The sequence below is a fragment of the Melospiza georgiana genome, chromosome 6 (assembly GCF_028018845.1).
Source record: "Melospiza georgiana isolate bMelGeo1 chromosome 6, bMelGeo1.pri, whole genome shotgun sequence".
Classification (NCBI taxonomy): Eukaryota; Metazoa; Chordata; class Aves; order Passeriformes; family Passerellidae; genus Melospiza; species Melospiza georgiana.
Genome location: NC_080435.1, coordinates 38,816,297 through 38,887,665, shown reverse-complemented (window position 1 = coordinate 38,887,665; position 71,369 = coordinate 38,816,297). Strand labels below are relative to the sequence as shown.

The window sequence follows — 71,369 nt, the reverse complement described above, 5'->3', positions numbered from 1 at the left end:
GCTCTCCTCAGTGCCAGAAGCATGAACTCTCCTTTTTTGCAATCATTAAAGCATCTGATTTCAGTTGTTAACTTCCATGAAAGTGGTTAAGTTCTTAGAGTGTGAGGAACTGCATCAGATGCATGAATTTATGATATATTGAAAACTGAAGCTGTAGAAATAGTGTGAAATAAACTGTATATCAACACAGAAGCTCCAAGTTAATTGCATGGCTCACTGGTTCATTGCCAAATGCACTGGTTCCTAGTAAAATTGAGAAAATCTCAGTATTATAAAATGTATAAAAAATTGCTACAAGCATTAGAGGCCATATTACAATACTACATGGTAAAAAAGTTAGATTCAATAAATCTTGAAGTAACCTTTTGTATAATCAGAAATTATATTAATACAATACCTTTTAAGTGTTTTTATCTGCTTCCTTTTTTGGAACCCTGTATTAGGCTTCTTCATCTCCTTGGGCTTTTCTCTGCAGTCAGAAGCCCTAGGAATTGACAGCATTGCAATAAGGGTGTATGTCCTTCTCCTGATTTTAAAACGAAAAGAAAAAAAATCTGATGAAGAGATATATGAAGTGGGGCCATCTGAGGGTGCTATTTGACAACCTACTGAAGGCACTCCAATGACACCAGTGGGATAAGAGGGGGATTCCTGCACATGCTGGGCTGAATGCCCCCCCTCATTTCTGGCGCTCATATCTGCCTGATTAGGCACTGAATTTGTCAATTTACTGTTCTCACTTGCTTTGGAAAAGTTTGGGGTTTTTTTTATTAATTTTTGCGTGTTTAGGGAGGCATGATGCCTGAAATGTTTCAGATGTTTCAGAGAATTGCCTTGGTCAGCATTTGGTATGCAGGGTGTCTGTGGGGGAGCTAAACTTAATGTTCATTGTGGGGCTGGAGCGTGTCCAGAGAAGGGCCATGGAGCTGGGGAAGGGTCTGGAGCACAGGGCTGGTGAGGAGCTGCTGAGGGAGCTGGGGGTGTTCAGCCTGGGGAAAAGGAGGCTCAGGGGAGACGTTATCACTCTCTACAAGTGCCTGAAGGAGGAGTTTATATCCAGGCAGGGGTTGGTCTCTTCCCCCAAGTACCCAGGGCTAGAGGAAGTGACCTCAAGTCACAGCAGGGGAGGTTTAGATTGGATATTATAAAAACTTCACTAAAGGGGTTGTCAAGCATTTGAACACACTGCCCAGGAAAGTGGTGGGGTCGCCATCCCTGCAGGGTTTTGAAAGATGTGTAGATTTGGTACTTTGGGATGTGGTTTAGTGGTAGACTTGACGTTGCTGGGTTAACAGCTGGAATCAATGACCAACTCAGCATATGCCATGATTCTATGATTTTATAAATGATTTTATGATTCATGACAGCCACCATGCTCCTCCATGTTGCTTAGTGTATTTCCAGGTAATTCTGGGCTCCTGTATCTTGTACAGTAAATCCAACACTTCCAGGAAGAATTGGACATTCTCCGTCCATATATCACACGGCTGATGTGTATACTGTGTATACTATGTTAAATACAGTGTATTTAACAAAGATCAGAACAATCAGATGTTTGGGTCTCTGGTAGGTAATGAAGGATTCTGACATCATCATGTTGTGTCTTATCTGGCAAACCTGGGGCAAAAATCTGGAAAGCCCAATGATCACTGGTATCTCAGCCTCTTCTTCTGCACATGCTTTAAAGTATGTATTCTTCAGCACTCTGCCTCCTGTAGTTCCCTGATGAAATTCAGTCCATCAGCACTCAGCTGCTGATCGTGCAGCACAGGACATGTAAAGGATTTCAGTGTTCAGGGAGAAGTTGGGAGTTGCACTGCATCAGCCACGTGCATGCCTGACCCCAGCTTGCCTCCGCCCTTCCCTCCCTGGAACAGTGAACTTCCAACCACCCTTCCCCCATGAAATCCATGATATGAATTAGCTGAATTCCTCAGATTCTGAAGTTCTGACTCCAAGCTTTCAGGGACTGGGAATGCTGCCATGCCATGGTATTCTGAAGGGTGTAGGCAAGCATGCTCCATGTACAGCACAGTCACTGAGCTTTGACTATCTAAGGGCCAGCACTTCTACAGAGTTCGGGTTTCGCTTTGTTCACTTCATTAGCGAGAAAAACTTTGTTTTTTCAGCTTCACTTTCCTGTTAGCATTCCAGGTGAATTGTATCTAGTGGTGTTTTAAGTGGGAAAGTAAGTAGGATTTACTACAGACTAGTTAGAAAACAAAAATAATAGGCAAAATAGCTCACCTGATGTGTATTTGGAATTCAAGCAGTGAATGTATATGCTAAAAATAAATTAAGTTGGAGGGGGTTTTTGTCAGGATTTATGTAATCCAAGCATTATTAGGTGCAGTTCTATTTAAATCAGCAGAAGTTAGAAATGCTTATTAGAAGTTCATTGCTCTCTGGAATCATGAGAACACTGTGGTGTGATGTTAATGGCAGCAGGGAAATGCACTGGGTGTACCATAGATGAAGCCAAACATTATGCCAGCATTATGCATATTTCAGAGCATGCTACACAGATTTGGAGTTTTAGGCTACAAAGAGTCCAGACTGAAAAGTGATGGCTCTCAATATATACAAGAAACGCAGGCATGATCCTTTTAATCAAAATTCTTTTAATTTAACCTAATAGCTCTCACTTTTTAAATGTACCAAAAGCAATGATAAATGCTGTTACCATGTGGCCATTTATATCTATTATATAGATAATATATAATATTATCTTTGATACTGCCAAGGTACAAATCAGTGCTTTAACACATCCTCACACTCACTGCAGCATAACTTTGCATCTTGAAGGACATTGGTTACTGGTCAGGATCGTGTTTGCCTGGTTTCTGCCTCCAGAACTGTACAAGTATTCTGGTTTTTAGTGATAAGGGAGCAGACATTTAGAAACCAGATACAGTGATGTCTGTATCATTGTGGTGATGATATATCATCCTATCTAACTCACTTGGCACTTCAAGATTCAGCTCTTAGAGATCATAACATGAACATCTCCACATCTAACACATGCCTTACTTGTGTTATTTGTCTGTTTAGTACTTCTCTTTAATAAGCCAGGTGAACTTTTTTGAAAAATCATATTCAGTTGTCAGAACAATTCTTTATTTGTTTTGATGGCTTAACATCACCGTGAGTTTAATTTCATTCTTTCAGGAATCATCTCCTGATCGCTGTCTTTGATCAGAGGTAAGTAAATGTGTTTTTCTCAGCCTAAGCTCCAGTGATGAGATGCCAGGAAATATTTCCATGCACTCACAATCTGGGAAGTGAGATAGGCATCTCTGTAAGTTATTGCTATAAAAATCAGTTACTGCTGTGAATTCAGCACTTCACATGTTGCCAGGGTGGGCTCACTGAACAGGTCAAAGCTGCTGGGTTCACACCTTCTCACACGGGAATTGCTTGGTGCTTTGCATTGCTGAAGGACAGGGCTGCCAAAGATACAGCCAAAGGGACACGGGCTCACAAGGGTACCCAGATTCCAGCTCTGTGCTGTTCCACAGCAGCCAAAATGCCTGCAAGCCTGGCCACAGAGCCCCATACCTGCAGATGTGCTACAGATCAGGACTCCATGCAGCACATGTGAAAGCTCACACATTGTTTTTCTGTGCAAATATGACAAGAATAGAGAACCTGACCCCACCCAATGGAGCTTTCACTCCAGTCATTGGCTATTGCCTGCACTCAGGCCATATTGCCACTCTTCCTTCCCCCTCCCTCGAATGTAACTAGTGCAACTTAATTTTTTTTCCCTAGTACTATGATGAGGATGATGTTTCAGAATCCAGCATTGGTGCCTTGAGGCCTTATTTAAATACTAGCCAAAATATATTCTTGGGCATTGCATTTTGTACCTGTAGCATTCTTTATTTAGAATAGCCTTCCCTCCCCTCCCCTCCCTGTTTTTTATTCTCTGATGTTATATTCCCTTTTCTCATGTGTTCACACCAAGATATTTCTAGTAAAATAGCCTCCTTCATCCCCTTCACTGCTCTAGCAGCACCTCTTGGTGCCTGGTCCAGTCTGAATCTCTCTTTTCAGGACACATTTGACCATGCTTTACCACTACAGATTATGAAGATATTAATGCATTGCTTTCTCTGCATCACAGGATCCTCTGCCTTCTTGCACAGAAGTCTGATTATATCACATGACTAGTATATCTAATTCTTTTTTCTCCTCTGCTTTTACAGAAATCTCTTTTGGCCTGTTCAGATGATCACTTTACAATATTTGCTAAAAATTGCATCCTATTTCTGTTGCTGCAGTCCTTGAAGTTGTGAAGGTCTTCCTGCATGATACTCCAGTCCTCTTCTCTATCAGAAGTACCTGCCAGTTTTTTGTTTTAGCAGATTTCACTTGCTCATTTACCTCTTATTTTTTGTGCCAAGATCATTAATGAGAAGATTAAATAAGACTGTTCCCAAAGTGAATCTAGGAAACTCCATTAATAATTCCCTTTCTCCTGACAGAAGACTACTCTTCAGTCAGTTTATTATATGTTTTACAGATCATATGTTAGTCTTGATTTTAATCTTAATTAATATTATAGAAAATACCTTCAGGAGTCCAGCAGGATTAGGTCTAGAATCTATTTCTATAAAGAACACAAAAATATTTTATCAAATAAATGTATCAAACAAGTCTAGAATTTAGAATTTATCCATGATAGTGGTGTACTTTTATCCTATTTCTGATCCTTCTTTATCTTTTATGATGTTTCCCTTCCAAATGTGTCATAAAATCCTGATCATTATTCAGCTCACAGATACATACTTTGGCAGCTACCTAGTTAATTTATTCTCTTTCTTAGTTAAATCTAAAAACTAATATTAAGAGATTGAGATCTCATTTTTATTGATAATAAATTAAACCCCAAATATTTGATTGTTCATTCAAAATTAAAATGCTAAAGCAAGTAAAAATTAAGTTATTTTCTAACATTTTGTTAATAATTATTAAACAGTGTTTCAGAAATGTATAAAGGGGGAAATATGAAAACAATGAAACAGCTATAAATGTTATTATGGATGGCATTCATAAATTCTGTAAACAGCATTTAGCCAAATTTCAATTAAGGAGCATGCTGTTATCTCACTGTGGGGCCCTCCATGACTGCCTTGTCACCCAATATGAATCAATCAGACTCAGCTGTGACATTGCACATCCTTAAAATAAATTTCAGCATTGATGTGTTTTAGATTCAGAACCAGATGTAAACAGCAGGTGACCCAAAGGGGAGGGGGTTAGAAGAATTGGTAGAACATTGGAATGGGACTTAGACTGAAATTATGTAGATTTAACAAAGAGCCTTACTGAATCTGATTGAACCTTACTTGCTCTTCTAATTTGATTTAGTTCATACAAAGTTTACAGGTCACACACCATGATATCTCAAAAGCAGCCAAACCATTTTATGATTCACGTGGAAAGCAGAGAGCTGTGTACCTTAGGACATTGGGTCAGAGGCATTGCAGAGGGATGTGTCAGCTCATGAATCATGAGGATGGCACATTTTAGAGCTCCTTCCCATAAGCCTGTCCCACAGGTACTGACGTGGTGTAACTCAGTTTTAGTTTGTCTGCAGGATGCAATACAATCTTGTACCACTACAGAACACTGGTGTGGTTTATGGATCAGAAATTAATGTACACACTGAGATACAATAATCATGATTAAGTAAAATACTTAGCTGTTGGTGGCTCAGAGCTGATTTTTTGAGTATATGCCTGGGACACAGAATTACATGAAGTCCAGACCTAAGAAAAATCAGCCCAGACTGGAGGGAGAATCCATTGCCAGAACATATTACTGTAACTCCTCAGCCTTCAGTGCTACAGCTGGGTGATTATTTGAGATTTAAAATAAAAAATACAGCAAATAAAATGTTTTTGTGAGAAGTGAAAGGCAAAATTTAGCAAAGACCTTTATTAGGTGCATTGGCAATTGAAGGTTACACTATTTTGTAAAGGCCTTTCTTTGTCCTAAGCACTGATTCTCTGGGTGGGGAGATTTCAAAGTCTGAATTCCAAAAATAACATTGCCTTAAATGCTGGGAAATAAGCTGCACAGCAGGTTTGGTAAATCTGAAGGTTTTGCTCAGCCACTTAGTCATGGCTGCCCCCTCAAGCAAGAGATAGCAAAAGGATATTTTTTGAGAAGGTGGGACTAGAACAAACATAATGACCTGAAACTGCAGGGGTCCTTTGTATCTTATAAAAGAAGCAGAGGTAAAAGATTTCCTATTGTAGAGTATTATAAAATGGCTAGAGCCAGTAAACTGTATATAATGATTTTGACTTCATGTAATCAGCAAAGCTCCATTGACTTTAATGGAAAAGCATTGATTTGCACTAGCAGAAGAGCTGAGTGGAAGGAGGTGCATTACTGATTGTCTTGTTAATGTGGGTAATATTCCTGAAATAATTATCAAAAATAGAGATTATTAAGGATTTGTGTTTCTTTTGTAGCTCCATTCTGCAGGTCCTTACACTTCCAGTGACAAAGCTGTAACAGTAATACTGCACAAAGTGCAAAGAACACTTTCCAGAGGGGAGCCTGAATTTATTGTCTTTATTCCCCCTGATTTGGATGAGGATCCCTCACCAGTCCTGAGGCACAGCTCCCCTCTCCAGCTGCTGGTATGTATTACTTTGTGCACTTGTACAGCATCTACCACAGGGGCAGAGGGGGGTACCTGAAAATTCAGCAGCAAATAACAGGATACTCAACTCCCTGCCCTTTGCATGGAGTCAAACATTGCCCTCATTGAAGATTTTTTTGAGTCCATACTATTCCATGTATCAGCAGGATTTGGCACTACATGTCATGGTTACTGTGATAATTGTGGACAGATCTGGACATGGCAGTTAGGATAACAGAGCTGAGATTCCCAAACCCAAACTAATGTTCTGGATTTGGTTTCGTAGCTTGGGAATGAGAAACTTTCATCCCAGTGTGAGGACTAGCAACATTTTCTAGGCTGGCTCAGTCTCTGTTTGCAGAGCCACCCATGTGTGTAGGGGCATAGAACATAAGTAAATAAAGATAGTATAGAAAGTAAACTTACCCCCTAAAGAGTTGCAGCTGGGTTAATGATAAAAGATTAGGAGCAGGCCTGATGTTAACAGGCCACAGCTGTAGCCCATCAGAAGAGTGCTATAGAAGAGTGGATTGGTTGGTTGAGGGGAGCTGGAGTCAGTTGGCTGCTGTGAGGACAAGGAAGAGTCAGTGCTTGGAGGAGCTGCCTGCAAGAAACATCAAGGAGGTATGAAACTCTAGCAATAGGGAGCCCTTGCAATGTAATGACAATAGAACTCTTGCACTATAATGACAGCACGTGTGGCTTTGGCCACATGTAAAATTCTCACTTAGGCTGGTTCACCTGCTCACCATCAAATCCATCCACTCAGATGCAAAAATCTGTAAATCAAAAGGCATTAATGTAGAAAAAGAACAAAAGGAACTCAAAGCACCAATGCTTTCTTTCCCTCCAACACATGTTGTCCAGCTGGGACACAAAGCATCTTTAACACTGCTTGGTTCTTCACTGAAGAGCTGACCCTGGACTTGTTCATGAGCATTACGAGTACCTCTCTGTCAGACCACATGCAGTGCACGTCAGGGGCTTAACTACCAAACTTTTCAGTTCCCCACATTGCAACACAAGGCTTGTTTGTGCTCAAGTACACAATTACAGTTTTGATTTCTACATACAGATATATAGCCTCTCACAGTATCATGTAATCTTTGCCTTGACTGTGGAACTATTGCAACTCAATAAAGTGCTAATGGAAACCCAAATGTTATTTCATTAACTTTCATTCCAGATTATAGCCTGGACTGGACAACATCATAAAGTTGTGCTGCCTAGAGGCTGATGGACAAGTGCTTTAGTTATCTTTAGCCATGCATGCTCTGTGCAGACCTCTCTGTCATACAAGCTCTCCCAGCTGAATTTGTGCTTCGATGGGCTCAGTGTTTGCCTGATGGCAGGTCCTGTCCATCAGTGAAAACCACTGCACTACTCTAAAACATCACAGCAGAAGCCACACAAATTTTTCCTGGTGAGCTCGCTGGATTTTCACAGTAGGATGCTTTACTGTAATGCACCTGAAGGGCAGGATGAAGTAATGTACTAGCAATGCCACAAGAGGCTTCCTGATTGGTTTGAGCCAACCTAAAACTGCAGTGCTGCTAAAAAGCATTGTGCTACCCTTAGTACTCTCCCTATGTTCTTATTATGCTGGCCTAAATCAAAGTGATCCTGCAAGAAAAGCAGGTAACTTGGATTAGCTCCCTCATCTCTCTGCCCCTGGGGCTGCACATTGGGAGCACTGGGACAGCAGAGAGAGTAAAGGCATGACCTGGAGAGACATGACTTCCCCCTTAGTGGGAGCATGGCCTTTGATGTGTGTCCTGCCTCAGCTGAGATAGGGTAAATTTCCTGCCTCATAGCTGGTACAGTGCTGTGTTGCAGATTCTGTATGACAATAATGTTGGTTGCACACTCATATCTTAGATGTTGCTGAGTGGTGCTTGCCCCAAGTCAAGGACTTTTCACTGTTTCATGCTCTGCCAGTGAGGAGGTACACAAAAAGCTGGGAGGGAGCATGGTGAGGACAACTGACCAAACTGGCCAAAGGGATGTTTCATACCACAGAACACCCAGTATATAAAGTGGAGGGGATACCTGGAAGGGCACAGAGTGCTGCTTGGTATGTGTTGGGCATCGGCCAGTGGTTAGTGAGCAATTATATTGTGCATAATTAAAAAAAAAAATTGAGTTCTGTTTATATTTTATTTCAAGTATTCAACTGCTCTTATTTCAACCCTGTGGCTTTGCCTTTTTCTGATTCTCCTCCTGATCCCACTGGGCTGGGGAGTGGGGAGTGAGTGAGCAGCTGTGTGGTACTTAGCTGCCAGCTGGAGTTCAGTGATGACAATGAGCTTAATCCAAACTACACCCTTGGTTGTTTTCCATTCATCATCTCCAGATGGAGAGAACTGGCCTGTCTGGAAGCATGGGCTGCAGCTCAAGTGCTGGTGGTCACACTGTGGGAATCAGTTACTAAGTGTAGCTATTATGATAAACCTGCACATCTTGGCTGCTTGCAGTGAGCACCATCAGTTGAGTCAAGCTGTCTCAGAAGATGTTAACTCAAAAGCAGACAGCTGGAAGTAAAACTGCAGTGAAGCTAAACAGTGAGTGCTTTCTGTGGCTGCACTTTAGCCCATGCCTCTTATTGCAACTGGCTGTCCAACACAATTTAAAATTAACAAGCATTTGCATCTGCATAGCTGTTAAGTCAGAAAAAGAGAACCAAGAAAGTGATTGTTTGCCCAGATAATGTCTCCATGGCCCAATTTTTTTTTCTGACTACCCCTCAAGTCCTAATGCCTCTGGCTCTGCAGATACTACATAGAAAGGAACACATCGGGATGTGTAGAATTTATTTTACTGGACCTTTGAGCAAGCAGGAGTTTGAGACTATAAACAAAACATAGGATGTGTCTTAGGTGCAGCTGTGCTGTAATTTGAATGTCACAACAGATTTACCTGGAGATGGAAGCAGCTTTGCTTTTGGGTCAGATATTGTCACATTTGAAGAGCTGTTCCTGGCCATTAAATTATGCCTCAGATGATTGCTGGTTTAATACTGCTCGATGGCATCTATCAAACAAAGCTTTTCTCTGGTAAACATGTCAGAAGTAAGATGTTTGGGGTTTTTCTTATCTTTGATCATTTTGAATGAGATCACTTTGGTCAGAAAATTGTTAGAATGTTGGTCAGGTAAGGCTCACCTGATATGTGCAGGAAGACAAAGAACACCCAGTTAGTGTTTGGCTGGCTTGTGAATGTTGCCTCAAGCAGAACATGTTAGTGGTCATCACATCCTCTCACACTGCAAGTGATGTCCTACTAATATTGGCATTGACAGGAAGCACTGGGAGACATCTAAGGTTTTCAGAGGAGAAGAGTGTCTCTTCCCAGAGCACAACAGCAAAAAACAGTGACCAAGAAGCTGGTGAGGAGCAGAATAGGAGAAGACTGAATCTAAGACTGAGGTTAAGAAGAGAGAAAAATGGAATGAGCTGATTACACAGAGGACCTAAAGATTTGGGAGTGAGGGGAAAGCAGCAATTTTGCAATAAGCTGGAGAGAACAGACAGCTGCCCTCAGTCAAAACCAAAGGAAACTGGGGTATGGAATGGGGTGGTCCAACAAAGAGAAAGGAAGAGACAGACTGGAAGGAGAATAAGATATTAGGAAGGTAAAATGCTAAATATAAAAAAAAAAGAGGGGAAGATAATAAAAAAGAAAACAAATATTAGCATCAAAGGCGATATGATAACAGGGAGCAAAAGACTACTAGTCCCCAACAATGTTCTGACAACATAAGCAGCACTGTGCAGTCCTTCCTGATACCCACTATTGTACCAGTGACAAGACATGACAAGAACTGCTTTGTCTTCCCTGCCTGGTGCTGCCCTGCTGGGGAGAGCTGGCCTTTGAGGAATGACGTGTATGAGGTCAGTCTTAGCAAATCTGCTCCTTATCCTTCTTGGTCACACTTTCATCAACAAGGCCTTGTTTATACTGAGGGCTCTTTTCAATTTTACTACACCCTAGCTGTGACAAGCACTAGTGTAAATGGTCTTCTGGTATTTTTACCTCAGACTCATCTCAACATCTTAAACAAAAAGAGAGATAACACTGCTTTGGAGAAGTCTCCCATAATGCTCTTACCATTGCAGTTACTGACTGACAGAGTTAAGACTGCTGTGAAGCTGATATCCTAAAGCATTCTTATTGCCCTCCACAGCACATGGATTAAACCAGGCAGCTCTAAAACTAAAAACCTGATAACTGACATGGCAAAAAAATCTCCCTGTTTTCAGCTGTCATGTCACCAAAATGGTTTTTCTTTTTATGTTATAATAATAAGTTTTGTTACAATAAAGAACTAAAGAATTTTGTGCTGTGCTTGGTAAAAGTAAAACCCTTAGTCTGGAGCAAAGGTGAGGCAGGAAATTTTGGCTTTCTCTTAAAAAAAAGGACATTAAGTACTAGGAAGAATGATTAAAAAGAATTCTCTCAGAATGTTCTCTGAAATATTCCATGTTTCAACTGGTTTATAAAGAAGGGACTGGAGTTTAGGAAAAGAGTTGAGTTCAAATGCTTTAAATCCAGAGTAGGCAGCTGATGCTGATCAGTCTGTGACTTGTTTATAAACATTTCTCTGCATCCCTGTGAACCAGGGAGAACTTCTTTATAGGCTCCTTCCTAGACAATCCAAATGCATGCAATAGGAGACTGCATCTCCCAGGTATGGGAGTCTCCTTTTGCATGCATTTGTAATGAAGAATTTGTGCAGATCAGTGACTGCCTACAATCTGTTATAGAAATATGATGGTTAGGTTAATAACAGCATGCAATCCAAAGAAGAAGAAGAGGAAAACTGTCAATATGTACAGAGCTCAGAATAAGTGAATTTTACCTGTGTGTACTGCATACTATATTCTTCCCCTTAGAGCTTCTTGGTGTTAGTTCATGGCACTGGTGAAAAATGAGGCTTTAGATAGTTCAACTTTCTGCATCAGTGTAGTGCATATGGGCATTAGGACATTCATGGCAGACAGTGTCTACAATGCCATGTCAATGAATTTTAAAAAGAAGGAATTTGATTATTTCCTAGGAAGAAGTGTATTGAATTGCATTACAATATAGCTTCATACATGCAGTCAGCATCTTGCACAAGGAGGCCAGGATTTTTAAAACTGCAGAGCGAGCCTTTTCTGGGTCCCTGCAGTCTGAATAGAAACCTACACATCCTTACTATTTGCATATGTCCCCATTATGCTTTGGAATTCACAGAAGACTATTCCACACTGAGGAACAGATATTTCTTTTCTTTTCTTATGGAAATTACTGTTCCTCAGAGTGTCTAGAAGTTACTGAGCAGTACTAAGATATGTTTCTCTTTCTTCTGTATAATATTATACAATTTTCCCTGTCTGTTCTTTTAATCCTACATATCACATCCTATTTGTGTTTCTAAGGAAATATGATCCATTTGACAGTATTTTTTTGCTATAAAGTGATCTATCTCCATAACAGGTAAAAAACCTCTATTGCTAACTGAGCTTTTTAGACAGATTTTATAAGGTTTTGTATCCTTTTTCTCATTCAGCCTTTAACTTCTGAGATCAGTACACTTAGAAGTCTAGTTTTCCACAGAAATAAAAGGTAAATATTGATTAATCTTTTCAAAATGTAATTATCTGCTCTGTCATTAAAAAAAGAAAAAAGCACCACCATCAAGCTTTAATGATATGGGTCCTTAATACAGTTTCAGTTAGTATCAGTAGAGAAAATTGAAGTATGTAAGCGTATAAAGTGTTTTTATCTCAAAACAAAAGGAGGAATCAATCTGTTACTGAGATACAGGAAAGCTGGTCCTTACAACCACAGCAAGATGCTCTGTTTGAGCTTCATGTGAACAGTAGTACATGAGGTAGTTTGAGGGAAATTTTGAGTAATTAGATTTAGAAAGGAAAGTCGAGAAACTTCTCAAAAGGAAAAAAGTGCATGAAGAATAGTTCCTCACACATAAAAAAACCCAACCACACAAACATATCAGCTAATGAAATACCAGAACTACAGTTCCTGCCTATATAAAACACTTGCATCCATTGAATCACTCCACGGTGAGTCATCCAGTGCAGACAGTACTATACGACATGATGCTGTGGAGTGGGAAGACTGAAGATCTCCCCAGTGATTCTCTGATAAAAGCCAAATATTTCTTAAATTGTATGGCTTCTGATTTTCCAGGGACAACACGCTCAAACACAAAGGAAATGCCACTGGTTGGACAAACCTCGGCCGAAAAGAACTCCGAAAAATATGGATGTAGCACCATCTACTGACATTATGGGTCTTTGCAGGTGGATGTTTTTTCAAAATCGGGAGACCTACGGGTTACAATAGCGCGGCAGCGCTCCTTCCCCCATCTAGCACGGGTTCGGTTCCTCCTTGTATTTACAGCTCTGTAAACTCAAGATAATGCTGACCTTTGCCTCAAGGGTTTAGCATCTGAAATGAGACTAAGAAAACATGGTATCTGAATAGAAAAAATGAGGGGAAAAGGGAGGAAAAATGAGACAAAACATGAGTAGCTGAGTGAGTCAAAGTGTGTCCTGGAGCTAAAGGAGGATGTTGCTACTAAAGGGAATAAGTTATTCTCAAGATGTCATTTGAAAGCCCCAACACTTTCCTTTCCCTTTGGTTTTGAACTGCATTTATATGGGCCATCCATACAGTTTATCAGAGTCAGTGGAACTCACTGTTGAAAGAGTTTCCCTCTCCTCTGTCCCATGTAATTTTCCTGCTGGTGAGATAGGTTGACAGGAGTAAGGGCCTGCTTGAAGACCAGAGTTGGTGTAGACAGCCAGATGTGTGGAGGAGGGTAGGAATGCGGTCATACCAAAGGACTGTCAGATTGTCTCAGTTGCAACTTGTAATTCTTCCTGTGTTATATTTAGTTCATTGACTTATTATTTTTATATAGACAGAGAAAAGAGTGTGCAAACAGTCAAGACGGAAACTCGTTAGGTAGGGTGAGCTCAGCTGTCAAAGGAAACTGCTCCTGGAGCTGCAGAGCAGGTTTATTAAAGTGAGTCTTGAGAGAAGAGCAGTGAGAAGAGGTAATGCTCTTCTCCCACCTCCTGGCCAGGCTGTCCCCATGGCACATAGCATCTGTCCTGGCTGCTGCAGCAGGAACAGCAGGCAGCATGCACTGCTCCGCCAGTGGGGAGGAGCATGGGGAGAAAAGTGGGGCAAGACATGGGCCTGGGATAAGTTGATCAGGACAGGATGAAAGATTCGTATTTGTTTTAATCATCTTTTGGTTTCAAATTTTAGAGCCATAGTACCACTGCTGTTATGGAATACCATAGAATCACAGAATCATAAAATAGGCTGGGTTGGAAGGGACTTTAAAGATCACCTGTTTGAATGCCTCTGAATGCAGGGACACTTTTTATCAGACCAGGTCCCTTATGAGCCTCTGTGCCAAGCAAAACATGACCAGCCCATGCTCCCAGAGCCACACTGGAAAGCTGTATAACCTTTGGTCATCCTGCTAGATTCATACTAGTCAGCTGATCCACTTAGCTCTCCCCTGTAAGAAAAAATCGTGTCATTGTTCCACGTGAAGCACTTCCTCAACTTTTTGACATGGATTCTTTGGTTCCAATAAATATTAAGAAAGCAAACTCAATCTGTCCTCAATTTTTTTTCCCAATTTTTTTATTTCATAAAAATAGATGTTTGCTGAATGGAATGGCATATGATACTGAACCCAGAACATGAATAGATACAGGTGAACCCCTAGAAATCAGTTTTCTGCGTGCTTTTGTCATTACCCCTTCAGAATGACAAAGTTGGTGTTTAGCCAGAGGTCTTTCATACATCTCCATACTTCATAAAATATTTTTATTTCTCTCGACCTCAGAAGTAAGTTAGTATTTTGGATGATATTGCACACATCTGTATCAAGAGACAAACAGGCTGCATACTTGAAAATTGTTTAAAGAACAGCTTTTAAAATTATTTACAAAATGCATACTCAAATACATTTCTCCATATTAAGAACAATTTTCAAAAGACAATTTCCTTTTCTGAGTCCTAAAGCAGCCTTCTAAGCAGTGTGCATTCAGAAAGCATTATCTTCACTTATCTTGAGGCTACTCAAACACTCTTCTCAAGGTGCAGTTTCCTGATGGGCTTAATTCCACCTAAATACATGGTGCTGCTGTGGCAGTGCTCCTGCCCCACTCGCGCTTGTAACTAACGATGGATTTGGCAAGGGAGCCAGCTAGGATGGAAACCACGCATTTCTTGCGGTCATAATTTGCAGGTGGGCTGGTGCCCTCCTCTGCGTGAGTGCAGGCCCGCGGGAGCGCTGATGTCCACACCGGCCCGCATCCCTCGGCAACACCGAGATGGAGCGTGCTGATCATGAAACCCCACCCTGGGGCCGCTTCTTGGCCGCTCTAGCTCCGATTCACACAAAAATGCAGCCTCGGGCATAGAGCCCCTCCACGCTTACATGCGCTTTAGTGCGCGGATGCTGACCTTTTCCACCGCCATTAGACAAAGCAGGATTTAAAGGCTCCACTCCATGGTGTCAAACAGGCAGCTGTCAATCTTAAATCACGTAACTGCCTAAAGATCAAAGCCATATTATAAGCCTCTTAATTTCTCGCGCTGTCATCGCACAGTTTCGCACCCAGGTTTGCACACACGTGCGCAGCCCGTGTCCCGCACGAACGCCGGGGAGCGGCGCAAGGCAGCGCGGAGGCCAGGCCTGCGCCCGGCGCTGCGGGTTCGGCAGTGCAGGGCTCGGCGCGCCGCTCCCGCCGCGCTCCAGCGAACGGAGCCGCTCCCCGCTCGGGGCACGCCCAGCGCCCTCAGCAGCCGCGTCCCGGCACCCGCCAGCCCCAGCAGCTCACGGTAACACCGCGCGGCCGCCACACAAGCAACCACCGCCCTGGCTGCGGCCGGCCCCGCTCCCCTCCCTCGCCCGCAGCCGCCGCCGAAGCACCGCCCGGCGCCCTCCCTTCGCTTCCCTCCTCTCCCTCCCTTCACGGCCGCTCCCTCGCGAGAGGCGCCGCTCGCCGCCGCCGCCCCGCCCCGGCCCGCCCCGCACGCCGCAGCCCCGCCCGGCCGCGGCTCCGGCGGGCGCAGAGCGCCGCGAGCAGCCATGATGGTGGGTCCGGGGCGGCCGCGGAGCCGGGCCGGGGCGGGGCAGGGCGGGCGGCGCGGCCGGGCACTCGCTAACCTGTGCGCTTTGTCTCCCCTCACCCTCCCCGCCGCCGGCCGTGCCCCTCCGTGCCCCCTGCCTGCGCCGCCGCCTCGCCCCCAAGCAGGAAGGCTCGGACGACGGCCCAGATTTCCTCTCGGAGGAGGACCGAGGTGTAAGTGCCGCGGGGAGGCGTCGGGACCCGGCGCCTGGGGCTGGGCGTGGGGGAAACGGGGTCGGCCCCTCTTCGGGGGCCTCCGGGCGCTGCTGGCCCGAGCCCGCCGCGTGGGTGTCGGACGGAGGCGGGATGCTGGGCTGCGAGCGTCCGGGCTGGCTGTCCGTCCGTCCGTCCGTCCGTCCGTCCGCCCGCCGGGATCTGCTCCTGGCACAGCCTCCCAATGATATCGGCGTCTGTGTGCGTGTGCCCTTCATTGTTGTGTCACCCAAGTTTTGGAAGGACAGTTGTTGGATGCTGTGGTTGGAATGGCTGGGAGGGGGTTGTGGCCGGAGATGGATGCTCTCCCTGCGGCCCCCGCTGCACACGCCCGGCGGGGCCGGTCCTGCCCAGGCTGCCCAGCCCCGGGGAGCGCCAGCTTCCATCGCCAGCCGCGATCCAGGGCCTGGGTGATGCACTCCTGCCCTCCCTTCTCCCTTCAGGCCCACGGGGCTCTCCCATAGATAACAATGGGACCTTTACACTGCAGGCACATGCTGCATAATAAATTCTTTATTGAAGAGAAGTTCTGTTGTTGGGACAGGATGCCACAATTGCGTTTCTTACTGAGAAAACCCTTTTCTCTGCCCTTCTGTTTCTGGCCTTAGTTTCTCTTCTGACCGCTGTGTCCATCTTTATTTAACTTGCCTGCCTCACTTAAGCAACAAATCAGCTAACCTAGTATAATTTAGTCAGACTGATTATCCCTGTCACTTAGTATCTTGAGAAAGACCAACTGTGAGCAAGGTAGGAGAGCAGCTTCAGGGTCCCTTCGGTTCCCTTGGCTGTTGGTGGTTATTGAAGTGACTGCATACAGTCTACTACTAAAAATACAAAAATCTGAGACACACTGTGTTGGTGTGATGTTTTATGATGCACACCATAGTCAGATGGTAAATTCAGTGCATTTTATGGTCCAGTTTTTGGCCAGAAATTTAAAAAGGCATTCTAATATTGTATCAGCCCAATCCTGGCCACTATAAAGCTCTTGCCTTTATGGGTACAGCTCCTTTACTAAGAATATTGGATAAAAGAGAGAGGAGGTTGTCATTGTTGTCCTTTGAGTGTCTTCAGAGCAAGGATCGAAGAGCTTAATAACTGTGAAATTTTATTTATGTAGGTATTTTACACAGGTTCTCCCTGTACTTAGGAACAGCCTTTGATGTGCACAGTTAAGTTGCCTGTATCTGAAGGTGCAGGTAGAACATAACAATGTGGATCTGACCTCCTGTGAAACTTGTTTGTTTGGCTGGTTATTAGTTTTCCCTCTAAGGCTACAGGTCATAGAGAGTTCACAAGGTAATTTGAAAACCTTAAGAAATCTCTTAGCAGTCTTGTTTGTATTATTGTAAGACTTACCATCTCAGATGGCCAAATGCAGTAATTTTTTTTCTCCCCTGCATCTTCATCCAGTACTGAGGAATTAAACTAGAACAGTGGCCTTCTCGTTTCCCTAGTTTTTTTAAGGGTTTCTTGTTTTCAGTCACCGATCACTGTGGGGGTTTAATTTTTTCTCTTCTGTCTAAATGCCTGGAGTTAAAACACAGGTTGTTATCTACATGATTTTGTTTGTGGTACAGGAAGTTAATCAAAAGCAATATGGCAGTCTGTTCATGAATGGATTTGCTATGCTTTAATATTCAAAACTGTAATACATTTTCTAAGTAGAAGTAGTAAAAATAAGCATCTTTTCATAAAGTGATTCCCTAGTTCTGATTTGTTGCCTTTCTCTGCAATTAAATAATGAGTAGGTCAAGCCTTTACTTGAAAGCATGGATGGTGACTTCTAGTTGGAGTAATTGAGCTTTTAGTTTTGAAAATCAATACGCTTGCCTCTGTTGAATTCAGATATTGCTGTGGCAACTGTACTTCTACTGCTGCAGGAACATGTCTGTTGGCTCCAGTTGTGTTAAGTTTAATCTTGGGGTGGTGGGATGAAAGAGGGCTGGAATTTATGCTGATGCCACACAGAACAGTAATTCTCAGACAATGGTGTTACACCATATGGAGCCTTTTCTGGAGAACTGTAAAACAGAGTGCTGAGAATCCTCTTTGAGGAAGTAGCAGTGGGTGGTCTGTAGAAGGAACTTATTATAAATGGTCTGCCTAAAATGAACTTGTGGGAATTGCTTTTCTGAATTTCACTTAGGAAATAGGTAGGATTGAGTTTGCTTGGTGTAACTTGGGTGCTGTTGGGATTTTTGTGCTCTCTCTAACATAAACAATACATCTTTGTAAAGTGGTGTAGTATTGCTCCATTAGTACTGCCTTGTGTATTTTTATATCTGTATAATCTTTAGGTAACACTCATTCAGTAGAAATGAGCTATCCTTTAGAACAGGTCTGCTGGAAGCTTAATGCTGTGAAAACACTTCAAAAGCTTTTGTTGTGTAAAGGTATTCTTTGTCCCCTTGTTTTGTGTATTTGCCTGTAAAGAACCAGCTGAAGATAGGGTCCTTTTTACTCTTAACATTTTTGAAAGAGCTTAGAGCAGGGAAGTTACTGTTAATGGATGACATTACCTAGGAATGTAACACTTGATTGTTTCCCTTGTCTGTACTAGATTCCCTCCATTATCATTTGAAGTATAATTGATCCTTAAGCCAGAGCTTAGATGTTAAACCCTCTCCTTGCATTCTCAGTTAGTACTGTAACATCCCTTGGCCTGGGTTTTGGCTTCTGCTGCTTTCTAGACCCTTTGAAGAGAACAGGGACATTCTTGGTATAGCTTTGGTATAGTGTAGGAAACTGTAATGTAATTAAATCATGTTTTGTTTTGCAAGTTGTTCAGCATGGATGTAGATAACATATGTAAGCATAAAATTATTTTCCATTGTTGTATGTATTAGACTTGATGGGGCAAGATTACCCATCTCTATTTTTTCCTTACTCTAAGGTACTTTGATTTCAGTTTTCATCTGTATCAGACTTCTTTTATTTTTTCATTTTCTACTTCCTTTGTAACTAGAAAACCATCCATTGGTGGCAGTTTTATTTTGGAAGTAGTGATGCAGAGTTTGTTTAAGTTTGTGGTGTGGTGATGATGTTTGTGAATTCAATTTCTAGTAATGCAATGTGATTCATTGTATACATGAGTATATTTAAAGTCCTTCAACTTTCTGATTGTCTTTGACACCTTTCATAAATGCTTCGTTACCATTGCAGATGAAAACATTCCCTGTTGGCAGTCAGACTACATGGCATGACTTAACGTGTGATTAAACTCTTCAAGACTGTTACAAACTTAACTCAGTATAAATCAAACAAATAGTCCTTTGCAGCTGTATGTCATGGGTGAAGTTGTCATATTTAGTTCTTAATTTTCTCAGCACAGATAGGACTTTTGTATATGAAGTTGGGAACTGTGCATAGGATCAGGCTGCGCTGCACTGGATGTGCTCTAATGGCAAACTTGATCAGCTGTTACACTGAATTCTAGAATTTTGTATAGTACCACTTTGAAAAAAAAAAGAAGGTGCAAAAGTATTTTGGTAGAAATATTTGTGACCTGTGAAAGATTTAAAAAAATACTATTTAGATAATCCAGATTATTTTCCGAGAGTACTCAGTCTGTTAATGTGTTCTGGGGGGACCAGAGAAAAACAAACAGTACCCCAGACAGGGTAACCACAAAAACCTTTTTACACGCTGAAAAATGTGGTGTCATGACATAAGAGAGACATTGGTATGTCATTATATTTTTCTTTCCTAAATTAGATGGTAAGCACTTTGGAAGCTCAGTAGGAGCTAGGAGATTGTGCCTCTGAGAAGTGATCTGCAAGAAACCATGGCATGATAATACGCCTTTGTGTGAGGCAGTGACCCTCTAAACCTTGGGAAAACAAAACAAAAGGCAGTGCCTGAATCACGTGTGTGAATATGTTACTGTGCAGTCATTTTAATGATTTCCAACTTCACTGTAAGGAAAAGCTGTGTGTCAGAGCTTTTGAACAGTTACATTTTGCTAGCCTTAGCAGAAAATGCTGGACTGCACAATTCTGGTTTGCTTTAACACACTAGTTCTGAGATCCGTGAGTCTGGTTGCTGCTGCATAGGCAAGAGTTGTGCATGCATTGAGGTTAACAGCAACACTAGATTGGGATCTGACCACTGTGATTTAATGTAAAGATAACTTATGGGAAACAAGATGTGGTAGTCGATGCTTCTGTCCTAGAGCTGTTCCAGTGCCTCACAGTGTTACCTTCAAAATCTGCTCGTGTGTCACTTCCCTACTGTGTGTTGAGAATACTTAAAGCATTTTTGTACTTAAGTATTGACTTAAAAATGCAACCCTGAAGAAAATTATGGAGAAAAGTCCAAATCTCTGTTTGGTAAAGCATTTTTATACTATAGAATGGGATACTTGTACAAAAAAGCAGCATCAGAGAAAACACCATGTCTCAGTAAAAGGTATGCCTTGTGAGCATGATGTTGAAATATTTTTTGACAATGTGATTGGAAAAGATTTCAGGGTTAGCGTTAGTGCTTATAAAAGCATTCCAAATGTCTGTTGGCCATGATGATGAAATTGTCATGGGACAAATTCCTCTAGAACAACAAGGTGCAAGGGTGAGGGGACTTGAATTTCCAGTTGGGCTCTAGATGAGGTTACACCAAGTACTGAAGCCTTTGGTCCAGTTACTGCCAAATATTGTGGTGCTCAGATAACGTTTCAGTTTTGCTATATTTTATCATTGTCTCTTTTTTTTTTTTTTTTTTTTTCAATGTGACTGGAATTATTTTGTGAAAAAGTTCAGATTTCATGTCTTGTGGAAAAAACCACATGTATTCCTTGCACTTTTACCATTTCTCATGCTCATTTTGAAGACATCAAAGTCTTGGGTTTGAGTGTTTTGCTTTGGGGGTTCTTCAGAAAAACAATATTTCCAAGAAGACTTAGCTCTATGAAGTTCAGGATATTCTTTTAAGCTTTTTCATTATATGATGAGATATGTTGAGCAGAATAGTGTAAGACAGTGTGAGTAAATCAGGTCTTTAACTGCTTTTGCTTCTTTGAAATATAGAACCACTTTTCCCCTTAAAAGTACTTTTCCAAATGTTAATATCTTTATAATTACCTTTGCAAGTATATTTACAGTAGCTTGTCAGTTCAGAGGAATGGGGACAGTAAAGAGAAAAACTTAGCAAACTTGTTGCTCTTTGGAAATGTACTTTGTCCTGAGCATCTCAATTACTAGCAAGTTAACAATCTACAGAAATGAAAATAGTGCACTATCAAGGCATACTGTAAAGGTGATTATTATTTGTATGGCTGTTCATAAGGAGTACTACTGGAATTTCTTCTTCTGTTGGAAATAATCTTTTAATGTTGGGGGCTTTTGTGTCCTGTCTTCAGCATTGTAGGATCAGTGTTCATTTCAAAGGAAGAATAATGGAAATTTAGTTTACCTTTTATTTTAAAAAATTTAAGCTAAATATATTTTTCTGCAGCTAAGAGCAATAAATGTAGATCTCCAGACTGATGCTGCTCTGCAAGTGGATATCTCAGATGCACTGAGTGAGAGGGATAAAGTGAAATTCACAGTCCATACAAAGGTAAACCTGGGTTTGTACATGCAAAAATTCTTAATTCTGTACAAAAGAGAGTTTTCTTAAACTGTTTGTTGAAACGAAATGTAACACAATCCAGAGGAAATGAGAAAGTAGAATTATCTCATGTTTATGAGACTGTGTAGCTGCAGTGCATAAGAAAAAAAATGACTAAAAATTAAAAAACTCTTTAGAAAAAAGTTATGTTCACTTTTTTTTTGTATTGATGTGTTGTTATGCCATTCCCATGCCTATTAATTAGTCTGTTTGCAGGTAGAATCTTTAATATACATGAATATACTTCAGTATAGTTTTTTAATTTGATTAGATCTTATAGTTTGAGATTCTAAAACTTAATTTGTAATTGTATTACATTCAGGGATCATTTTTAATTACTGTTGTTTATGACTTTTTTTTTTAGATTTCAATGTTTATTGATTGCAGAGTGACAGAATAACTGAAGTTGAATAAAATATCTGGACAGAATTTAATCCTATCTCATCTCTTCCTCTCACCATTAAATCAGAGTGCACAAGAGCACAGTGCTCAGCATTTGTGCATTTGGGTTTCAATTACAGAATCATGGAATCACTTAGGTTGGAAAAGACCTCTAAGATTGAATCCAACCATTATTCCAGCACTGCTGTGTCCACCATTAAACCATGTAGGGACAAGTGCCACATCTCCATGTTTTTTAAGTACCTCTAGGGATGGTTGCTCAACTGTTACCCTGGGCAGCCCCTTCTAAAACGTGACAGCCCTTTTGGTGAAGAAATTTTTTTTAATATCCAATCTAAACCTCCCCTGGTGGAGCTTGAGGCCATTTCCTCTTAGCCTCTCACCTATTACTTGAGAGAGGAGACCAGCCCCCACCTGGCTACAGCCTCATATCAGATACTTGCAGAGAGTGATAAGGTCTACCCGTGATTTTTATTCAGCCTGAACACCTCCAGCTCCTTCAGCCCCTCCTCATCAGGTTTGTGCTCCAGAGCTGCCACCAGCTCTGTTGCCCTTCTCTGGACACGCTCCAGCCCCTCAGTGTCTGTCCTGTCAGGAGGGGCCCAGGACTGACCACAGCACTCGAGGTGTGGCCTCACCAGTGCCCAGTACAGTCACTTTCTTGGTCCTGCTGGCCATGTTATTTCTGAGACAGGTCAGGATGCCATTGGCCTTCTCGGCCACCTGGGCCAGCCACTGTGGACCAGGTTCTTTTCCACTGGGCAGCTTTCCAGCTGCTCTGTCCCCAGCCTGTAGCACTGTCTGGGGTTGTGACACCCAAGTGTGGACCTGGCTCCTCACCTTGCTGAACCTCCTACAGTTGGCCTCAGCCCATGGATCCAGCTGGTCCAGATCCCTCTGCAGATCCTTCCTGCCTTCTGGCAGATCAACACCTCCACCCAACTTGGTGTCATCTACAAACTGACTGAGGGGCACTTGGTCCCCTCATCCAGATCATCAATAAAGATACTAAATGGAACTCCAGGATTAAGTTGATAAAGATGCTCTCATCAACACATACTAGATGTGTTGATGAGAGCAGGCACTCCACAACCTCTTATGGCAACCCATGCCAGTTGATTGCTGCACTAATTAAGATGAGGGTAGTTACTGTGGTATGAACTTTTGTTGTTCCCTCAAGGTTTTTTCTCATGTAGTAATGAAAAACCTTGTTTTTTGTTGAGCTTTTCTTCCTCTGTATCTCCTTCCCCCCCCATAATTCTACCTCCTTTTACCCTTCTAGAGTTCCTTACCAAATTTCAAACAAAACGAATTTTCTGTTGTCCGGCAACACGAAGAGTTTATTTGGCTTCATGACTCTTTTGTTGAGAACGAGGACTATGCTGGCTATATTGTAAGTACTGGTATTCTTTTGGTTTATATGTGCCATTTTCTGTGGGCTGGATCAAAACTACTTGAGACTGCTTTTAAATGCAGTGGAAACAGCAGGTGTTCACTCCTTATAAAATCAGATAAGCTTCTCTAATACGTCATTTTATGCAATTACACAAAATTAATGGTTGAAGCGAGCTTGGAAGAAAGCTACAAGTAGCTGTCATACTTTCTTGCCCTTTACTCCTAAGAAGTGAGTAGTTTAATTTGTCTCCAAGTGTATTTTTATGCCACTGTGTTAAAAGTGTGGGAGAGTATATCTGAACTATATAACTTGGTGGTATTGTTTCTGCAAGCTAATGTTTAACCGAGTTACACGGGGAACCTCAATATAAAGTAACTTACAGTTTGAAGTTAATTTCAGGCATTCCAGGAACAGAGGTCTCAAAACAGGCACCATATGATACTGCATATTAAAAATGGTGCTGCTTTTCATGTGTTAATTGCAAATGGGAATATTTTTCATCTTGGTATGAAAGTTTGGTATTCATTTTGTGTTTGGGGGGTGTTTGCTGATTCAGAGGGTAAACAGGTATTTCTGATTGATTACTGGGTAAATCATAATGAGTATAATCTGTGATGGTCATCCCATTATTGAGCTGGTCTTTTCTTAGTCAGAAAAGCTATTTGAAGTGACTAGACCTTCAGTGTGGTAATAACTAGTTTCAGACAGTTGACTGTCTAGATGGATTTTTCTTTTTTTTTTTTTTTGTAATATGTTACTATATGGGCCCATATCAGTAAATTAAAATTTAAGCATATTTGGTTCTGTGTTCCTTTCCCAACACCAATTCAGGTTTAGTTTGACTCTGATGTTTCCTCTTTCAGTGTTAATATACTGTATTACAAAATTAACCTAGAGCCTTGTTGACTGGGGGCTTTGTTACTTCAACACATATGTCTTTAATGTCAGCAGTGCTGCAAGAAAGAGCTAGTGCCTGCAAACAATAGGGAATGATTTTCTTGGTTTCAAGCTTTGGGAGTTAGAAATGGATGGTGTGAAAACAATTCTGGAATTCTTTTTTCTTCTTTCTTTAAATGAGAAATAATCCTTACCAAATAAGCTAAACCAAAACCAATTAAAATTTTTTTTTCAAGTTTTAAGTCATTGTCATGGGAAATGAAGTCTTATTTGGCTTCTGTTGTAATTAAACTGAAGCCATTACTTTATACTTTAGTAATCTTCAAGGACACTTGACCGAAATTGGTGTAGTAATGCAGCACGAATAACTCATGAAAAAGAGACTTTATCCAGAAATGCTGTAATGAATGATGAAAGAGAGAAACATGTATTAAAAAGCTGCAGGCAGTCTACAGTTCCTGTACTGTGAATGGGTGTTGTTTCACTGAGAAAATGAGAACTTAAAAAAAATTGGATTAAATTCCAGATTCCACCAGCACCACCCAGGCCTGACTTTGATGCCTCCAGGGAGAAACTGCAGAAACTTGGAGAGGGGGAAGGATCAATGACTAAAGAAGAATTCACCAAGATGAAACAAGAACTGGAAGCGTATGTAGACTTGATTACTACTTTATTAATTTATTTATATTCCAGAACTTTTAATGCTGTTTGCTGTCCCATGTTTCTGATCTCACTGTAATGGTTCTCTGTGAAACACAGACTTGAGAATCCAGTTGTTATATATAACCAAGGTTACTCTTAGTGATCATGATCAGTGCCATTAGGAAAATTGTAGAAATAATTTCATGGAAGATCTTCCGAAACAGGAAATAAATTAGCTTGTATTTGAGCATTCTTTCATAAGAAGGAAAGTACTTAGATCCTGTTCTTCACAGAACATCTGCAAAGGGAGGAGATAACGTATATCTTTTTTAGTTCTGGTATTCCACATTTGATAAGTATAATTAGACTTCAGGGTAATACACGCAGTGATTGGGAGTAGGGATTTGTACATGTGGTTGGTACTGTAAACATAGATGCCAACCTTCTGTTCCCCAAGAAATACAAAGATTCCTTTTTTGACACTTTTTTTTTTTAATTTTTGCACAAGGAGAATATACTTCCTGAAAATACTCTTTTCCCTTACTATGAACTTAATTTATATTGAAATAACTGCTCTGAAGCTTCTTGTTCCATATTGAGTTACACAGTGGAGTTTCTCCTTGCTTCGTCCATTTTCTTTATCATGCATTCACTTCTTTGATCTTTTTCCTGTCATTGGTTTCAGTTTTCAAGTGTATATTTACGCTGCTTCTAGACTGCTTCTATCAAGAGCTCTGAATTGGCAAGAAAAGTACATAGAACTCTTACAACTGCTGCTTTCTCTCCGAACTTCAGCTGCTGTGAGCAAATGTCTTGAAAAGCTCTGTATTAGTGATATGTACAACATAATTTATAGCAGAGTAGATATACACTTCATATGCAGAAAACTGGAAATGAGCAGAACACTATAGATTTTAAAGAATCTGGTTTTCCAGCGGCCCTGATCATGATTCTCTTGTGGTCTGGTTAGGGGTTGGATAACACAGAAAACTTTGGGTTTCTTCTACTGCCACCTCCATCCTCTGCATCCTCCTTTTTTGTCTTCACTGAATGACTACTACTCTCACTGAGATCAAACATCTCCCAACACTGGCCCTGCTGGTTTGCTGGTATGTAAATCTTAACCTCCTTGCACATAGTGGAAGGAAAAGCACTGATTTTAATTTCACTGTTTGACCTCAGAATGGGAAAAAGAGCCCTTTCCTCATTTTTAGATGAGTTGCATCTTACTCATTGAATTTGCAAAGCACAATGAATTCTAGCAAACTTGTATTGATAAGAGTGCCTTCCTCTTAACTAAATTGCAAGTGAGTGATTGCATTGAAGTTGAGTTGGCTGAACTGGGCAGCTATGTGATTGTTATGGTTAAATGGGGTTTTTTTGTTGTACCTACCAAAAGCAGCTCTTAATTTCACTTTTAGAACCACTATGAAGTGAGACATCAATGTAAGCTTTGGCTCAAAAAGGCTAGGTGCTTTAACATGAAATAAAAGACTGTCTAAACAGCTAACAAAACTACATAAACATATAAATAAGTAAGGAGGGTGCAAATGGGCAAGGGGATGGAGATGGGGAGGAAGGAATTTGCACATCAATACACAGTGCTGTGGGACTGTAGTCTGTACCTTAGTTTCTTGAATTTTGGGGTGCTTGGAAAAGGACAATGAAATGAGGTTACACTTTCAGCAAACCAGTGTCTGTTAGCTAACCATAAAAATTAGAGTGCATTTGTTGACTCTTCATTAAAAGTCTCTCTGTAATGTGTTTGGGCTTCAAATTTCTCCCTAGTATTAACACTGCAGCATTTATTTATGTCTATATCAAACATTGGAGTGATAAACACCAATATATTGGCTTGTAATTTTGTACCCTTTCTAAGGATCTCTTAAAGCTGTTCATGAGGTTTATCTCAATCTAAATTGCTTCATATGAAATTCTTATGTCTGTCTTATTTCTTGTTTTTAGTGAATATTTGGCAATATTCAAGAAGACAGTTGCAATGCATGAAGTGTTTTTGTGTCGCGTGGCAGCACATCCTATTTTGAGAAAGGACTTAAATTTCCATGTATTCTTGGAATATAATCAGGATGTGAGTATTGAAAACTGAATTGCTGGCAAGAGAAATCAAGATGTGCTTTTATGGTGGGATGGAAAACTGATTAAGAGGGAATTACCTCCTGGAGCAAATTACATCAATTCCTTCATGCCAGACATACTTGTATCGTAAAGGTTAGAAATTCATTTAGTCTGTAGGAGTTCATTTTCTGCCACCTGGGGACCCAAATGCACTCTGTGCTTTAACCTCAGCATCAAAAAGATTACTGGAAATCTAGTGTATTTTGGATTAAAAAGATTAGCTTTTGGTGGTGATTCCACTTGATAGTATACTTTTCCACTCTTTGAATTATTTTTATTTACTGTGGGGAAGAATGATGTAACAAAATGGAACACTAATTTTTTAGCATTTGGAACTTTGGTGTAAATTCTGTTGCTAACAAAACTAGAGAGAATTTCTGATGAAATATTTTGATAATGCTAATGATGTGAGTGAAAATGGGGTTAATTTTTTTCTGAATATTGGACTAGTGTGGCTATCCACATGTAACATAATGAATTGAGATAATGGAGAGTACTTTTGGATTCATAACCTTTTGTTATTGGAGACAGTGTTTGCTCTTATTCTGCAAAGAGTTTCAGTTACTTTTTAAAATTGCAGGGATCAACATTAAGTGGAAGAAATTATTACACAGACTGGCTCAACTGTGTGCATACTTAATTCAAAATATGTTACAGAGGTTCCTCTGTTGCTTGATGTAGAAATGCTTACAGATTCAGGCACTCAGTTTACTTAAACTGGGAGTAGTTAGATGGACAGGAAGAGAGAGTGTGAGGAGGCTTAAACCAGCATGATCCTCTGGAAGTCAAAGATCTGTCATTCACTAGAGAGTGAAACATGGTTGTGTTAACTCAACTATTGTTTCATCAACTCAGCTATACTGTGCATGATAAATACTGTGTTATTGGTAACTGAAATGAACACTCTGTACAGCAGGTGCTAGAATGGTGCTGATCTCTTTTTTTTTTTCCTTTTTTTCCCCTAGAATGGTGTTTTAGGTGATAAACAATCTAGTGAATGAGGTAGTCTTCATTCTGTATGCAAGGTGCCCTGTCCCCATTAGTGCAGAGTATAAGAATAAACAGAGAACAGTAGAACTGTTTTAAGTATAGCTAGTAGGGATATGTAGTTCTATTTGATTTTTTAAACCTTGTATTACCTCCAGAATATGAATTAACATAAATTAATTTGTTTTTCAGTTGAGTGTTCGTGGGAAAAATAAGAAAGAGAAACTTGAAGACTTCTTCAAAAATATGGTTAAATCAGCAGATGGTGTCATTGTTTCAGGAGTAAAGGTGATTACTGCTTCACATAGCAAGATTTAAAATGTATTAACATTTGTCACCTTTTTTAATGAAGCAGAATTTTACATAGGTACAAAAATGGATTTTTATCGTGATATTTAACTTAAGGATTAGTGGCAGACCATGGGTGAGAACTTGTGGCCTGGATACAAATGAATTGAGAGCTTTCTTGTGGCCTTTCAGTACTCTGTGAAATTAAGCCCCTTTTTTATACATAGATAACTGATAATCTTGTTGGGGTTTTTTTTTGTTCAGGCCTGCCATTTTATATAGTGGAAAGAAGAACTAGGTCTGACAACTGCTTCTGTTCAGAAGTTACTAATGGAGTGAATTTTCCCAGTCTTTTAGAATCTGTCTGCTGTTTCAAAGAGCAGCAGTAGAGGTTATATGATTTTTCCCATCTCCTAGATGTAAGAATGTAACTGAGAAAAAAAAAGTAATGAAAATTCAATTTCGTTTATACTTTTCCAAAAGCTACAAGATACTTTTATAGCAAGCAGAAATTCTGCAGAGAATGATTTATAATCTCTTTTCTTTCTAGTGGTGACTTTCCATTTGGTAGCAATTTTTACAAGAGTTAAAACTGTCTAGGTTAAATTTTTTTTTTTTTTTTTGAAACTACGGGAAAGTGGATGTGACCATGGATTAATTATGACTTGGAGAAAAATATGAAGTCCAAATAACTTCCAGTTTCATGATACTGTTCAAAGCCCAATTTGTAGGCTATTCCATGGTGTTGAGCATCTGTGTTTAATTTTAGAGGGTGTTTAAAAATAAGTATAAGCCAGTTATCTCAAATTATAATATGGACAATATTGACATTTACCTTTGTTTACCAAATTGAAAGAAGTCTGTCATTAGGATCAGTGTTCTGAGCTAGGAGTTCAAATCATCTTGTCTGAGACCTCAGCCTCTGTGCTGCTGGGTGACTTTCATCCCTTCTCCCCTTTTTCTGAGTAGATTGCATGGATTCTGTTTGTCTGTCACCCTTGGTGATCCTTTGCTATTCCTTCATATTTAGTTATATAGACCTTTAGGATACTTGTTGCAGATTCTTAATTCTTACTAAATTCTTAATAAAACTTAAGGTCATGATATAAGTGGAGAAGAAATCAGTTCATATAAATGGTGTTTTAGAGAATGAAACCAGATGCATTTCCTGCAGTGAATGTGCAAATTTACTCTGCAATTGCTCTGTGGAGAGTGGGTGAAATCCTTTTTCTTAAATGTTCCCTTTTTTTGTAGGATGTGGATGACTTCTTTGAACATGAGAGAACATTCCTTGTAGAATATCACAACCGAGTCAAAGATGCCTCTGCCAAATCTGATAAAATGACAAGATCACATAAAAGTGAGTTTTTCAGGGTGAAAATAGTACTGGTTAAAGTGTACAGAAGTTGTTAGTGAGGAAAAGTCATTTTTAGTTTACTTTTTGCATATAAAAAGTGAATTCATTTCTCCAAGTGTAGCCTTCCCTATCTAAAGAAGTTCAGTCTGAATTTCTGAGTTTAGGCTTTGCTGCAGTAGAGTAGATGGAGTAAGAAGAGCCTGGTATTCTTCCTGCTGTCTGCTTGAAAAGAATTGCACTTTAAGTATTAATATTTTTTAGAAGTCTGATTTGGTCATTTAGGTGTAGAGGTGGGTAATATGGCAGTACAGGTGATTTTACTCCTAGTGCAGTTGTTCTGGATTGGATGTGGTTGTTTCCATTGAGGGCAATCTCTTGGCAAACTGAGCATTGAATTACTTTACTAACAAAAGTTACCTTTGCTCGTACCTTTCCATTTTTTAGCCATTTAGAGTGGGGACAGCAGTGTAGTGGGGACATTGAGTAGTCTGGTTGGCAGGATCCCTTTTCTTCCTGAGACAAGATTTACCACTTGCCTGTTGATTTGTCTTCGTGAGCTGAGTGCTAGCCATTGTGATTTCTGAAAGCTCTAGATGGCCTTCTCAAGTGCAATTCATTTATTGGAGAAAATGAAAAATCTTTGGGTTAGACTATTGTGTTTGATTTAGGATTACTGTACTTTGAGAAGCTCAGAAGAAATTGGCCTGTGTTGCCTTTGATTATAAGTTTTTCTACCCAGATAAATCAAAAGTGATCTTCCAGATTCTGTCTGTTCCTTGAAGTTTGGGTCTGATTTACAGATACTGTCTTTGCTGTCTACAGTAATATAGTTCATACAATACCAGGTCACAAACCCTTCATGAATCTCCATTGATAAGATCTCTAAAATGGATATTGGATGAGATGTTAAACCAAGAATTTCCTGAGTTCTTCAGATGCTTCTCTTGCTGTTGCATGAATGCTGTGTCTTTTGTAGTGTTAGTATCTGTGCTAGAAGATGGAAGGAGTCAGATATGGCTCATGAGCTAAAGGCCCTGTATCTGCATTCAGTTCCCACCTGAAGTGGTTTCTGGTGGTTTTAGTTCCTTTCTTAAAATGAGAACTGAACTTCATTCATGGTAATGAAGTGCCAAGATTTATTTACAGAGTGAGAAAGGCTTTAACATTGGCTGTAGAAGTGGGAAAATCCTTTGAAATTAGGTTGTAGAGGATCTGATGGGAAAGGATTGATCAATCTCATGACAAAGCTTCATTGGTTTCCAGGCTCAAATCACATACAGTGTTTACTGTCAACTTCTGCCAAACTGTGAATCGGGACAAATGGCACCTTTTGGAATTCTGGCTAGAGGAGTAGAGCAGTGACCTGGGGAACCTGTTTTGGAAATGGGCAATCTGTAGTTTATGGATAACATGATCAACAGAGAGCTGCAGGTCTTGCAGACACCCACTTGCTATTTCCAGCAGTAAAATCAATTTTTATGTTGAAATTGGAGGAATAGAAGGGGAGATTAATTGCTTCCTAATACCATTCTTCACTGTAACCAGCTGCATTGATAATGTATGTAGTAATGAATTATGTGCAAGCTGACCCACTCAATCTGTTAAGGTTGTGTTATTAGGAAAAAAATAATTCTGCTTAAAGGCATATAAACTTCAGAAATAACAAACAAATGTATTTTCCTGTTCATTGCTTGGATCTGTTGGTTTTCGTCGTCCATTGAGTTAATGTTTAAAGCTTTTTAAAAAAGGTCTGTATGCAAAGATTTGGTTTTTATGTCTTTTATATTATATAGCAATACCTCACTAGTGAAATTATGCAGCCTTCTTACAAATGTTGCTTCTAATTTATTGTTTAAAGTGATTTAACACTAATGCTACTTTAACCAGTAACTGGTTATTGAAGAGGTAAGGGTTTTCTAAAAACAGGGATGTGCTAGAAAATGTGTTGAGTATATAGTGCTGTATTTTTTGTAGTTTGGGGTTTGTGGTCGATTAACTGCTCTCAAGCACACAGGCTTTGTTACTGTTAAACTGTGATTTTTTTCCCAAATGGTTTTAAAATAATATTTAAATTCAGACTTTAACCATTAAGTTTGTACATCTTCCACCAAAATAAAACATTAAAAAATTGCACAATTAATTCACCTAGCAGGTTGTAATTGCATAAAATACTCCTAGATAAATTACAGACTGCACAATTTGGTGAAACCACTGTTTTTATTGTGTGAAGTTATCCTTCCTATTAAGTGATGAGATTGCAGTTTTATTTCTACTTCTGTGTTAAAGCATGTCCTTTTGGAAAAATACCTATTTTTGAAGGAAGGAATTTCAAAACTTTCAGAAAGAAGAGGAATGAGGTACTAAAACAAGTGCTTGTTTGTTTTTCTAGATGTGGCGGATGACTACAATAGAATTGGTTCTTCGTTATACGCATTAGGAACGCAGGACTCCACAGATATATGCAAGTAAGATATTGTTAATTTCCTATGGGGCAATTTGCTGTGTAGCAGTCTTAATGGTGGCCTGTGAGATTGGTAACTCTTGTTAGGAGGAAACCAGAACTTATTACAGCTGTATGACATTAAATCCTTTTCTCCTCTAGTATTTCATTGCTTTAGCAGGCTGCATTTAACAGTTTTGTTTTAATATTAGTCTGTAAAAAAATGCCAATTTCTAAAGTCTGTAGAAAATTGGATAGTTGAGATGGAAAAGTCCTCATCAAATAAGGAAAAAAACCCACAATTCTTTCACCATTTAAAAAAAAATGTTCCAAATTCTTTGATATATGCAGCAAGCACAGGTCTCAGTCTGAGTATATGGATTTTTTTTTGAGTGTACCAACATCCTGAAAAATAGTTCTGCTGTTCTGGCAAGTTTATTGCCCTTAGGAAAACAAAGGAATCTTCAGGGATCTCCAGAACTTTAGAACAGTATCTCTATGTACAGATGTTTGTCCTTTAGTCTTTCAGTGGTTTGCTTGAAGATGAAACCTGGTGTATCTGACTATAAAACTTAGTTACTAGCTTAAAGAAATCAGTGCTTGTCCACATACACACATAGTTAGTGTGATGTTGGTGTCGGTGTGATGACAGGTAGGACATGAAAGTTAACTTTCTAATATACCTGAGTTACAGTGATATACTTCCAGATGTGGTGATAGCTTATATACCAGGTACTTTGATGATGGTATTGATATTTGTTGTAGTCCATTAGGGTGTGTCAGAAATCACATCTGTCCTCTGTCAAAATAGTATCATTTGACTGTAATTCAGTCTGCTCTAGGACTGAAGCCCTGTATTGTTTCCTGCAGTGGAGATGTTGCCACACTGTTGCTCAGCATCCCTGAATTCCTAGTAGGACATATGTCATGTTTACTGGGTGAAGAAAAGTACATTCAGATTTGTGTAAAGGACACTTGATAATAGTGTAAGACCATTGACCATGGTGCTGGTGTTAGGGGTTTAATTCACAGAAGCATAAAGAATTCTTGAGGAGCTGAGCAATTATTCTTTACTTAAAAATATCCATCTGTTGTGCTTTGTTTGTCCCTTGCCTTTCTTACATTGCCCAGTTCCCACATGTTTGAAGTTTGATACTAGTATGTTTTCTGAGTTCTGTGAATTATAATTGTAAGCAATGCCTTTGCAATCTTTATTGCCAGACACAGGCTATAGTGTGAGTTCTAGAAATTAGACTGTTCAAAACAATGTTGTAATATGAGCTGTTTCCTTTGCACAGGTTTTTTCTGAAGGTGTCAGAGTTATTTGACAAAACAAGGGTATGTACTGTGAAATGGACTCATGTGTCAACAAGGCATTAATATGTGAATTAATATGGGTGCTTCTAGATGGAGCATTTAAGCAATGTCTGGTATGGAATGAGAAAATGTAAGATTTCAGTTGTGTTTTGTAAAATGAACCTTTGGACTCCTCAGTCCAAACATTTCTAGGCAGTCTGCTGTAATACCCTTCTGTTCCTCTAAAATGCATTGAGGTCTTCCATACTTGTTACTGGGAGTCACAGAACTTGTTTTGGATAAAAGAAATGAAGACATTGAATCCTTAATCCAAAGCAATGGTGGTCATGCTGCTATTTTCCTGGAGCCAAGATCTGTTTCTGCAGTTATTTGACTCAAAAGCAATATTGCTTATGCTTGTAACTAGTTTTTCATATATCTTCTCTTTTGCCTTACTTATTTGGCTTGGTAGAGAGAAGATGTATGCCATGTATCAGGAAAAGTTCTAAATGAAAGATATGTGCATTTCCTAAACTGGCAATTGTATCTGCATTAACACATACTTTAAAGAAAATTGACAGAATTACTTGCTTTGACTCAAAATGTTGCATTTCAGAAATTATCTTTTTTAAATTAGAGTTTAAAAAATGCACTTGAAGACTCTTTCTAATCTGTTTCAAATGCAAGCAAATTAGTTTATTGGTTTTTAGACCACTTAGCACATGCAGTCACACAGTTAGTCTGCAAAGGTGCCTTAAAAATTTGTTTTCCTTTGATTTCAACAACAATATAAAACTGCTTGTGCAACTCTTAATATAAGTTTATTTCTCTACATCTTTTCTAGCATATGATAAATATAATTGCTATTGGGGAAAAAAAAGCAGTTTTTAATACAGAAAGCCAGTTGCTAATTACTGCTTGCAGAGTAGCTTATTCCTTACATTTTAATACAAAATCCTAATACTGCTTCTTTGCATCTTTAAGTATCCTGTCATTAAAGCCTGATCTTAGGTTTTGAAAAAGACCATCTGTTGTGTACTGCATATTGTACATTTAATTGCATCATACAAATGAATACCCAAAGTCTGGTTGTTTTTAAGTTGATCCTTTTGCTTACTGGTTTTTGTTTGTTTGTTTGTTTTATGGTGGTGTTTTGTTTTGTTTTTCCAGAAAATAGAGGCTCGAGTATCTGCTGATGAAGATCTTAAGCTTTCTGATCTTCTGAAATATTACCTTAGGGAATCTCAAGCTGCTAAGGTGAATCTATGGGTTTTTGTTCAGTGAAACTGTGGGTTTTTAACATTAAAAAAAAAAAAAAAAAAAGAGAGAAAGTGATACGGGCTCATCAACTCACAATATAGATAGATTAAAATGCTGTCTGCTCTAGCCTGCAGTTTTTCCCTTGGCTGTAAAACCTGTTTGTGTTGAGTATAAGGAGTGAAAAAGTAGTTGCTGATGTGGGACTGACTGTATGGAACTGAGTAAGCCACTTGTCAAGGCCAAATCATGCAGTAACAAGAAACACTGGAAGGGCTGTTCTCGTGTTTGCAGTGTGTTTGGTGTTTGTAATTTCAAGCAATTCTGCTTTTTTTTAATATTAAAATTGGATATTTCATATAATCTACTAGTGCAGATATGAAAACACGTGGGCTGAATTTGACATTCTGTGCTTGCAGAAAATTTCATTCTTACTGTTGTTTGATGTGAGATGATTAAATTGTATCACAGAATGAGCAAGCATTTGACAGTAACCGTCTGTAGTTACAAGATCACAAACTGTTGCACAAAAAATGTTACTACTGCTTCTTGGGCTCTGTGTGTATTTCAGATACATAATCTAAATGTAGTTTGTTTCTAATCTAAGAAGCTGTGAAATTTCCCATGGTTTGCCTTCTTTGGCTTTTTGGAGTTTGATCTAAGCCATCTGTTGCTAGCCTCTGTCAGACAAGATGGAGACCAAAGAGTATTATGTTGTGGATCTATCTAGTGTGGACATTCCTGTCACTTGGAGGATGAAGTAAAGTGAATGCAAATAATTTACTAAGAACTAAAATACAGCAACAAGGACTAAAATTAATTTGATTTTTTAAATTACTTGGAATATAATAAAACCCTTGGGTAGAGTCTTATAAACTCCATACTACCTTTGTTTTTTTAATAGGATCTCCTATATAGAAGATCTAGGTCACTAGTGGATTATGAAAATGCTAATAAGGCATTGGATAAAGCAAGAGCAAAAAATAAAGATGTGCTGCAAGCTGAAACTACTCAGCAAATATGCTGTCAGAAGTTTGAGAAAATTTCTGAATCAGCAAAACAAGGTATTTGGGTGGTCCTTGATCCTATGTTACTACTTGAAATTAACATAGTATGTTATTAATGAGAATTAATGTAATTAATAAGAAAATATTTTTGTACTGTTTCCTAAGCAGGAATATTATTTTTTAATTATGATTTACGTATTTTAGAAAGTTCAAATTTTATTTTTCTTTGACTTCTTATAGCTCTGATAGGTAGAGCAAAGTCTAGGTGCAAATTGCTTGTTAATCTTTTTTCCCCACATACATAAGCTAGGATACAAAATGATAACAGTTAGCAGTAATAGCAAATGAATATTTTAGTGTTAAAATTCCCCTTTTGGGGGGAATTATGCTTTCTTCTGTGAAGGCACCAGTCTGACCAGTCTGTCACAGATACTATACTACATTAGAGGAGGCAGAAATAATGAAATGAGATTTCACTGAATTACAGGGTTAGTAGAGAAAACGAACCTTATTTGCATGTTACTTTTCTTCTGGAAACTCACTGTCTTTTTAGGCTAAACTTCAGTGAGTTAGTAGGTGTCTGAGTCATCATTTGTGGCAGATCTGTTCAAGGTTTAAACACTATGCTCTTCTGTTTTTATTATTGAAGAGTTGTTTGAGCCTGTAAATCTGGTTAATGATTCCTGTAAATGAGACAATGGAGAATGAGTGATCCTGTTAGCCGCAATGGTATATGCAGAAGGCAAACTGTTGTTCACTCTAGTTTTAGCTTAGTATATTCCCTGAAGACTTTCAAGTATCAGCCTTGAAAGAACAGTGCAGTGGAATAAGAGAAGTAAATGTTAAAAGCATCCACTTGGCAGTCTTTTTTCAAAAGAGCTTAGTGTCCACAAAAGGTTACCTAGAGGTGAGGAGCTGCAGTGATGGTTTCCTTTCTTCCAAGTGAGTGGCAGTATTTGTGAGCCCAGAATGTGCTGAGATTAAACGTGAGGTTTTTCTTTGTTCCTTCTCTCGCCCTTTACCTCTTCCATCCTGAAGGAATATCCATCTGTTAATAGCTGAGGTCACTAGCACGGATACTGTTAATGAGTCCATTTTTATTTTCTATAGAACTGATAGACTTTAAGACAAGAAGAGTTGCAGCATTCAGAAAAAATCTGGTGGAACTAGCAGAACTGGAATTAAAGCATGCTAAGGTAACTGTGATCCTTTTTGGCCTATATTTCAAGTGATTTTAAATATTTGATTAACCAAAATGGCTTCAGTTGTTGTATGATACACACTTCACATTCAGGAAGGAGAATTTTAAGTTTTGTCCATAAAGATTAAATTTCTTTAATAAAGAGAAATTGAAGTATAGGTGAAGTGTCTCAGGGATTGGTATGCTTGAGGTGCCTCTGGAAAACTCATACCCTGGAAGAGAATTTTGCCTTCAGTTTTGTGTTTGTTTGATATTTTCATCTACAGAATTTGAAAACTCACCTGTTTTTAAAACTTCATCTCTCCATTTCACTATGAGAAAGGAAGTGGTTTCTCCTGTTAGCCAGATTTTGGGATTTGATGTATAGGGTATTCAGCATGAGATCACACTGGCCTGTCTGGTATGATGACTATGCTTTTTGAACCTTTTTGCCTTTAAACCATTAACAAAAGAGGCATGTTGCAGATAGCCTTTTCAGGAACAAAAATTTTTGTGGGAAAATAACTTTAGGAGGCCTGTACTGTCCTTGAGTTTCACAATGTATTTGGTTTCATGGATGACTACAACAGTCTCTTATTTGAACAGTCTTACAGCTGGAGGCAGCTTTCTTTTAAAAATCAGTTCTTTAGCATTTCTCTTCAAATCTGAAACTGCATTGGTTAGGAAGCTGTGAATTAACTCAGAATATATCTGTTGAAAGGACTTGTTAAGAGGTGTATTGCTGCTTTACTTTCTTTTCAGTAGTGTTGATGGTGTCATTCTTCCTTCTGTTTGTAAAACCCATGTGCAATAATAAGGGTTGTTTGGGGGACTTCTTTAAAAAGATCTTTGTAGGTGTAAGTTCAGCTAAATGAGATATTTATGTATTGCTGGTAAAGCAATCAGTAATGTATGGAACACATGACTTTTTTTTCAGATGAACAGTCCTTACTTTAAATAGTCCTAGCAATCTTACTTGAACAGTTTTTAATGATTTGCCATATTGTGCTTTAGTAAGGGAATGCTTCTGTCCTGCTTCAGTCATTGACTCTTCATCATCTCTTGTAACTGACTTTTCTGAAGTCTCCACATGCCTTGAAGTGGAATGCTTAGACAATGTCTCTGTCTTCTATTAAAGAATCACTTCTTTTAACCATGCAAGTCACAATGTTGGAATAACATTCTCTTTAATTTTGACAGCTAATGACTGTGGAATGCAGGGGGAAGATGCTTAAATTATGTAGCTTTCAACTTGATACATGTTTCCTGTGTCCTCAGTACCTGGAAGTTCTTGAAGATTTTTAGCTTTAGTTTGTTGTCACAGCTTGTGTTTAACACTAATTTCTTTGAATAGTCTCTCTGTGACTTACCTTGTCTTAGTAAATTTAATAACAAGGAGCCCATGAAGCTGGATATAGAACCTCTGAATTGTAGTTCTGCTTTTGAAGGTGAATTTTTTTTGCTGACCCTTTTCACCTACTCTATCATGGAGCACACCATTCACCAGACAGTTTTTAATCTTTAAAGCTTTACAATAATAAAAGGTCATTTTGACTAAGAATGATAAGTCTTGAAACATTAACAAATACTGTAACTTGTTGAATGAAAGATGTTTCATTTCTCATGAGGTTTGAAAATTCTCTTTTTCAATGCCACTGTTTCATATTTAAAAACAAGCTAAGCTACAGATGGATCGGTTTGGTTGCAATGTTTTTCTTGCTGTGAATTCTGAGTTTGATTATTACAAAATTTACAAGTACAGTGGGTTGTACTTTTCAACATTATATAATGGGAAATGTTCTTATTAATGCAGTAACCAAGGTATTTGAAGAGGGACTTATGGATAAATTTTTAATTTTTATTAGTCTATACAGAGTGTTGAAGGATGAAATGGTTTGATGGACACTTTCTAGGTTAGTTCCATAAAAGAGGAAAATAAGATATTAAAAGACTTGTTTCTTGGGTTGGGTTGTGTTTTGTTTTGTTTTTATATAGTATTGTGCCCTGATGTGGGAAGAACAGTGCTAGAGGAATATGAAATGCAAATCATGAGCAATGCTTCCATTTCAAGGACTAGGTAGCCCTGGTTTTGACTGCTCTAAGCTGGGCTGTTTCTAGACACCTAATTGCTCTGGAAGACTAATGGAAGTATAAAAGAAAGCTGTGTTTTTCATGTAGGCAGTCAATTAATTACATCAGCCTAAAAGCCCCCTGCTTCTAGGTTTTTGGCAAAATACTTTTCCTGATGCTGGCAGTCTCTGTGCTTTTGCACTTCCTGGAGGCAGACATGTGAAGTTTTAATAGCAACAGAATGGCAATTGCTTGGTCAGTCGAGTGTGGAGCACAGTGCTGACAAACTTTGCAACATGAACTATTACCCAAGTGTACCTGTGTGTGTGCTTCCAGCCAAGTAGGGAGGAGGTCTGGGGACAATGGATATACTGCTGCAGCCTTTTGCTAGAAGTCTTCTATTATGGGTTGTCTTTTTCAGCAGTGAGTGCCTCCAGACTAGATGCCATGCAGATGCATCTGTTTCTGAATCAGTCTAGCTGTGTATCTTCTGGACTCGGAGCTGCCTCACACAAAAAACATAGAGCTGAAATATGATGTAGCAGTTGTGTGTTGAGCTCACCTGAGAGGCTCTTCTGGAGGAATTTGGAGGACACAATGAAGGCTGCTGCTTGACTTGCAGTTTAAAGTTACTTGCTCTGTGTGGAAAGAAAAACACAAATCCTAAAATACAGAGGTTGCTGCACAGAAGAAGTCAAGAGTGACCAAAGAATTGAGAGAAGGTTCTGAGGCACAGCTTGCATTTTGTGAACTATACCTGCCTGTAGCTCTAGAAGACTTGAGGGCCATAGGGAAATAAACTCAGTAAATCAGGGACATTGTACATACAAATTCTAAGTAAACCCTCTCTGCCCAGTTATGTTCATACTCCTTCCCTATAACGTACTTCTTGGAAGTATTAATATCCTCTTCTCCTTTTGAATAACAACTCAAGACTTTTGAAAAAGCTAAAAATCAGACTGTGGGTTGGGTTTGCTTTAAGATGATGAAAAGGCAGACTGCTGCCAGGAAGGATGATGATGCATGATTCTTCCTTTCCCTTATGTTGGCACAGTTATGTGTGCAGCTGCATAGTAAGAAGGGCTGAAGGTTGCTCTGGGTTTTCCTAAGCTTTCGTTGTCTTGTTTTCACAACATCCCTTGTATCAAAACACACAGTTTTCTCTGGGAGGGTCTGGTAATAAAAGAGAGCTGCTTTCTTAGCAGCAGCATGTACCCTGGATCTATTTAGAACACCTGCCAAACTGAAGCTTTAGATTATCATTGGTCAGTGACCTACTCTAAACATGTTGATATTTCTTTTTCTGTGGCCATTCTGGCTGATTACCCCCCCTAGGTAGTGCTTAGCTTCTGTTTTGCTAGTTCTGTGTTTCTTCATGACTTAATGCAGCTGTAGCTAATGTAAGACCTGAGTCAGTGTTTGGCCATTTTGGTGCAAAAGCTGCATTTGGTGTTCACAGTTCAGCATTTTAAATGGTTGGATTTTGAGGTATTCCTGTGTTCAGGAAGGGAGGTTTGATAGCTGCTGAAACTGCTACAGTTATAATCATATAGCATTCATAGCCTTGGCTGTACAGTGAGTCTTTTGACATTGAATTGTAACTGCGTAACACAGCCACCTCCTTCATGTAAACAAACAGAAACATTTATTTTCCACAAATACTAACATATACACTCTTGCCTCTCTGCGTTTTTTGGAAAAAGAATTTCTTGTGTACTAGCAACAGATGTCTGTTTGGAGCCAATAGAAGAAGGAAGTAAGCAAAATGCAGTGCTAAGAGATTTGCTGAACTGTATTGTCAGTAATTCTTTCTTTCCTGAAAAGGATGTTTGTGTCACTGTGGTTCTGCCAATAATTTTAATATCTGCAGTTTAGGAGTGTGAGCTGGCAAGAAACACTTTTCTGAATCTGAATGTATTGGACTTTCTCAAGCTGTGGTGATGTAAATCAAGTATGTCATATACTGCAGCCACAAGGAGTAATGGTTCACAGTTTCTATTGTCCTTGATTTATTATAATTTAAATAAGGTGGTTCTTGTGAACTTTGTTAATTTGATCTAATGACAATGAATTATGTGCCTGTTTGGAAAATTTGAGTAGACTGGCTGGCTTAGTCTGGAAATGACTGAGGTGTAAAAGATGTTTTGATGGTTTAACCTCAGCTGGCAAGTAAAACTCAGGAAAGTGAGAAAACTGGTGGGTTGAGTTAAAGACAGTTTAACAGGGAAAGCAAAAGCCATGCACACAAGCAAAGCCAAGCAAGGACTTTATTCACTGCTTCCCATGGGCAGGCAGATGTTCATCCATCTCCAGGAGAGCAGGGCCCCATTATGTGTGACAGTGACTTGAGAAGACAATAGTCTGAATGCCCCCCTCTTCCTTCTTATTTCCCCCACATGATATACTAAGCATGATGTCATATGGTCTGGAATATCCCTTTGGTCACTTGGGGTCAGCTGTCCTAGCTGTGTCCCCTCCCATCTCCTGTGCACCCCCAGCCACTTCTCCAGCGTGCCAGTACAAGAAGCAGGAAAGGCAGAGTCAGAGCTGCTTGGCAATGATTATGTCATCTCTATGTTATCAACATAATTTTCAGCACAAATCCAAAATATATCCCCATATTAGCCACTGAGAAGAAAATTAATTGTACCCCAGCCCAGCACAGATGTTCTGGTAACTGTTTTTTTTAGAGTGCTACATAATGGTCTGTAAATTACAAATCTACTTCATGCTTCTGTAAGAAGATGGCCAAAAGGTTATTGTCACACTTTAGTTACAGGTAATGTGTGCAGTCCATAAGTGTACTTCAGATTGAATTCCATTTGAAGACCGAAGACTTCAGATTGAAGTATTCCTTTCAATTCATTAGATCATTACAGTCAAGAATCAGCTTTTCAGTAGCAGAGACCTTAAATTTATGAATCCTGTACACCACAAAGATGGGTACATGTCCTCATGTATCTTGCTTATATAGAATTTATTCATGTCACCAAATTACAAGCATTCTGAAAAATACCTTGTCACTGTCCTCTGTCAGTCTAGACATAAAGAGACAAAAAAGCTGTTGAAGCTGTAACTGATATTGCTGTCTTCTAGATAAGACTGAGAAGGATTTAGTAGGCATAACTGGGAATCTGTTTTTAAGCCTTTAAATCAGTTAATTGCTTAATCTGGATTATAAGAACCTGAAGTGGGCATAGAATTATGATTTTAGCTTTTGAGGCTGAGGGATGAATGTCCTGCTTATCTATCACAAGTCATTGGAGTACTTTTAACTGAAGGAGTATTTACAAATTCTTAAGGACTTCTGTGGACTGTTTATGAAAGGCATGGAAATCACAGATACTTAGATGCTTTTGTGTGTCTGAATTTTTTATACATTTCTTTTTTGTTCCAGAAATTGTTTTAGAAGTCAGCAGTTTCTTCCATGTTCATAACTGGGCATTCAGACTGCTTTGTTCCTGCATTTTATCTGAACCTGATAGGAATTACTCTTAACACTGTCAACAGCCCAACATTTTTTTCTTACATAGAGATTTCAGATTTGGGAACAAATGTAGTACAGGTATTTCATAGTGAATAGCTAGTTGTTTAAAGTGATCTAAGCATACGTGAATGAACATACAAATACTGAGTTGTTTTGGTGGTGTTTTTTCCCTGCAAAGTAAATTCTGGCTTATCAATCACATCTGCTTAAATCAAAACAGTATCAGTTCTCTAAATTAATTCAGATACCTGAAAACCAGTCTGTATATTTTTATGGTGGAGCCAGAATGCTTTAAATAAGATTAAAAACTGTATTTGGAAAGGCGGCCAGAGCTTGGCTTAGAGTTGAGTTAATGTTTTGGTAATCACTGCTGTAGCTCCAGCTGTAATGGCTAAACTCCATGGCTAAAGCACCTGGCTAAGCATGTCAGTCAGTCTGCTGTCTTTCTAACTGGGCCTCCTCCTTGAACAAAGCTGTCAGCTCAAATGGCTGCTGTAAGTGAGGAGATCCCGAGTGCTATGAATTGTTTCATATTTGCTGATGAATACAGTATTCACAGTATTCAGTAACACATGAATACTTAGACTTAGGGGATCTCCTTCTAGAAACAGAGCACTGGCCCTGCTATATAAAATATTTTAAAATTTGCAACTGTGAATTTCATTGCTGAGAGAGTGCTCTGCAATGAATAGATTTTGTGGCCAAACTAGACCTCTAGGAAGAAATGTGAAAGGGTGTTAAGTGCTTGTTTTTGAATCTCAGATTGGCTATCTTTATTTCCATGATGCTATATTCCTACATTCAAAAAAACTTTGAATACAAAAGTTACACATATTTTTCCATAAGTTCAAAGCCTGTCCATTCTTCTTTAGTTGTGTCATTGCTATTTAAAAAACATTGTTCTGTCACAAGCTTAAAAGAAAGAAGACAAATGTGGTGATATTTTTCTTTATTTTTACAGGGTAACTTACAGCTTCTGCAGAGCTGCCTGGCAGTGTTAAATGGTGACACATAAGCTACGGTCCGTCCTCCCACTAACAAGGGCTGCCCTCCTCTGGATTTTGTTTTCATGACTTTAAATAGGCATTTACAATTCCCTGGAGAAAACATTTGACAAAGTGCACATAAGCAAGCTTCTTCTTTCAAAAGAATTAAACATGTGAAAGTAGCTCCAGACTATATGAACAGCATACTTGTTATACATACATATTCATGTTTATTTAATCATTATACGCTTTCATTGTTCAGAAACCAAATGCTCGGGTTTTGTGAAAATAGCCAATATAATAATGTTCATGTTATGAATACTATGATACGGCTGCAATCTTATTTACCTTTGTAAGTAATTTCTGAAGATCACCATATGAGGCACATTGTTCAAATGGCCTAAATATTACCATTAGATATTTGAATATTGTTACTATAATGGCATTGTATACACTGTCTTAGTTTTTTTTCCATGTACTTATATCAAAAAACTTATCTTTTTTTCAATTGTGAACATTTCTTAGAAATTTTGGAGAACTTTGTGTAACCTTTATAACTATGATTTAAAAAGAAAAGCAGATGCATTAGTATGTTTGCCTTAACTTGTAGACTAATCCAATTATTGTAAAATAAACCATGAAATCAGTGATTTTTCTAAAATGATGCAGACACTGTATCATATATAAGCTTAGTATTTTCTAGTAAATTAGATTAATTTGTTTTTTTCTCTATTCATCGTGTAAAAACCATTGACTAAGTATTGGATTGGTCTGACACTACTCGCCCAGTACTTTTCACTTGCATTCTCAGGTTTTATCTGTTTGTCTGTGACTTTCCTACCCAGTGTTGTACTTAAATTGTTTTGAGCTTGGTGGCTGACTCTGCAATTTCTGTGGCAGAAATACATTTGAGAGAACTTCCTGGGTTTCTTCTTAGAAAGGGGAAATAAAGTAGCAGAAGGGAGTTCAGAAGGTGCATAAAAAATCAGTGAAAAGTAATACTGCCCCACTGTCACACAGATAAAATGTTTTGCTTCAGGAAAAAAGTGAAGGTATCCCCTGTAAAGGAGTGTGTTAAGAGGATCTCACTCTGCTAACTGGACTTAAGACTTAGAGCTATGAATCCAGTATTGTTAGTTGTCTTGATTGGTCTCCCTTCCTTGAACTATGACCCTTTCCCAAGAGGTGCTGCTATGTTGTGTGATTTCACAATGTCATAAAATGAGGCTTTACTTGATGAATCACTCATCACAGTGGGATTTCTGCTTTATAAGCAATATATGCTGTTTGCAGGCCTTCAGTGGAGCAGCAAAGTTTGGGTGAATGGTATGGTTGAAAATGCAGATCAGTGTAAGTAAATGTCTGATTACAGATGCCCTGTACTGCCACACAGAGGCGTGTGGTTTGTTTTGTTTCTCTCAGATAGGGTAAATTGCACAGTGTTCTATACTTACCCTGCTGCCTTGCACATCAAAACATTGCAATGGCAGAGCAGTTTGCATTGTGCTTTGATTCATGTACCCATCACCTCAGGCTTCGATGCCCAGTGCCCAGTGGGTCTTGGCAACTTAGCTAGTACAGAGAGTATTCCCAGCAATGCCTACTGCACCAATACTGTGCTGTTCATCTTCTAGATATAACAGGTATAATTCCTAAGGAACTCATCTATAAATAGACTACAAGGGACAACGATGACAATGTATATATAGTTAACAATATTGTAAATATTTTAAGTAGGATGTGGGAACAGTTTTTCGATTAGTCCTCGCTGTTGAGTGTTACTAGCTCATTAAATTTTTTCCAAGCCTCTTGGTATTGGGTGTGTCTCTTAAAGCTCTAACTGTGGCTCGGTAACTCTGGTAAAAAGTGCTTAAAGCGTGACTCGAGGACCTGCAACTCTGTGGAGTAAAGGGAAGGAGCCTGCCCGCTCCTCGCCGCGGGGCGGCCCGGGAGCCGCCGGGCGCCGCTCTGGGCCGGCGGGGGCGCCTTTCCCCGCGGGCCGGGCCGGGGCGGGGCTCGGCCGCCGGAAGCTGCCGGCCGCCCGGAAGGGGCCGGGCCGGGCCTGGCTGCGGCAGGGCCGAGCTCAGCGGTGGCGCCATGAGCCGCCTGCGGGAGGAGGATGATCCGTACGTGGTGGAGGAGCCCAGCGACGACGAGCGAGCGCTCAGCAGGTGCCTGGAGCTGCCGGTCGGGGGTGGGCGGGCCCCGCTCCCCGCCTGGCTTGTGCTGGCCCGGGCGCGCAGTGACGCTGGCGGTGCCAGGCCGTGGGCAGCGAGCCCGGGCAGGAGGATCGGCCTCGCTCCACCATCCGCGGCGAATTCCGTGAAACCGACGTATTTATATTTCTGAATGCACAGCTCCCTGCGCGGAGCGAGAGCTGCCGGGGCGTTGTGGTAGGCCGCACGCCGTCGGCTGAAGCTCCTTTGCGTTTAAACCAGAGTTTTAATACTCCTAAGCTAATAAAGTGTTTCAATATGTACATTGCCCATAAGCATCGGAGTAAGGGCTCTCCCGTGCACCCATACAATTCGGATGTTCATTCCCCAGTGACTATGTCCACGTTTTAGCCTGTTTGTAATAATTGGGTGTGTACCGCTTGGCTGTTTGTAGCTCCGAGGATGAGGTGGACGTGCTCCTGCACGGCACTCCTGACCAGAAGCGGAAGCTGATACGGGAGTGCCTGACTGGCGAGAGCGAGTCTTCCAGCGACGATGAGTTCCAAAAGGAGATGGAAGCAGAACTGAACACCACCATGAAGACTATGGAAGGCAAATGGAAATCACCCGAAATGGGTAGATCAAGCTTAACATCTGCTTGCATGTGAAATACTGAATTATGTGTTAGTGGCCAAATAATCTTTAGGTTTTGGTTGTATAGTTAAGATTATGTAGCAGTATTTACATCACCACATCCATACAGCACAGAATAGGAGTTGTGATGCAGAGTGGCTTGGCAGTTCATGTTGGCATTTTTGAACTTCTGTGGCCCTGAAATTGTGGGGGACTTTTTTAGTGAATTTTATTGTAATCAAAGTTTGTGAAACAATGTGCCACACCTGTATTTCCTTCACATGACTAAAAATGCCTTGTGTACTCTGTAGGCCACAGACAGGCCCTACAGAATGATGGGGGTGTCCTCTGTGTCTAAAGGGAGTGTTGGGAGAAACTGTCCTTCAAATGGTACCTGAGGTTCATCTTTGAGGGAGAAGGGAGTAGCTTTGCTCTGAGAATGCCTGTAAATGAAGTAACACAAGTGATGTGAGTGATAGGGGTGTGGGAATAACCTGGGAGAGCTGTTACTTAACACACCCAGGTAGAACAGAGCACTCTCAACAGAGTAACTTGAGAGTAAAGGTTTCTTTTGGGCTATATACTTGCTGTCCTTTTAGCAGGGTGTTCTTACCACTTCTAATTTCACCTGTAGGTACTTCCTCAAGTACTGGATCTGCCAGCACTTCAAAATACTATGATGACATTTACTTTGATTCTGATTCAGAGGATGAAGATAAAATAGGTAAATGACAGAGGCAAGGGGAGGGCATCTTTATACTGCCACTTACTCTCTCAGATCCTGTAAAATGCTCTGAGAGGGCAGGGGTCAGGAGGCTGTTTTTGAAGGCAGCATTTTTGAGGGGAATTATCAGCCTATATCATCTCAGCATAGCTCCTGCAATTTTATGATGTATCCCAGTGTAATGCTTTGGGGTCATGCACTTGGAGGAGAGATGAGCCAGCATGTAAGTTTCAGTTTAGATTAATTGCAAGGATGGAAAATGAAAATTGGAAATTGTATATTGTATCTTTTGATAATTTGTGTCTGATGGATGGAATATGTTCTTGCACATTTTTTCCAGATACACAGGATGTCCGGAAAAACAGAAAACATCAGCAACGGCGGATTCTCTCCAATGATGAGCTGCTGTATGACCCAGAAGAAGACAGTAGAGACCAAGAGTGGGTAGACTCACAGAGGAGAGGGTAAGCAACCATAAATATTTGAATTGTAAGATACTTAACATCAACTGAAAATTTTAAAATGAACATGGTAAATGTAGAGAAAAAGCCAATGCTGTCAAATCCATTATATGAAACTAATTTTTATATATAAACTTAAAGCATAAGAAACTTAAAAGCCGTAAAATGTTTTGGGTGTATGTAATAGAACTTGAGTCTTCAAAACAACACAAAACTTTAAAATTTTTTAAATCAAGATTTCAAAATTCTCTAAGCCAATTTTGTCTGTAGATCTCATCTAAACAACCATGCTATGAATCAAACTGTTGCAAGATAATTTGATTGCTGATTAATATTTGTTCCTGATAAATAGTGAATTTCTGGTTTTGGAAAACTTACAACTTAGCAAGCCACAAAATGTGCAGAGAAAACAGGAACAATACAAAGGTACTTTAATGAGGGTTTTTTGAAGGTTGAAGTAGAAAAATGACTGCTGCAGCAGAAGTAAAATTTTCCACCTAAATTTATTGATTAAGATAATGAATGTTGCCTGCAGAGATGGTACTTGAGATACCTCCTTTGTCAAAGGAGAGGGCTGTTAGGCACAAATTCTCATGCCAGATGTATTTGTCTCACCAAATGAAAATACTCTGTAAATCAAAAGATACTGGTATGTGTTTTCCCCTCACTTCTCATTTATGTTGACTTTATGCAAAAGGTGTCCAGAATGAGCCAAGTATTAAATGGTGAATTTTAATGCAAAGAGAGGTTTGACATTGAATTACTATGACCAACAGCAAGGGCATGTAATTTCACTTTTTGTGTCTGCTTCCTCCTCTCTCGAATTGGTAGGTACCGGAACCAGAGAAGAGCACCACAGCAGAGGCAGGCAAAGCCTGCAGCTGTTCCAAACAGTGATGCTGTTCTGAACTGCCCTGCCTGCATGACAACACTATGCCTGGACTGCCAGAGGTAACAACAGTGAACAATAAGGGGTCTTTTTGTAATTTCTTTTTCTCAGTCAGTAGTATTGTTAGCATCTTCAGTTTGATCTATGGATTTTTATCAACTGTGTCTCACAAGGTAGCCCAAATAACAAGAAGGCAGGTAGATGTGAGTCAGATTTAGGGTTAGATGCTGGTTTGTAAGAGTGATGATCACTTTAACCTGCAGTGTGGAGATGGGGAAGAATAGGGTAGAACGTTAGCATAGTGGAGTAGGTAAATTTTTAAAAAAAACAATAATTGTGAAGACTCAACAGGCATTTCAGGAAGATTGGGGATTTTAGAGATACCTATCTAATATATATTTTGGCTTGATGTTTGGAGGCATAAAACTATTCTAGGTTATTTTTGTCTAAAAATGTCTTGTTAAAGGAGGATTAAGCAAAATAAAGATAGTATATTCTTGCTTGGTTTGAGTCTCACCAGTTAGGTTTTAGTGCAGTTACATTTAAAAGTTCCAGGAAGGTATTTAGGTGAGAGTCCACAGTATGGTTTGCTGCTATTCAGTATCTGACTGCATTGTAGGCCTAGTGAGTGCTGCTGACCTGTGCTAAGGAAAGGACTCTAGAAGTGGGAGTAAAGTAGAAAGAAATCTTCTGAAATGAGGAATAAAATACCTGTCATTTACTGAGTATTTTTGGTGATAGAGGATGAAATTCCACAGCAGCCTGAAATCATCTAAGTACTGGCTGCTGTTTTTCTCTGTTTTGGCTTTGCTGGCTCTGGTACTCCTTGACCATTTTCTGTAGTTAAGTATTTCAATTTGCTAAGCTAACAGAAAACTGTATTTTTATTGTCAGACTGGTCTTTCCTGGGTTCAATCCACTGCAGTAGCTCAGCACAGTGTCATACAAGCAATAAGCCAGCAGAATTCCAGATTGGACTTCTGCAGCCACTGTTGAATTCATTCAGGCTGCTGTAAAATTGCAGCCTGAGGGACATTGAGTTAAATTGAACTACAGTACTGAATGTTGCTACATACTCCAGATACAGAGTTGTTAAGACTGATGACAGCTGAAATTTTATGTTTTATTATAGACATGCTGCTTCTAGCATGATATGTCAATGATATTACTTATAAATAAGGAATTTCAGACTTGCATGACATTGTAGGATGTCAGTGCCCGCAGATGAGTCACTCACAGCTTCCTGATCCTTTACTATTATGAGGTATATGTAGCAATGCATAATTCTGCAATACCAATACCATTGTACTCCAGGGAGTTTCTTTCAGCAACAGACAGTATTTTAAAAATGCCTTAAAAACAACAGATGGCTGCAATTCTATGTTTTTATTATTTTTGTAGCTGTGACTTCTGTTTATAAAATTTCTGCTTATTTGGCTTTCAGCCCTTTGGCATGTTACTTCCTATCTTTAATCCCATACCCAGTGATGGTAACAGATTTCTTGGAAGCAGTGTTGTATGAATGGTATGACTTGCATTTTCTCCCCTTCTCCATAGACATGAATCTTACAAAACACAGTACAGAGCAATGTTTGTGATGAACTGCGTTGTTAACAAAGAGGAAATTCTGAAATACAGAAAGAAGGTAAAGAGAAGTAAGAAAAGGAAGCACAGCAAAGAAATTGACTCTATACAATCAAATCAAGAAGAAGAGGAAATATATCATCCAGTATTATGTACTGAATGCTCAACTGAAGTAGCAGTAATGGATAAAGATGAAGTTTTTCACTTCTTCAATGTTCTGGCCAGCCACTCCTAATGTGGAAATGCAGGGGGGAAAATCCTGTGCTGTTTTTAAGAGCGTGGGAAGTGTTAGAAATACAGGCATACTCGCCTTTTTGAAAATGTGGTCTTAAAAATGTGCATTTTCATCTGAGAACTTTATAATGGTTGGACTTTTTGCAACGTTTATACAAGGTATACAGTTAACTGTGTGTATATGAGAGCAATATTCATTCCCACCATTGGGAGGTTGTATCATTGGGGATTAAATATTTTGTAAATACCGTGTAAGATCTGTATATTATGATAATTCCATGTATATATACTATCCATTCATCATCTCAGTGTGTATTAGAATGGCTTCTTGGAATAAACACTTTATAGTAACTGATTTTCCATAGCTGCATTGGTTATTTTCTAGCAAGGGATAAACAACATTCAGTCAGAATGTTTGATGTCATTAGGCTGTTGTTCTTGGTAGGTTTGCACACGTGGTCTGTGTTATGGTTTTACCCTGGCTGGCAACTAGGCCACACAACTGCTTGCTTACTTCCCTCCACCCCCTCCCCCAGTGGGGAGGAAAATTTGGACCAGCAGACCCACAGCAAGAGGAGCCCACACTGAAGCAGGTGTTCTGAAAAAACTTGTGACCCCGTGGCAGGCCCATGTTGGAGCAGGCTGTGCCTGAAGGACTGCACTCTGGAAAAATGACCCACAAAGGAACAGTTTTGGAAGAAGTGTTGCCTGTGGGATGGATTCACGTTAGAGAAGTTAGTGGAGTAGTCTCCTGTGGGAGGTACCTCACACTGGAGCAGGGGAAGGACTTCTAGACCAGTGGCCCGAACAATGGGTGATGAACTGACCATAACCCCCATTCCCTGTCTCCCTGCACTTCTGGTGGGGGAGGAAGTAGAGCCCAAGAAGCAGGGTGAGTGAGCTCTCCCAATACTTAAGTAATGGACCTTTGGTGTGTGTTTCCTCTGTCCATTTGCAGAGGGGAGAGACAGAGCAGCTTTGCTGGGTACCCGGTATCCAGCCAGGTCAATCCACCACAACAACACAACTGCTCACCACTTGCTGACCCAGAGCCAGCTTGTCCTTCAACAGTGATCATCTGCCTTCCAGGTAACTCCCCCAGTTTATACACGGGGCATGATATTCTAGGGTATGGAATATCCCTTTGGTCACTTGTCCTGGCCAGGCTCCCTCCCTCCTTTTGATGGCGCTCCTCACTGGCAGAGGATGAGACACTGAAAAGTCCTTGACTTATCCTAAGTGCCTCTTAGTGTTTTGCCAGTGAGCAGGGTCAGAGACACAGACACAAACACCAATTTAAGGAACAGTGTAATTTACTATAATGCAAAACTGCAAAGAATCACAAAAGGATAGGCTATGCAAGGCACATAATCCTTAGCAAAGAATTACAAAAGGAGAAGATAAGCAATGCACCTAATTGTTACTACTGAAGAATGCCTATAGTGATTAAGATACATCACTGGTTACCCTATTACTTGACCATCTAAGTCCTCAAAACATCAGCTGTGGGGAGAAGCTGTCACAGCCAAGGACTGGAGAACCATGCCCGGTAACAGAACTCCAGTGGTGTGTCCACCTTGCAGGCATCCGGGCTCCCTGACTTTGCTGTGAAAGTAGCCCAGATTGTATGCTGTTAAACAAACAAGCTGACATAATTTCTAATTTCATTCTTCTATTGGCTTTTCCCTAAAGCCTCACCAGGACTCCAGAAGGAACCAAGGGAGTTGTCTTCGATCCTATACACCCCTAGTAAGGCATTCCCAGGTTTCTAGATATGGAAAGGTTTGCAAATAAATGAATACATATAACAGTACTTTTATATAGATAACTTTTGGCTGGACTGTTCACCTAGAGGTTAACTTTGGCTCAGGGGCTGTTGTTTAGACCTTAGTAGTTAACATAGCAACAACCAAAACATCCTGGTGTTCATGAGAACATTATTCTCACACTAAATCCAAGTTACTGACAAGAATATGAACTCCATCCCTGTAGGGGGATAGAACATAAGTAAATAAAGGTAGTACAGAAAGTAAACTTACCCCCTGAAGAGTTGCAGCTGGGTTAATTACAAAAGATTAAGAGCAGGCCTGATGTAAACAGGCCACAGCTGTAGCCAATAAGAAGAGTGTTATAAAAGAGTGGATCGGTTGGCTGCTGTGAGGATAAGGAAGAGGCAGTGCCTGGAGGAGCTGCCTACAAGAAACAGCAAGGAGGTATGAAACTCTAGCAATATAGAACCTTGCAATGTAATGACAATGGAACTCTTACACTATAATGAGAATGTGTCCCAGCCAAAACCAGGACACTGATAAAGAAAGAATTGTCATGACAATGGAACTCTTACACTATAATGAGAATGTGTCCCAGCCAAAACCAGGACACTGATAAAGAAAGAATTGTCATGATATTTGGATTTTTGGTTCATTCAGATCTCAAAAAAAAGAGACTTTACTGATTGGAAGATGAGCTTATGTTGGTTTTGCTGGCATAGACTGTTCTGCTGCTGATCATGTAAATCAACATTCCTAGTAATACAGCTAAATGTTATACATATAAATATGTGTTGCAGTGTGTTTTTATTTTGCAGGTTATTGTTTGATTTGTTGTTTGGTAGTTTTTTGGGCCCTTTTTCCACCTGCTTTTACAGCGACACAGACTTGTCTTTGTTATTCAATTGAGCCAGGTGTCGTTTATCTCTTTACTACTTAGCTATTTTTCTGCCAAGTTTCAAACCCCTTCCTCCCACATCCAGTTGTTAACCCCTCCTGTCCCAAGCAGTTTTTAACCCTTGTATCCCTTGCCCTTGTGTTCCACCCCCAGTGCTTTTGATTAGTTGAACATTGTGTCCTCCCTTAAGACCTGCCCCCCTTTATAAGCTGCTGTTTGCCCCCAGCTCATGCCTGGGACCCTGAGGCTCGGGGAGTGTAACATCAAATAAAGGAACCCAGTGCCACCCCAGGCCCGTGCTGCTGCTGCTGCGGCCTTTTTGTTCTGAGTTGTGCCTCCACTGGTAGCTGGGATTCTGCAGAGCCCTGAAAGAGGGGGACTGTCCCCACCCCACTGTCACCATCTAGCCGGGACGTGTGACAAATATGTATATTTACATACATGTAGTAGAAGAAAGTACTGGATTTATTGTTGTTTTTCCTTTTGATGATACATTTTAAGAAGAAATTTACAGTCAGATCTACTACCATAAAACTAGTTTGCTTTTTCTGTTTATTTAGTACATTTACAGCTTCTTTATGGAAGCACAAAGAGCTTCTGTACTTGGTATTTATGTCTATGAAGCCACTGTATTGTTAATTCTGGATCCTTCTCTGTCTTCATTCAGGTGTGTGCCCTAGAGGCAAACTCTTACTTTTTATTTGTAGCATCTCTTATAGCCAGATATTTTTTTAACTGTACCTTGAACAAGGGTCTGTGAAAAAAAAAAATCTCATCTTTGTGTTTTTTCTTGTTATAGTACTAGGAATAACTAGTTATATGTGCTTTAAGGAATTGTCAGAAATATTTGAATTTAGGAGGTAGAAACCTGAATAACATCTTTTGTGCCATAGATTATAATAACTATTTGGTTACCTTTTGTAGTCCCTGGTATGGTATTTTTCTGATCTACACACACTCATTCTATACTGTTACATGAGATTAGGAAGAAATAAACATGCTGGTTCTTCTGTCAGGATTACATAAGAAAAATTACTATTTTCAAATCAGCAGAAACTTAACCTCTGCTTGATGAAGTAGAGAACTGTTGATGCAGCTGCTGAACCTGGTTGGTCAGTATGATGTGCCTTCCTCTGCATATGCAACCTAGGAACAAAATGGAGCTCTGCTGGTACGGAGGCTTGGGGTATGCACGAGACAAGATTTCAATCTCATCTTTGCTGTTGAATGTAGGTACATTGAGACTCAAGAGTGAAGTATCTAACTTGCAGTATCAGATAGCTGTGGGATCATGTGAAGTGGGATAAATTCTTACTGTGTGCCACGAGCCAAGAGGTGTACACAGGAAATTTTGAATATATGAAGAACTGTTTCTTGGTAGAAGTGTGGAGGAATACATGTAATAGGGAATATGGACTGTGCTCTGGAGCATGCTGGCCTTGATTTACTTCTCTTTACATTCCAGATGAAACAGAAAGGCTCTCTGTAGTGCTGGGTTAAGGATGTTTGCATTGACCTGCTGGAAACATGAGCATGTGAGAATGTAGTTCAAGGGCTCAAGTGTTGGTGCAGGTGGTATCAGGAAAAACAATTACATGATGACAGTCCCTAAGCAGGGGTAGAATGGAGCTGGTGAAGGAGGGGAAACTGTACAGAGGAATAATGTCTATTTCCATAAGGGGCTAACTAGCAAAAAAACTCATGAGTATGCACCATACCAAAAAAGTGTAAGGGGCCATCTACCTGGTGGGTTAGGATAGGTGTACAAGACTGTAAAGCTGGCATGCCTCTAGGTATTACCTTTCCTCTCATCCCAGATCCTTAATTTTGCTTGCTTTACCACTTGAATTGCAGAGCATCTTGTTAGGAATCACAGGAACAGAGAGGACTGGACCCCTGTGCTCCATGTTGATACCCTTCCTGCAGCTTTGAATGGGAATAATGATTTAGTTATTGAACTTGTCCTTGAACTTTGGGCATGTTTATACAGAAAGGCACCTTTCATGATTACCACTGTTTACTCAAGCAGCAACACCAACACAGGACTCCTCCAGCAGAGACTGCAACAAGCAACAGCAAACTTGGATAGTGGCCACAGGTCCCATAGGCAGTTATGTCAGGGTATTAATCTCCTTGTGTTCAAATAAATCTGCATAGATAAGGTGTATCTAAATGTCTTTAGGGTGAATCAAGTCGTATTTCAAATTCTGCCACACAAAATAGTACACTCTTCAGTTTTCTTTGCCAGCTGCTTTTCTTTTCCACAGTTATCTCCTGGTCCTGTAGTTGTATTTTGCAGCTGTATAAGTAACTCAAATTCGCATTGTCCTATGGTAGTACTTCCTTATTTTTCATTGTACAAATAGCACAGGTGAAGGTAGGGGTGGGACGGCTACAAGGACAGAATCACATCGCTCAGTGACATAATTGTAAATTGATTTACTAAGCAGAGTAAGTAAAGTGAGTCAATTCCAGCGCACATTGGAATGTGTGGTCTGGACTATTGGCCTGGACGCAGGGCCTGGAAGTTGCAACACACGCTCTGCTCATTCAAGGTGCCTGATGATTGTGCACATCCCCTTCCAGCGGGTTTGCAAACCGTGCCTTCCACAGTGCCAGCATCAACTGCCAGGGGCCTTCCTAACCACACAGTCCCAAACCAGTCTCTGGGAATCTCTGGTTTCTGGATGCCACTGCCTTGGGCGTGAAACGTTAGGAACAGTCACAGTAAACAGCTGATTCATCACCTCTTAGATTTTCCTATTCATATGGATTAATCTCGCCAAAGCTGGCCTGTCTTAAGGTCGCATTTATCTGAGCCACGTTTTTGGGTGTGCTTTACGCTCTGACAACTGAACGAAGTTGAAGAATCGTGCAGATCATTTTTAACATGTCTCCCTTACGCCCTGCCAAGCACAGGCTTTGGCTCTTCGGTAATTCCCAGAACGTCAATTCAGATTAAACAGGATGAGAGAAAGTAGGTTGCAGCACCATCTCCTCGGTGTGACTGGGCCGGGAGGTTACCAGCTCCAGGGTCAGCCGTATAATTTAATCAGATCGGGCCCGATGTCGGCGTTCAGCGGGGAGAACGGGGAAGCGGTGTGCGTCCCTGCCCTTCTCCCCGCTCCGGGAGCGCCCCGCGCCAGCCGCACAGGCCGCGGCGCCTCCTTGCCGCCGGCCGCCCGGGGCGGGGCCGGGGGAGGGCGGTCCCGGCAGCGCCGCTCCCGCCTCCGCTCGGCCTGGGCCCGGCGCGGGGCCGCTGGCGGGCGGGGGAGCGCCATGGCGCTGGGCTCGGCGTGGAAGCAGATGTCGTGGCTGTACTACCAGTACCTGCTGGTCACCGCGCTCTACATGCTGGAGCCCTGGGAGCGCACCGTCTTCAGTATCCTTCTGCCGGCCGGGCCTGGCGGGGCGGGTGTGAGTGCGGGGCCGGGGCTGCCCCGCTCCCTGTCGCGCTGTGTCCGGCGGCGGCTCCGGGGCTGCCTCGAGGCCGCCGGGCGGGTGTGGCGGCTCCGCCGGCCCTGCGCGGAGCTCGGGGAGCGCCAGGGCCGGGGTCGTGCTGGGGGCGCTGCCGCCGGCGGGGCTTGCTGTGGGCGGCGGAGAGTCGGGCCGGGAGGGGAGCGGGGCTGGGCCGGGCCGGGGGCAGCCGGCCTGAGGCGCCGAGCGCGGCCAGAGCCCGCGGCGGCCGGAGGAGCGGCAGCCTCCGCCTGGGACCGGGGCTTGACCTCTCCTTGCTAGCGGGGACTCAGCTCCTCACCGTAACAAACTAACATCCTGCCCGGGCTGGGAGTAAACCTCGCTGGGAATAAACCAGCGTGTTTCACGTGCTGTGTCCGGGCGTCGGGCAGCCTAGTCAGTTTCTTTCTCCGGCATAAATTTATATCTTTGGACTTACGGTAGTTGTGGCTTTTCCACTGAAATCCCGACCTTTCTGTTAAGGATAAGTGTCTTTAATGATTTCTTTTGTGTTTTGCCTAGAGGAAAGTAAATGTGCACGCTGCAAAACCTTGCAAACCTAGGCTTTCATGCTGCTTTGTCGCATGGCTTTTATTACATGGCTGTTTAATCCTCGAGCTGATAAGTTTGCTTGGCTGTTTTAGAGTGGAAGAACTTGACAGATGCTTATGTAAAGGCGTCTCTATAAAGACTGTTTATAGGTTTGCTCCTTTACCTGGCCCTTTCGTACAGGCAGTGCATTTTCTTAAGTATTGCTGTGGCATCACAAGTATTTTTCTCTGGTTTTGTTGATCTTGACTTAAAATGATGTCTCAATATGAGTGACCGTGAGCCATCTCCAGTTAATGCTGAGCGGTAGAGAGAGAAATTAATTAAAACATTAACATAGAGAAGGGTATAAGCAGTAGCAAGAAGCTGCTTTTGCTGAGGTTCTGCTTAGTTTTCTAAAGAAACTCACATTTCTTATGTAAAAGTGGTTGCCCAAGTTACAGCAGTGTGATCAGTCTTTTTTTTCCTGTCTCTAGTCAGTAGAAATGGTGATTACTGGAAAAGAGAAGTAGTATGTTTTATAGACTTACTGTGCGCAATTGTGCAGGTAGGGGCTCTTACGTTGTATTCCGTGTTAACGTACCTTCTTCCTTTTATGCCATGCCTGTATCACTGAGAAAATCTAATTTTTGTTTTTCTTCCAATTATATTAGTCTTGAGTACTTTTTTTTTTCCTTTTTACCTTGTGCGAAATGTTTAAGTAAATGAAAGCGTGTGCACGTTTACTTTCATAAAGTGTTCATATTGTAATTTCCACATAAGGTACAAATGTAAAGAGTGGCACAAGCATCACTTCTGATGTCAGATCAGCAAAGATGTTTTTTGTCCCCAAGCTGGATGCTTTGGCTGTAGGTGGGTCATGTCTGCTGGTGCTGTATGGATGCAGCGCGGGCGCAGTGGCCTTGGGAACTGATGGTGCGTGGCTGTGCTATAGTATCAGAAGTGAGCACTGATATGGAAATGTGGATTTATGACCTGACCTTCATTTTAGTATCTCACTGTATAATCCTCTGGGACTATAAAGACACCAAGCAGCTCCAGTAGGTGCACCTCATAGCTGTGCTGTGCCGCGGGCGAGTCGGGCGTGGTGCGCTTGTTACGCCTGTGCTGTGCAGACTTGGTCTCGTAGAGCGCAGAGCACGCACAGCTCCTCGGGTTTCACCTGTGGAAACTGAGTGCTGCTGTCTGGCCTTATCATGCTTGTTAATCTCCAGTGTGTTTTACAGTGTTTGGGGCTAAGTTTACTGAATCTCTGCAGGTAGTTGGATGGAATCAACAGCTTCTTTTATTAATTTTGTGTTGCCTTGTCAAGGCTGACCTAGAACAGAGGCTAGACAGAGTCAAAGAATAAAGTAGATATTTTTTAAAAGGCCTCAATGGATACACCTTGTGCAGTACAAGAGCCCAGCCAGGGCTACACCCAAGATGAACCCAAAATGGCCACAATAGGGACAACCATTCAAAAGGGAGGTCTCTCACTTTTATAAGTTTTGCTCCATTAGCATATTGGAGTTAATTGTTCAGTTATAGCTTTAGTTTATGAAGTCCCATCCTTCTTGTTTTTCTCTCTTCAGTCCACATTGTTTATGCTCTTGGGCCTGAAATTTGGATCAGTCGTCCTTGGTCCCAAGCTAGAAAACAAATTGTTTTGTCTAGCTACTCTGTGAAGAGAGCTTACCATCCCTTGATATGAAGCCCAGAACTACACACAAAAGCAGTGCAGAATCTAAAAAATATAAAACCTAAAACCTAAGGCATTTTTCCCCCCCTTCTTTTTTGGGGTGGGGGGAGGCTTTCCTGTCTCTTGTGATGCCAAAATTTGTTTAGATAAAGCTTCAAAAGCCCTAGAGGTTCTCTGAAGTCCAACTGTACATGTACTTTATAAGCTATTGTCTCAGTTCTCTATATACGTTTTACAAAAGCTCCCTGTTATGAGTTCAGCTAATAAAATGGTTATCTGCAGATTTTTTAGCAGATAGCTTCACATGAAGTTTATTTTGCAGCACAACCTCCTAAAGCCCTAATGAGTGTGTTTATTTAAGTACACAGCTTGCCTCAAAACTATGCTGATGCTCTGAGGCATTGTGAGTGAAGTAGTTAGAAAGCATCTTATGCTGTCTGCTTAAAAAGGCAGTCAACCACAAATAAGAATGGTGTTGCTCTTATTTAGTAAAGCTGCTCATATTATTGTAGTTTTGTTGTTTTTTTTTTTTTATTTTTATGGTGGTTGATTTTTTTCTGTTTGGCTGAATGAGACTGGCTTCTGCAAGACTTGCCCAACATCTGAGAAGGGGAATGTGAAAACGTGTGTTTTCTCAGTGCCCATTTTCCGTTCTCCATCACACTTCACATGCTCTCGTCTGTCCTCCCGTGTCACTGACAAGGCAGTGGGGAACTTGCAAGGCATCCTTTGCAGTTCAGCTGATTGCTTCTCCTGGCATTCGGGTTTTCAGTATTCAGTAGGTTCTTCTGTGGCTTGTAATTGCTGAATACAATTGATTGTGTCTGTTTCAGAAACATAATGTTATAAGATAGTAATGACTAAAGTTTTAATGCTGTAGTTTGTGATGTCTTCTGTGGTTTCTGTTTCAAAAGCTTTTTTCCTCAACTGTAGTTCAGATTCCATGCTAGTTTCCATTGTTGGAATGGCACTGTACACAGGCTATGTGTTCATGCCTCAGCACATCATGGCAATATTGCACTACTTTGAAATTGTGCAGTGATGAAGAACATGTTTTCAAGAAGTAACCGGGCTTTGAAATCTGGTCTACAAAGAAGAATGAACCTCTCAGTTTTACCAAGATTTCTACTGATGTCTGAAAGACACAATTATGACTCTGAAGACTAGGAAATGAGATGTGTAGAGCAGGGACGTGAGATGTCCCCTGTGTTGTGTTCATTCCCTTTAATTTTACAAGATATGCCCTTGTATAGTAGTTTTGTCTACTTTAACGTTGTGATTGTACTTTGATATCAGTATTTTCTTAACTTTGTGACAGTTTCAATATTGCACTGTGAAAGCTTTTCTTAATTGTACTTTTGAGTAAATCTTAATTGCCTTCTATTTTTAATCAGAAAGTCATCTTATTAAATGGGGCTTAAAGCTTTTGCTATTGTATGGTATGTATTTGCCTGGATATTTCTATTAATGCGTTTTGTAAGAAAATACATCTAGATTCATATTAGAGACATGGATATATTCGTCTAATCCTATTTACAAAAGCTAGTTTGTATGACTGAACTCAGGTGTACTGTTTGCTGTCCAAACTTTGTTCAACAGTATATTTGTGCATATCACCTAAATTTGGAATTAGCAGTTATTTCAAGTTTCTGTATTCTACCCGTGGGAGGAGGGAGGGGAGATGAGGCATTGAAGCAGAGTGAAGACTGCATTCATTATGTTTTTTAGTAGTGCTGTGGTTCTGGACTCTGTTTGGGTGGGGGGGAAATGGACTTTTCTTTACTGGCATTGGCCCACATATGGCTTTGGGATAGCACTTTAAACCAACCTTTTTTCTAGCTACCAATTCACTTTTACAGGATGCTTTATTATGTTCCAGGGGCTTTGGTTTCTGCTGGTTTTCACTCAACAGTGTAACTATGTCTAGGTTTTCAAGGGGTTTTCTATTGCTGCTAGTGTTCCAAACATGTTTTCGCTACAAACGACCAAAACATAGGGATTTTCAAGGGACTTGAGTTACAACTACAGCAATAAGTAGCTGAATACTTGGCTGAAGTCCTGTCTTTTTTTTAATAGGGATTTTTTTCAGTTTTGTATTCTGAAATGTAAGAGGGTAACAACTTAACTTTGCTAAGTGGACAATTTTTTTGTTGTTGTTGTTTAAAAAATAAAAGTTAAAAGCAGAGCTTTGATGCAAAACTTTCTTGGAGAAGTTAATCTGTTTCCGAGTGCTACTTGCTTTTCTCAGAACTTCCCAAAAGTGACACTTGACCAAAGAACTGTGATTTTAATGGCCCAATAGTCAGTACTGTTACATCTTTTATGCAACATCTGTTGACATCAGAAATTGTAGATTTTCAGTATCTATAGGGATATTGTCTTTCAGATAATTTCATTTTCTTAAACGTGTACTCGTGAGAAGAGAGTATTTTCCCTGTATTTAAAAACTTCATATGTATTTGATTAAAAACACTGCTGTTGTTTTGGGAACTAAAAACAGTGAGCCTTAAACTTCTTCGGTGAACCTGGGATTTCCTGAAGTTGGTAGGAGTCTCCCTCTAATTCAGTGCTTTCACTTCTTAATAACTGGCCAACAAAACACGGATGGGTTTCTGGGATTGTGTTTTTTGTTATTTTTTGTGGTGTTTTATTGTGGTTTTATTTAAATGTATCCAGAGTTGTATGTGCGCATTATAAGTGTATACATGGAGATATTGATAAGTTAATGTACTCGTTTTGAAGTAACATAGCATAAATCCAGTCTCTCTGTTAATTAAATCAATACTTGATTGTGATGTTTCCTTGCAAACTACTACCATGGTTGATAACCTCTTTTCCAGCAGTAGATAATGTTATTTGTATGAGGGTGAGAAAATCCCTTCTGTGTGGTGGCATTAGGAATGTTAAGCATGATTTTTTAATTGTAAAATGTTTTTTAAAAGGCCTTTGGTATAATGACTTTTATTAGCTGCTTTTTGTTGAGAAAAAAAAGAGTAACCATAATTTTCCACTTACTTGCCTTATGTTGGCTTGATAGATTCCATACTTAAATTCAATTTGCTAATTTGAGTACAGTCTTTTTCAGTATTTCTTTTAGTATAAATCAAGAATCTATTAGTCTTGGACAGTTCTTTTTAGATTCTGAATACTTTATTAAAGATGGAGTAATTTCATTAATAAAATATGATGTGTTTGCTGAAGTTTAAATTTGTAGAAGAAAGTTTTTGCAAGTGTGTCCTTTTGTTTAGGTTGAGCTAGTGAAGAAACAGTTCAACTGGTGATAATTACAAAGCAGAGATTTCTTTTTTAAAGTAGGAGTAGGGTTTTAATTAATCATTACGTTTGAATAATAATAAATAAATCCGAAGACTACCAAGTTGTTTTCCCACTGCAGTCTGCCTTATTGTCACGTCAGCTATCATATCCTCTATGATAGAACCATAAGTTGTTTTTTTTTTTGTGGGTTTTTTTTTTTTTTTTTTTTTTTTTTTGTGCAAGCTGGAGGTCAAAGGCAGTTTAAATATCATTTGGAGGCAGCTGGTCAATCATGCTTTTGTTCTAACATGTTGATAAAAATTGAGGCATTAGTAATTTAGGTAAAATTGGAAAAAAAACAATTGTGAGAAATGAGAAAAAAGTTACCTGAGAGACATGCAATTGGCTGTCTGTTAATCTTTTAATAGTAATAGCTCTTGGGGTTTAGATTGCATCATTAGAAATAAGCATTTAAAAATGCATTAGGTGTGTCATATGGCAGAACTGACAATTCCAGTTTGTGAGGCAGCAGATGAGCCGGGTGACTCGCTGTGCTGGAGGCCCTGGGGCTCCCAGAGCCAGCTCTGCAGAGGCTCCTTGGCTGCCTCCAGGGCTGGCTACTCTACAATTGTTTATTAAAAACCTTTGCAGAAGGAGCTGCTCTAACCAAAACAGGCATTGTATTGCAGAATGTCAGGCTGGAGTTGGAAACAGATCCAGGACCTGTGTAGTGTATGTATGGCTTGAATCAGTCACATCTTTTTATATATATGCACAAACTCTGTTTTATCAGTATGTGTGTGTGTATATATATATGTAAATACTGTTTATTTCTTGTCAAAAATTATTACGTAGCAATTAGTTTGGAGACAGTGAGAGGCAGTGGAGTTTCTTTTCTGGTTTCTTCCCTATGAAGGAAAACACCAGAGAATCCTAAAGTGAGACTTTCTTTAAAAATTTTGTAAGAAATATATTTTGTATATCCATAAATATTAAAAAGAAGTAGGCTTGAAAGGAGCATAGCACTGCAAAGGGGAATCTTGGGTGATAGATGGACATTGTGTACCTGCAGACTGATGTGATTGCCTTGTACCATTCAGGTGAAGAAATGAAGTGTGCATTATAAATGCTGAAGAAGGGGTACTTGCTGTTGAGTAACAGCAAATAAAGGTTATATTGAGGTGAAGAGTCACAACTTGAAGAGAATTGGGTACCTTAGACTGTGCACAAAGGTGTGGACAGAGGACATTCTGCTTTGGTAAAATACCAGAGCTGTGGACTCTGGAATTGGCACCCTAATAAAGCTTTTCTGTGCCAGAAATTCCTTACACCTTCTTGTTTGCTTGTGTCTTCTACAACTGCTATTGTAGGAAGACAGTTTTTCCCCACTTGCTGACTGAGATGTTATCTTGTTACCAGTGTGGTGCTTTTGTCTTTCTTTTTTTTTTTTTTTCAGACAAAAGGAAGCTGAAGCCTGTATGCGTTGTTTTTCTGTTTGATCTGCTAGGTCAGCCTTCAACAGTAGTCATCACTGAACACAATAGCTCCTGTCTTTTCTGCCTTTTGTTTGTGAAGTGATGACTTAAGAAGAAAATCTGGCATCATAGCCCAGAGCTGGATCTGCCCTCTCCTTGTAATGGAAAGAGATGAATATCTAGGTCTGATCTAGATTCCAGTGTAGGATTTTGGCAGAAATCCCTCTGCTTTTCATAACCTTCAGTGCATCACCACATCAATCCATCTTAACTAGCACTGCATGATGGAACACAAGTTATGAAGAACGCTTTCTGAGAGTTTAGCTGGATAAGAGTTGAACAGGTCTTGATTTAAACCTTAGTGATCCAATTTCTAAAGTAAAAGATCTTATCACATCATTGGAACTGATCAAAGTGTTGATCACCTATTGTATGATGTATCTGGTGTTTATTTATGCCTGTATCTGCAGGTGGAATTGTCTCATCATATCTTGCATTTTGCATTCTCTGCAATTTGAGATGGATAACATCTCTTGGGCCCAGATTTTACAATGACAAGAAGATGCATTCTATAACCCCTATATGAAGATGCGCTATATAACCCCTATATGAAAGAACTTCTTTGGGGAAAAAATTGCCATGGCAATGATATTATTTGTCTTTTCTGTGAAATTTGTTTTTGTCTACTGAGGCAGAAAAATCATGTAGCTATGATCACACTGGAATTTAAACCAAACGTCTTCTGGCCAAGTTTTATGTTCCTTTCTTGCCTCTGTAGTGATTGGCTGTTGTCCTCTCTTCCAAGAAAATATTCAAGATGTTCTTCCTGCGCATACTTCAAAAAGGAAGAAACAAATGCCTCAGAACACATATCTCTGTCTTGCTATTAAATACACAGAGATAAGGTTGTGAAATTCTGGAAAATGTCTTTGAATAATATTCTTGCTGGAATAATAGGACTATCTTGTTAGCTCATCTGAGGAGTGATCCACAGGTATGCATGCACTCTGAAGTGGAATACCTAGTTGAGACTACTGGCTAGTGCTAGACTGCTCACAGCTTATTATTTTGCTCATGTTATGTTAGCAGCTCAAAGTTAACATTTTTGAGAGAAAGCCTCCTGTGCCACATTCCAGGATCCAAGAAGCTTATATACTTAGATAATACTTCCTGAATTTTAATCAGAATTAGCAAATAGTTCCCAAATTCAGGATAGAATTAGTAGATGATTTTTTGTTAGACTTGTTTTCAAAAAAATCTTTAAAACCCTTTCTGTGTTGTAGAGTATTTCAGTAGGTTGGACAAAAAAGTAGTGCTCAGCTCAGTGTGACTGAGGATAAAATGTACAGTCTGTTTGTCTTAGACCACAAAGAGGGACTGTTGAACTCTTGATTTTCTAATCAAATGGAAAGGTTGACTTCACTGGAAGGGGATCAAGGGACTATCTGTACCCAGAGAGTAAGTGACAACTTCTGTGGACTGTGAGGCTTTCTGGGTCAGGACACTGCAGGGTCTGCCTGCACAATGTGATGGTGCCTAATGCTGGGATCAGAAGTGCCCTGCAGAAGGACTTATGCCACTTCTCTACATTTCCTTGAAAAGAGAGTTATATTAAGCTATGCTTACATTGAAAAAAGTTCAAGTGTTTGTGAGGAATCATGAAGAACTGGAAGTAAAGCATGGCAGCTGCGGTCTCTGCTTTGTGCTGTGTGGTGAGGCAGACAGCCTGTAGGTATCTGCATGACATGTTGGGTTTCCATGTTGCCTCTGACAATGCCACATGCACATGTGAGCACAAATGTTCTGTCTTGTGCCTTTTGAAAAATCTTAAGGCTTGTTCAAAAGGGTGGCAAGTGTGGTTCAAGTCTTTTGTTCCTCCTTTGCCTGGTGACTGCAATCTGGGGAGTAGGTGCAATTACACTGATTGGTAATCTCTAATTTGACAGATGATGACTCATTCCTTTTGAAACCAATATATATACATCCCATGATATATCAATGATATGGATATCTCTCCTTGCTGCAAGAAGCAGTCTTGCTGGAAAATCCGCTTTTGTCTGATATTTCAGCAACATTGGAACTCCATAAAACTACTGATAAACCATTTGCATTGTGCATTAAAGTGGTTTCAACCACTGTATGCTTTCTTAAATAGTTTCAGGCCTAGACAAGACAGCAGACATGCCAAGGAAACAGGGCTGAGAGAAACAGAAATCCACCCATGTCCATTTTATTTCACCTGCTGAGTTACCAGGTGTGTTTTGACTGTTGGAGACTGGAGTTACCAAGGGTAAAGCATTGATTTACATTAACAAAAGAAAACAAGACCTGGAGAGTATCACTTGTGATACTGTGGTGAGGGTCTGCTGAAGCAGTGGAAATAAGTAAGGACAGGCTATACATGTGTAAAAATATTGCTTAGGCAACCAGATGGCTTTATAAGATTAAATGACTTGTTACATCAGCAAGGACAGTGGTGGATATTCTCACACACTGCCTTTAGAATGGCTTCTGACACACTCTCCCACAGTGTTTGCATGGGGACCAGAGGAACCATGAGTAACATGAAAGGACTGGTGGTTTGAACTGGATGGATCACTGTACTCACTGCAGTTACTCAATGTTAATTTATAAAGTGGCTGTAAGCAGAGTACCCTGTAAGGTGATATTGGGGCTGATTTTAAGTATTTTCATAGCTGACCCTAATAATTAGTCAGTGTTCCTCTATGGGGAAGATAGAGCCTGGGTTCAGAATTTGGCTGACAGAAACCTCAAGCTCTTTGACAAGGAGAAGTGCAAAGTTCTCAGCTTTGCTGAGAGAGATCCTTGGAATCAGTGGTGTGTGAGCACGAGCCAGCAGTGAATTCACAATACAATTATGGCAGCTTGCATGCTAGACTATGGTAGGAGAATGTAGCCACCGAATTGAGGAAAATTTTTTGTCCTCATCATGTGCTAAGGCAGCTGCTGCAATACTGTGTCTGATTTTGGGCTGTTTGATTTCAGAAGTATGGTAAGAAACTATCCTGAAGAGACTATAAAGAAAACGAGGAGTTAGGAACATGTTTCCTAGAGCAGTTGTGAAACCTTTCTCCTTGAAAGTATTCAAGGCTTCCTCTGGACAAAGCCACCTGATTAGAACTAGTGTTGCCATTAGTCCTGCTTTCAGAGGGAGGCTGGACTAGGTGATCTCAGGAAGCACTTTTAAAACAGCTTTTCTGTTGTTCTTTTAAGACAAGGAAGAAGTCAGGCGAAGGAGTGTGAGAAAAGTATTTACGTGGCTCATAACAGCAACTGAAGGAGTAGGCATTAGGAGAATGATACAGAATCCAGTGTTAGACACTCATAGGATGACAGGGTGAAAGGATAGGGAACGTGCTGAGGTGACACTGGTAACACGATTCCAATGTGATCTTTACAGCAACACCGCATTTCTCTCAATGCTATTTTTAGTCAATGAAACATTATAAGACTGAAACCAACAGAACAAGCCCAACTATTTTCTGAGCTTGAAATGAGGAAAAAAAATCAAGACAGGCATCTGCTGCAGTATTTTGCAAGCATGTTTCCTATGAAACTGAACAGCTTGCAAGCTGAGCAGTTATTTACCTTCTCATGAGCTCTGTTTCCAGAACAGGTGTCTCATGGACTTGCCCTGTATGTTGTTATTTTTGCCTTGGAATATATGTTCTGAGTTGTCTTCTGGGCTTCAACATTGATTCATTCTTACTCATGTTTGAGGACTTTTATATTTGAGACTTAACATGTCATAGTCTTGAATGACTCTGCTGCTGAGAAATCAAAATATTTCCTCTCATTTTCTGTAAAGTATTGTTTCTGGAAGAGAACAAAAAGAAGAAGAATCTAATTCCCACTCATTCAGTTTGAGGCTGTTCCATGTGGACTTGAAAATAGCTTATTTTTGGGAGTTTGTTCTTCTCATGAAAGGTCGAAAACTGTAAACCAGGGAAAACAAGCTTGTTTTTGCAGTAAATATTTATGGACTAATTTTTTTCTTTCCTTTTGGTTATTATAGAATTGCTGTTAATGTTCTTTTGTGAATTCCCAAATGATATGTGGTTAAGAATTGTGTAAAAAGAATGCTCTGTTATCTCCCAGCCCTGGATCTTCCTTAGCAAGAAAAAAAAGCATCTTGTAAAGAACTCTTTTGTTGTAGGAGTCAGAACACTTTAAAAATGCCGCCTAGATGCCTTCTGTCGAAGAGGAGCCCTTTATTTTTTGGCTTTTTGCAGTAGTTGAAAAGAGAGAGAGCTTTTCTTCTTGCTAGAGCTGATTTTTAGCTTCTTTGGACTATAAGGTCTCTGAGATCTTGGCAAACAAGGGAATCCCTGTAACCTGAATTCCTCTTGTCTTTATGTCCAGTCTAATGGGTATGGGATGTGATTACCCTTTCTAGCTGAAGTTAATGTCAGCTTTAACTTAGGTGGCTAAAATGCAGTAATATGGTCACTCACCTGGGGGAAACCCAGCTTCCAGTCATTGGCTTTCACATCCAAATAAATTTAGAAGAGTGTCAGGGAGACTGTAGCATCCTTCTTAGCATGTGTCCAGGCTAGGTATCCCCTGACCACACTGTGTGTTTGGCCTCAAGTACATTAGGTTCCAGTTTTTCTTTACAGCTTGATTGAAAATTTTACTCTGGGAATGAGACAGATTTTCCATTGACAACTCAATTGATATACCTCAGGGCACCTTCACCTGATCCCTGCAATGCCCCTGGCAACAGCTCTTAATTCAGTGACTTGTTTTGAATGACAGCACTCAAGGAATTAGAGCTCACCTCTACAGTGTGGTGTGAAGCTTGTGAAAATAGTCCCTGCTCTTCATTTAATTAGCCTGTTTGTCATACCATCTTGATGTTCTGGTATAACAAGCCAGGATGTCAAGTAGATTAAAACCATCAAACAACTGCTGCGCTTCTAAATGAGCTGTAAGTCTAAGGTTTCTAGTCAAAACAACCTTCTCCCAAAGCCTTCAGCAAATGACATCCCTGCAGGAATTATTCTTTAACAAGGATGCTGTCAAGTGAGCCGTGGAGTTTACACTGGTGAAAAGGAACTGGCACCTGTCTGTCTGCAAGTGGCTGATTCCCCAGCTGCTCCCATCTGTGGGCTTTTGCAGAGCTCTGTTCCAATTAGAGATTCATTTTGGGGACTGCCAGCTCAGCAACATGCAGTGCATGGTTTTGAAGAGAAAGGAGACTATTTTCATGATCAGCGGGATCTTCTGTAGTTTTGGAAGCTAAAAAGCTGGAGATCTCTATCCTTAGGGCACATCAACTGGTGACTTCTGTTGCAAGGTCCTTGGCTTAACAGTTCAGCTCTGCACAGGGCTGAGAACTTCAGATAGCCTGAGCTGACTACAGTACAGCAAATGGTTCAGTCTATGGCAGCACAGAGCAGTTCCATGAATTTTTTTTACCTTATTTCTTATAGTTAGGTAGACTGAACTTCAGTGAAGAATAAAATTAAAATATGCTTTCTGGTGAGAGTCCATTTGCTGTACTTCATAAAGAGTATATCTCTGGCAAACTGCCTAAAAAGCTGCTCTCCATTTAGATTGCACTTCAGGCTGTGCTTAGGGAGTTGTGTGGAAAAGGCTTCTTGCCTTCCCTGGGATGGTGTTCAAGTAGGGCTTACTCCCATAAGCTTTATGATACTGTTTGAGACCTCTCAAAGTCAGATGAAACTCCATTTTATCCTTACTTAATGTCTCCCCCTTTCTTATTGCACTGCCACCTCCATGCTGCACCACAGGTGATGGTGTTACCCCCTGCACACCCTGCAGCACAGCCCAGATATGAGGGGTGGGACTGGGGCATGCCCTGCAAAGCTGGGGACAAAGATTCCTACTGCTCATCTTCTGCACATTGATTTCCACTAGTTTTAACACTGAGCTTGGCAGCAGCTGAAGAAGCGAAGGTAATCAGGGATAACTGAGAAGAAAAAATATCAGATTTTTAATTCCTGCAGACCTGTAGTGGTACTAAACACAATCTGTTTTGACATAACGAAGGGGCAAAAATTGGGTAATCCAAATTAAGTCCATACCTTTTTCCCTGCTTCTGGTTGGGTAATAGGATGATTCAACCCTGAGTTGAAGGGTGGGCCATTTTATTTATACAGAATTGAAAAACTGGTGATAATCTGAAAGATGGGATTACCTGGTATTGAATATTTCTGTCTTCCTGAATGGAAGCTCATAACTATGACAGTACCACTGGAAATTGTTTTGAAATTTTGGCCATTAGATACTGTTTTCATTATGAGCCACTATACTTGTGGGGTATACTTGTATACCACTGATAGTTGCAATGATTATCTGTGTCTGAGGTCAACATTTCCTGTTCACAAACTGCTTCTGAGGGGAGATGGCGCCTTCTAGAAGGCATTACTGACTCCTTTTTCCTAGAAGACCCTTCTGGAGGCCAGACCAATGGGCAGCTGAGGAAATTGTTTAACTGGGTGTGCTGAGTTAGAACCAACCCTGTGGCAGCCAGTTTCTGCTGAAGGATTTGTGGATTGTTCACAGTAGTCTGATTTGGTTTGGGAACAGAAGGGACTGACATTCTGTTATATAATGACTTATCCCAGACTCTGTGTCTATTTTGTCTTTAACTGTGGTAATTAATTTTTGCATTCTGTGAGCATGCTATTTCTGTGCTGAATCTACTGTACACACATCCACATGCTGGCTGTCTTGGGTCTCTTCTTAAGCACAAGAAGCTGAAATAACCCTTTTTCTACAGGATCTTCTTAGTTAGCCACCACCACCTTGCTGTCCCTGGCCAGCCTCAACTTCTACTTTGTTTTCTAGAAATTGTTATGGATCTATGTATTTGTGGTCAAGCCTGAGCAAGTAGGCAGTAATGAGAACCTAGGTGATGGAACAAAGCATGGAAGTGTGTAGCATTGCTTGGTAAGGAGGGGTATTGATGTGAGGAGTAAAAACCTTGGCTCCTGGACTGTAAGTTCAGGCAGATAGTATTTGTATAGTGCCTTTAATTGTGCTTTTACCACAGCCAGTGAAACCTCAGCAGGAGAATATGGAGCCAAGGTCTGTGCTCTGAGGATGGTGCACCTGAGCAAGGATCACCTGTGCCCACAAATGCACTCAGCTTTTGAGCAGAGGCAGAAGCACACTCCATGTGTGTTTTCTTCTTTGTGATGCACAGAGACCAGAAAGGTTATGATTATTTTATGGCTTGTGGGATTAATGAAACCTTTGATAAACATGGTCTTTTTCATCCTCACTTAAAGCTGACTTTCAGTAATTTTTTGTTTGAAATGCAGATTGGCATTGAAAACCTGTTCCAGGGGAACAAACTCATACTTTTAGATGGTTTGTTTCAAGTCAAATCTGGACATAGCTGCAGTGCTTAAAAGGTAGGTTTGAAGCTAAGCTAAACATGATATCTTTCACATCTTTCTCCTTTTCTTGACCTGGCACACAGTAAAAGGGAGACACAAGAACGACCATGCCTAGGCACAGCACAGAAGAAAATACTCCGATCTCATCACCATCGCTGTTTTGCAAAAGATATCCCAGGCACAGTAGTGACAAACTCCCATTTATCTGGTTCCTAATTCCCCTCTGAAATGTGTTACATGCCAAAGTTTATCTGGAGTCTCCAATGCCTCATTTTAGGTCCAAACAGACATTAATTAGAGACATTAAGCGCTCTGCTGCTCCTAAGCTTTTCATACATCACAGCTGGAGTTTGTTTGTATTGCAGCTCAGTGCCAAACAAGGCACACCCAAGTGCAGGCTCTGCACAGTCAAAATCTTTAATAAACAGAGTGAGGTTAAGCTGTTCTTAATTAAAAAAAAAAAAAAAAAAAGAAAAGGAAGAAAAAGAAGGAGGAGGGGGAAAGTATTTTCAGTCTTGAAATCCTGTAGGTTTTGTTTATTTGTTGGAGTTTAATGATGTTTTGGAGACAGAATTGATATTTTTATAAAGATGAAAGTTGACAAGACTGCTCTTTCTGTTGTCCTCCTGCTTTTTTTCTGCTGTTGGCCCTCTTTCCCCTCTTTCCTTACTGTTTTCACTTTCAGTTTCCATGCTGTTTTAAATTTGTGCTCTTTCTGATTGTATTGAAAGTCTGTTTCCT

The 71,369-nt window shown here is 40.2% G+C and overlaps 3 protein-coding genes across 3 annotated transcripts; all 3 read left to right on the top strand.

Moving 5' to 3' along the window:
* Positions 1-15,732: 15,732 nt before the first annotated feature.
* On the top strand, positions 15,733-44,134 carry SNX6 (sorting nexin 6). The gene is made up of 14 exons (XM_058026328.1): positions 15,733-15,791; positions 15,952-15,999; positions 21,490-21,594; positions 23,330-23,440; positions 24,867-24,988; positions 26,948-27,071; positions 28,298-28,393; positions 29,648-29,753; positions 32,140-32,215; positions 33,489-33,528; positions 34,657-34,743; positions 35,648-35,807; positions 36,861-36,946; positions 43,449-44,134. Exons 1-14 carry the CDS (start codon positions 15,786-15,788, stop codon positions 43,500-43,502), a joined length of 1,221 nt encoding a protein of 406 aa, XP_057882311.1. The 5' UTR covers positions 15,733-15,785; the 3' UTR covers positions 43,503-44,134.
* A 1,386-nt stretch (positions 44,135-45,520) lies between these two features.
* On the top strand, positions 45,521-50,509 carry EAPP (E2F associated phosphoprotein). Its single transcript, XM_058026182.1, has 6 exons — positions 45,521-45,644; positions 46,084-46,265; positions 46,897-46,986; positions 47,327-47,450; positions 48,279-48,398; positions 49,894-50,509. The coding sequence occupies exons 1-6, from the start codon at positions 45,571-45,573 to the stop codon at positions 50,153-50,155; spliced, it is 852 nt and encodes a 283-aa protein (XP_057882165.1). The 5' UTR covers positions 45,521-45,570; the 3' UTR covers positions 50,156-50,509.
* A 5,541-nt stretch (positions 50,510-56,050) lies between these two features.
* On the top strand, positions 56,051-60,724 carry SPTSSA (serine palmitoyltransferase small subunit A). Its single transcript, XM_058026168.1, has 2 exons — positions 56,051-56,203; positions 59,446-60,724. Exons 1-2 carry the CDS (start codon positions 56,101-56,103, stop codon positions 59,547-59,549), a joined length of 207 nt encoding a protein of 68 aa, XP_057882151.1. The 5' UTR covers positions 56,051-56,100; the 3' UTR covers positions 59,550-60,724.
* Positions 60,725-71,369: the final 10,645 nt, after the last annotated feature.

Coding starts and splice junctions, on each gene's coding strand:
- EAPP (XM_058026182.1), top strand. CDS start 45,571: ATGAGCCGCCTGCGGGAGGAGGATGATCCGTACGTGGTGGAGGAGCCC. Junction 46,266..46,896: donor ATGGAAATCACCCGAAATGG/GTAGATCAAGCT, acceptor TTTCACCTGTAG/GTACTTCCTCAAGTACTGGA. Junction 46,987..47,326: donor AGAGGATGAAGATAAAATAG/GTAAATGACAGA, acceptor CATTTTTTCCAG/ATACACAGGATGTCCGGAAA.
- SNX6 (XM_058026328.1), top strand. Junction 35,808..36,860: donor TTCTGAATCAGCAAAACAAG/GTATTTGGGTGG, acceptor TATTTTCTATAG/AACTGATAGACTTTAAGACA. Junction 36,947..43,448: donor TGGAATTAAAGCATGCTAAG/GTAACTGTGATC, acceptor TTATTTTTACAG/GGTAACTTACAGCTTCTGCA.
- SPTSSA (XM_058026168.1), top strand. CDS start 56,101: ATGGCGCTGGGCTCGGCGTGGAAGCAGATGTCGTGGCTGTACTACCAG. Junction 56,204..59,445: donor CTGGGAGCGCACCGTCTTCA/GTATCCTTCTGC, acceptor ACTGTAGTTCAG/ATTCCATGCTAGTTTCCATT.